Genomic DNA, 71735 nt, shown 5'->3' with positions numbered 1-71735 from the left:
CTATCGAGACGAAGGAAAACAGAAACAAACATCAACACACGAGATTCACCACACGATGCACAACACAAATGATGCATGATCAGCTGAACACATGCAGGACACGGCATGACAATTCACACAATCAAACACTACACGTTCAGTGAAGTTCAATATGCAACGAGTTGCATATTGACGAAACTCCACGTTTAATTATTTAGTTCTATCCCGATTAGATACACGACAATATTAAATGTGGTTAAACATGGCAGGAGGTGAAGCGTAATTACTCTACTTATCTAGGCATTTTAAATGAGGTCGGAAATGACATATAGCACCTCTGAAACGACCTCACATGTTAATTTACAATTCTGTACAGATCTGAACTAACGCATTTAATTAGTTGTTAAACAGCAAAACAAATAGGTTCACGTGATTCTACGCGTCATTTCAAGCAATTTACACATAGAGAACATCTTCAACGGAGCTACGGTTCAAAAGATACGGACACCGCAAGATATGATGGCATGAATGCAAAATGTGTGCAACGACGGTCACGAGCACTTCAAAACATACAACCAGAAAGGGAAAATGAAACTACACAAGATTTTAAGCAACTTTCATATAGGACACGATCAAAACGGAGCTACGGGTCAAAAACTACGAGCTAAACAAGAAATCACTCCAATCTGTCAAAATCAGCCACATAGCATTTTCTACACCCCACAACTATGAGCTACACAACTCAAATATGCTCACGCAAGGCATGACACAAAAGAGGGCAAGAAGCACTACAACAAACATCTAACAACACCTAGCATGGCATCATGGATCACTAGGAAAAGAAGTCACAAAATGGCTTCTCACACACAGTTTCAGACTTAGTGAAAATTACACTTCATGAAAGTGCAGTTTTTGATCTGAAGCCATATTGACAGCAGCAAAACCATAAGCTACAGGACTCCAAATGGCATGAAAATTCACAGCATGCTATAGAATCACAAGGTCTACAACTAACTCCATTGCACCAACCTCAAAAGAGCTACAGAACAAAAGATAAAAGCAAGACAAGACAACAACAAAATATAACAGATTCCAGACTTAGAAATATTTCAGCATCTCTAAAACATCACCATTTCTAGCAACTTGAGAGCAAGCAAACCACACCTAAACATGCATTTCTATTGCAACCAAAAATACCACGGACTAGAGTAAACATCAAAGGGAAACTCTCTAGTTGACAACTCCTTCAAACGAAGCACGGAATAAATCCTACGAAATAGACAAAAGGGCAACATGGCAAAATATCGCGCGAACTAACTTGCTCAAAAGCTAAAACTAATTGCACAGAAAAATCCGAAAACATATAAAACATGTGGGGTTGCAACACAAAAATATTACCACACGTAAATGCGAGATAATGTCCTAAGCACGGAAAATAAACTAGCAGCAAATCCCTACACGCAAAATTACCAATGACTACTCTAAAATACATGGAAAAGTGGTTCCTAAAACATGAACATTTCTACTATGGCATTCGGGCTATCCGGACACGCACGAGAAATAACTATGGAACGGATCCTATAGAAACAGCACGTTAATCTATGCATTTGGCACGCTAAACTACGTCAAACAATTATGCAAGTTTTATAATCGGATTCTACACGAAATTCTACACCAAAACCATATACAACTCATCGCGATCCGACTAACGGTTTAAAAGTTACGCGCGTTATAAAATCGGCTATTTTTCTGGAATTTAGTTTATTCCAAAAAACCTAAATAGCTAACGGGTCGGACAGGGGCGCAAAATAAATAAGGCACGCTGGGGGGCGAGGGATAGCTCACCTCGGTTGGGCCGGCCTGGAGGTGGAGAGCTCGGCCTGGTCGGTGCAGTGCACCTGGGCCGAGGGAGCGAGGTGGGCCTCGTGGTCCAGGGTAGGCTGGGTCGGCTCGTCTGGCCACCTGGGCAGCGGCGGCTGGGAGGCCCACGTGGGCGGATCGGGCGCTGGGAGCGGCTCGGGCGAGGGTCGTCCTCCTCCCGCACGAGGCTCTCGCGGCAGCCATGGCGGCGGCCATGCAGCGAGGCAGGGCGACGACACCGAACGCGGGGAGCCCGACGCGACGGATGGGGCCGGCCGGGTCTGGTGCTGTGGGGCCATTCCCGGCGGCGGCCAACGGGATCTGACGCGGGAGGAGCCGGGGCGGCCGGCGAGCTTCGGGCAGGCACGGTTAGCGGGGAGTTCCGGCGAGGCGAGGGAGCACCGGAGGGCTTCGGCTGCAGCAGCTTCGGCCGGTGGGAGCGACCGGCTCGGGCTCTCCGGCGAGCGGCAGCTAGCGGCGGGGCATGGGGAGCCTGGTGCGGCATGGGCAGCCCGGCGGCTCGCCACCACGGGCACGGGGCACGGGAGCAGAACGGGCGGCGGCGGCGGTTCGGGCCCGGCGGGCCCGCGGTGGCTGGCGGTTGGTGGGAGGCTGCGGATCTGGCTAGGGTTAGGGGTAGGTGGGGCGTGGAAAACAAGGCAGGGGGTTGGTTGTCCAAAATAATAGGAGGATGGCCTATATATAGACAAATGGGGGGCTAGGTTAACCGGAATTCCGTTCCGGATCCAACCATAGGGTCGGATTCGAACGATTCCGCACGTGGGAACGGGTACGTAGCTGTGAAGAGTAGTTTACCGGAGACGAGAGGGAAAACGGGCGGCGCAACAACGATTTTTAAAACACCGACAACCGTCCAACGGTAGACCGAATACGGTGTCGCTACGGTCGACCGTTCGGGTACCAGACGGACTCCGATCGCGACGAAATTCGACAGGCGGCCTAGCTATAACTAAGCACGACCGCATGCCAAGTTTCACCCCGATCAGAGAAAGTTTTCAACACACTTTTAAAACAGGGTTTTGACGATGCCGCGGGCGCGTGCGTGTGCGGTCGGGCTCAGAACAGACAACGACGTGAACCGGCAACTATCAACGGATGCAAGTTTGAAAACTGGCGGCAACGGAACGCCGATGCAATGCTGATGATGTGAATGATGCGATGATGATGCGACAAATAAAAATAACCACACGACGAAAACGGAAAAGAAGGGGAATCTTCTGGAACGTCGGCATCGGGCTGTCACAGTAAGGTAATTTGCAAACATTGCAAAAATCTTGGAGTGACATGCGCTGGGGGATATCATAAAGTTCGAACTCCACCATAGGAGGATTCTTCCTAGGATAGAAGTTAAAGCATTGTACGAAGATATTAGTGAGGAGGAGGTATTGCGGACACTTATCTTCAACGAAGGCGGTAAGGCCTGCGTTCTCCACCAAGTGATAAAAGTCCTCATAAATTCCAGTGGCGCGTAAGAACACATTGCTTGGCCACTCGCACGCTCGAACTTCTGCGACTCGAGGGACCAAATACTTGGGCTTCTTCTCACCCCCATCATTCTTGGGGTCACGGCTTGAAGAGCCTCTTAAGAACCTCCTCATCTTTTCCCTTTTCTATCTTTGAAAATTTCTGAAATTTTTAGTGACTCTAAGGAAAAGTGAACAAGGCTCAACAAGACTCGTAGCAACTACTCCAACAAGTGCCTAGAGGCCATATTACTCATCAAAACTACTTGGGGCCAGCTAAAATCAGCATGCAAAGCTCAAGAACATGGTCACCAAGGCAGCAAAAATACGCGGAGTATAAGGCACTAGAGCAAAAACTAATTGGACCAATGGAGGAGTCACTTACCAAGGAGTAATTTCCCCAAAACAGTTCGGAGAATGGTGCTTTGAGCAAAGAGATCGAAAATCCCAACAAGAGGAGCAAGAACACGGGTTTGAGCTATGAAACAATTTTTTCTGGAGGTAGGAGAACCAGCTGAGAGCAAGAATGAGTGGAGGGGGTGCCTGTGGGCCTCACAAGCCTGGGTGGCGCCGCCATGGGGGTGCCCGGCCCCAAGGGCTTGTGGCCCACTGGTGCAGCCCCCAGACAAGCTCTTTGTCTCAGAATTTTCCAAAAATTCCAGAAAAAATCATACTTGATTTTCAGGACGTTCGGAGAACTTCTATTTTTGGGGTACTTTTCTACCGAACGTTAAAACAGAAAACAGGGAAAACTAATCTAAACCTATCATTTTTCTTCTAAGCAACCGAAGGTGAAAGCTCGGAACAGAGGTTCGTGACTCCTTGATTCATCCATCTCATGGTCATCAAAAGAAATCCGTGAGTGAGGTTGATCAAGTCTCTTTGACAAACCTTTTCGAATCGCAAAAGAGAACGGAGAATTTTCAAATAGTCACTAGGTCACCTCAATGGGGATGTGTATTTCCCCAACAAGCAAATCATACTTCATCTATACACGAGGTAAAGGGCATTCAAAGCTCCCAATAAGAATCGATGAAGTTTTTTCGATAGCATTGATGCAATGTACTCAATATTGTTTCTTCGGAAAGTGCACTGTATGCTCATTACCGTTGACATGGAAAGTGACATTGCCTTTGTTGCAATCTATAACAGCCCCTGCAGTGTTTAAAAAGGGTCTTCCAAGGATGACCGCCATGGCATCGTCCTCGGGAATATCCAAGATAACAAAGTCTGTTAAGATAGTGACATTAGCAACCACAACAGACACATCCTCGCAAATGCCGATAGGGAAAGCAGTTGATTTGTCGGCCATTTGTAGAGAGATTTCAGTGGGTGTCAACTTATCCAGTTCAAGTCTACGATAAAGAGAGAGAGGCATAACACTAACACCGGCTCCAAGGTCGCATAAAGCAGTTCTCACGTAGTTACCTTTAATGGAGCAAGGTATAGTGGGCACACCGGGATCACCTAGTTTCTTAGGAGTTCCACCCTTGAAAGTGTAATTAGCTAGCATGGTGGAAATCTCAACCTCAGGTATCCTCCTCTTATTAGTCACAATACCCTTCATGTACTTAGCATACAGAGACATTTTGAGCATATATGTCAAACGCATTTGCAGAAAGACAGGTCTGATCATTTCAACAAATTGCTCAAAATCCTCATCATCTTTTTTCTTGGATGGTTTGGGAGGAAAGGGCATAGGTTTCTGAACCCATGGTTCCCTTTCTTTACCATGCTTCCTAGCAGCGAAGTCATTCTTATCGTATCTTCTATTCTTAGGATGTGGGTTATCAAGATCAACAGGTTCAATCTCCACATCCTTATCATTGCTAGATTGAGCATCAACATGAACATCGCTATTGATATTATCATTAGGCTCATGTTCATCACCATATTGTGTTTCAGCATCAGAGACAGAGGCATCATTTGGACTCTCAGGTGTAACAGCATCTGGGTTACTAGCGTGCAAGTTCCTATCATCTTTCTTCTCCTTTCTAGGATGACTAGGTGCATCAGTGCTAACTCCTTGAGAATCTTGTTCAATTCTCTTCGGATGACCCTCAGGATACAAAGGTTCCTGGGTCATTCTACCGCCTCTAGTAATGACTCTGACAGAATTGTCATTCAACTCATTGAGCAAGTCATTCTAAGCTTTAAGTACTTGTTCTACCCGAGTAGTAACCATAGAAGCATGCTTACTCAGGAGCTTAAGATCATTGACATTTATGTCCACACAAGCACTTAAATGACTAAGCATACGAGCATTCTGTTCCAATTGTCTGCTAACATAATCATTGAAGCTCTGTTGTTTGGCAACAAAGTTATCAAATTCATCCAGGCATAGGCTAGCAGGTTTATCAAAAGGAATATCACTCTCATTAAACCTACGTAGAGAATTTACTTCTACTACCTGTATCGGGTTATCAAGACCATGGATATCTTCGATAGGTGGTAGATTTTTTACATCTTCAGATTTAATGCCTTTCTCTCGCATATATTTCTTAGCTTCTTGCATATCTTCAGGACTGAGGAATAGGATACCTCTTTTCTTCGGAGTTGGCTTAGGAGGTGGTTCGGGAATAGTCCAAGCGTTCTCATTGCACAAGATGTTATTCAGTAGAATCTCAGCTTGTTCTACAGTTCGTTCCCTAAAAACACAACCGACACAACTATCTAGGTGGTCTTTGGAAGCATCAGTAAGTCCATTATAGAAGATATCAAATATTTCATTCTTCTCCAGAGGGTGATCAGGCAAAGCATTCAGTAGCTGGATGAGCCTCCCCCAAGCTTGTGGGAGACTCTCTTCTTCAGCTTGGGCAAAGTTGTATATTTCTTGCAAGGCAACTTGCTTCTTATGGGCAGGGTAATATTTTTTAGATAAGCAGTAGACCATATCCTGGGGGCTACGCACACAACCATGAGGAAGAGAAGTGAACCAAGTCTTAGCATCATCCTTTAGCGAGAAAGGAAACAGCTTAAGGATATAGTAGTGGCGGATCTTTTCCTCACTAGTGAATAGGGTGGCTAAATCGTGCAGTTTGGTAAGATGGGCTACAACCGTTTCAGACTCATAACCGTGAAAAGGATCTGATTCGACCAGAGTGATTAACTCAGGGTCGACAGAGAATTCATAATCCTTATCGGTCACAAAGATAGGCGAAGTAGCAAACTTCGGGTCATATTTCATCCTAGCGTTCACACATTTTTCTTTCCACTTGAGCAGTAATTTCTCAACATCATAGCTATCCTTACACGCAAGAAAGTCCTCAGCTATCTCTCCCTCCATAACATAGCGCTCAGGCATAACATGCAATTCAGGCATAGTAGCAGGTTCTACTTCAATAGTATTAGCAGTTTCAGAAGTATCGTCACATCTAGCAGCAACTCTAGCAATTTGTGCATCAAGGAATGCACCTAGTGGCAAAGCAGTATCAGGCATAGCATCATCGGGCAAAGCAGTAGTAGCATCACAAGGCAAAGCAATATCAAGCATAGCATCATCAGGAAAAGCAGTATCAAGCATAGCATCATCATAAGCATCATGGGCAGGAGAAGTAGCATCATCGAGCACACGCGACATATCAAGATTTCTAGCAGGAGGTGAAGTCGCAAACTTACTCAAAACTTAAGGTGAATCAAGTGTAGAGCTAGATGGCAGTTCCTTACCTGTCCTCGTAGTGGAAGGCAAGATTTCAGTTCTTGGATCTTTCGGATTCCTCATAGTGACCAGCAGACGTAAATCCCAAGTGACTCAGAGAATATAGTTGTGCTTCCCCCGCAACGGCGCCAGAAAATAGTCTTGATAACCCACAAGTGTAGGGGATCGCAACAGTTTTCGAGGGTAGAGTATTCAACCCAAATTTATTGATTCGACTCAAGGGGAAGCAAAAGAATATTCTCAAGTATTAGCAACTGAGTTGTCAATTCAACCACACCTGAAAGATTAGTGTCTGCAAGCAAAGTATCAGTAGCAAAGTGGTATGATAGCAACGGTGCCAGAAAAAGGTCTGTTGACGGCAGATTATTCCTGACTTGTTGTATCAATGGCGCCAGAAAAAGGTATTGCAGTAGGTAACATCAAAGTAACAAGTAACAGCAGCAGTAGTGACAGCAGTAGCAAGGAACAACAGTAGTGACAACAGTAGCAAGTAACAGCACTAGTGACAGCAGTAGCAAGGAACAGCAGTAGCGGCAAAGTAACGTAGCAAGGACCAGTAGTAAAAGACTCGTAGGCATTGGATCGGTGATGGATGAGTATGCCGGATGTGATTCATCATGTAACAGCTATAACAAGGAGAGATAAGTAACTAGCTCCCGTTCGTCAATCTAATGTAGGCATGTATTCCGTATGTAGTCATACGTGCTTAGGGAAAAGAACTTGCATGACATCTATTGTCCATCCCTCCCGTGGCAGCGGGGTCCTAATGGAAACTACGGGATATTAAGGTTCTCCTTTTAATAAAGAACCGGACCAACGCATTGACACATGGTGAATACATGAACTCCTCATACTATGGTCATCTTCGGGAGTGGTTCCGGCTATTGTCACTCCGGGGTTGCCGGGTCATAACACATAGTAGGTGACTACAACTTGCAAGATAGGATCTAAAACACACATATATTGGGGACAACATAATAGGTTCAGATCTGAAATCATGGCACTCGGGCCCTAGTGACAAGCATTAAGCATGGCAAAGTAGTAGCAACATCAATCTCAGAACATAGTGGATACTAGGGATCAATCCCCGTCAAAACTAACTCGATTACATTATAGATCTCATCCAACTCATCACCGTCCAACAAGTCTACGATGAGACTACTCACGAACGGTGAAGAGCATCATGGAATTGGCGAAGGAGGAAGGTTGATGATGACGATGGCGACGATTTCCCCTCTCCGGAGCCCAAAACGGACTCCAGATCTGCCCTCTAGATGAAGAACGGGAGGTGGCGGCGCCTCCGTATCGTAAAACGTGATGAAGCCTTCTCCCTGATTTTTTTTCCGGGTGAAACGGAATATATAGAGCTGAGTTTGGAGGCGGTGGAGCCTCGTGGGCCCCACAAGCCCTCACGGCGCGGCCAGGGCGTGTGGTCGCGCCCCCTGGGCTTGTGGCCCACTGGCTCACCTCCTTTGGTGGATATTTGCGCAGGTATTTTTCATTAATTCCAGAAAAATTCTCCGTAAATTTTCAGGTCATTCCGAGAACTTTTATTTCTGCACAAAAACAACACCATGGCAATTCTGCTGAAAACAACGTTAGTCCGGGTTAGTTCCATTCAAATCATGCAAATTAGAGTCCAAAACAAGGGCAAAAGAGTTCGGAAAAGTAGATACGACGCAGACGTATCAATGAGGGTGTCTAAATGAATCAGTATATTGATGGAATAGCCTCTAATAATCTTGTCATCACCTGATTTGGGCATCAAGGTATGCCTCAAAATAGTGTTGGTAGTGCCTATTCCAGTTTGCAAGAAATAGACAAACCCAAGCTTGTGAGATGGAAGGAAGTCATTTGGCACTGTTTTGTACATATTGGCCATGGAGTTTTGATTCTTCTTTGGTTCTGAATACACATCCAAATCCTTTGCTCGTGAATTTGGAGCACCAATGATATTAGCCCATTCTTCAATTTGGCTTCATATCTATGGCCATCAGTCATGCACACAATTGTGTCGTCTGAATAGAAATGAACTGTTGAATAGAATTGCATAATCATTTCGTCATTCCACGCAGTCATCTCTCTGCTAACAAACTCTTCAATGTCAACAAGATTGAAGTTCTCTCTCACATGCGGAAACAAATCTTCATTGGCTTTGATATAATTCTAGTCAACATATCTCATATCACTAACTACTAGACATTTGTCATACAAAATTGTCTCATAAAAGTCTTGTGCTTCATTTGTATGAAATCTGGGATCAACTGCAGTTCTTCTCCTTGCAGCATATGGATCAATATCTCCCCACTTTCTCAGCATGTCATCTCTTGTCTTCTTCATGTCGTTAGCTATTGGATGAGCCTCATTGTGAAGTGGCAAGTGAGGCCTTAACTTCATGAGAATTGGTGCATTCTCAACATCTTCCTCTGCAACAAAGGCTCTGGAAGTAGTGCATTTCTGTTTAGCAGCTGTAGGAATGTCCTTTGTAGTCCTCTTGGGAGCTGCATGCTTCTTTGGAGCTAAAGGCTTTGGAGCATAAGGATTCATAGAATATTCCATAAGCTTCTCTTTTCTTCTTTGTAGGAGGGACCTTAGCTGGTACTTCCTCTTCCTCAGCAGCAGCAGTTTCTGTTGGATCTTCATACATGGAAGTTTGTCTACCAATAACATGAATAACTCTCTTTCTGGCTCTCTTCACACCTTTCTTCTTAGGAGGATTATCAAGGGTAAGTGTCATCCCTTGCGTTGCAGACTCTGGAGCTCTCGTGTCAGAAGGTTTAGAATATTCCTTCCTTACAGGATTCTTGGTAGGAGCCTTCTCTTTTTGCTTTTGGGGAACAGGAACATTAGGAACAAAATCTGAATATTCTTCATCTGAATTCAGCTTCCTTCTGGTCCTTGTGGCAGCCTTGGACAAGCCATGGGAACTTGGGGTACCTGGATTAGAAGGTGACCTCTCAGGACTTGTGCGTGAATCCATCTCAACACTGTCCTCAGTGAAGTTGTTTTGGCTATCATCAGAACCTGACATCTTGGCAGTCAAAGCAGACAAGCACAATAGCATACAAGCACAATAGCAGACAAGCAACCCTGTGGAGTAGATATGGAGGAGGAGAAGGGTTGAGCATCACAAAACACAAAGGATTTTTCAAAATTTTGAACAAAGAAATCCTTAATTTTAGCTTTCTGCAGAACAAATTTCCGTAGCATCGAGTCTAAATTTTTGGATTCACCGAGATAGATGAACTTCTTCACAGAGACTTGGCAATCACTTCGGTGGAACCAAAAGTGATCACTCGGTCTCAAAATCAGTGGAACCAATTTTTGCGACTCGGTGTCACCGAGATGTGTTCTGCGGAATGCTAGCCTAAAAATCTTTCGTTCGCTGATCTACGAGAACTTCTTGTGTAGAAGAGGGTTTGCACATGGTGGTTTATAGATAACATTTTCTAATGCGCATGAATCGGGACAATGGAGTGTAAGAGAAGTCCGGAACCGTGCCCTAACTCGGTGGCGGTCCGACTACGGTGGCGAAGATTCCGTCAACGGTGGCGAATCCCAATGGTAGAGGTGCTCGGGGATGCAAAGGTGATGACCAGGGGTCCTTGCACGATAGATTAGGGTTTGGGGTCAAAGCATTTGAAGCAGTAATTTCAAAATGTTCAGTCCGCCAGGCTTTATACCCGTGAGTGTCGGTGTTACCGAGACTATGATTTCGGTTCCACCGAGTTTTGGTGTTGTCAGTTGACATGGAAACTCAGTGAAGACGAGATAGTGGTTTCGGTGGTATCGAGATTGAAAACCCAGATCAACTTTGGGATTCGTAGAACTGAGATTATGGGGTTGGTTACACCGAGATTCACAAAGAGGTTTTGAGTGCAGCCTTTGTCGATACGAAACTCCGAGTGCTCCTTCACACAGAGGGATCGAGAAGTGCTTCTTCAAGTTTTGTGATGAAGCATGGATAGAACTTGAGACGAGAAAGCATATATAGCTAGATAAGGGTCCTAGGCGTTCTTGTCTATCCAATTGGCAAAACATAAATCAAAGGCCAATTACAATTGGATATCCTCAAATGAGAAAGGATATACAGGCCAACATGCTCACACAATAAGATGTCAAATATAATCATGATGAACGTGCACAAACATCCTAGCATCTATCAAGCACTTGGGCGATGACGAAGTCATCTATATATGAGTATATTGACTTAGGAGTCAAGTAATAATACTTGATCATAGGTTATACTCATCGTATAAGCGCAAGTTGGGTTACCACTTTTACATAAAGCATTAATGTGTTCATATCCTTAGGAGATGCTTATACTCAAGATTTAGAGTAACCCCCCCCCCTTGATATGACACCCCCCTAAGAGGGACAAGCTAACCTTGGGTTTTGTCGTAGAAGACTTGAAGTAGGTGAAGTAGTGGTGGATGCTCAATGTTGATGAAGATCATCTTGAGTTGGGAGCAATCCTTGTTGTTTATTACTCTTCTCACCTACATGGGTTAGTCCTAAAGCACAGGGAACATATGCAAGAATATCTATGTACATGGAGTGAAACACATGTGGGATGATGTCCAAAGATACATTAATTACCTTGTCCCTTGCTTACCTTTGAGGGAATGTGTGACTCCTTGAACCAATGCATATGGTTGAATTTGATTGCATATAATTCTTGCCAAAATGAATACGAGTGAATTTCATTGGTTGAGTCACCCCTCAAGAACTTTCTAGTTCTTCCTCTTGGGATCCACATGAACTTGATGGGAATCCTTGGATTTGTGGTAGCACTAGATGAGGTAGTAATAGAAGTGTCTTTGGGAACCCACTCAACCTTGGCTTGGGGCTCTTCTTCAAATGAGTCAATGTCCTCTTGAAGCTTTCCATTGCCCTTGTGGTCTTGTGGTAGAAGGCCATCTTGTGAGCTTGTTCCCTTGGGAGGAGTAGGATCATACTTCTCCTCTTGGGGAACAAACTTGGGAATGGGATATGGACCTTCTTCCCAAACATCTCCATTGACGTTGAAGTAGCCAACACCTTGTGTAACACCCCCATAGTTAAGCTAAAGTGATCCCATGCTAATGATGCCATGTCAGCATGTTTTATTAAGACAAAATGCCACTTGATAAAAATCAAAGACAAATTAAAATTCAAATTTAAAATTTGGTGAAATAAATTATTTCTTCAAACATAAAAACAAAATTGTTTCTTATATTGCAAATAATCCATAGTTAATTTTGATGGAGAAACCAACATTTTATAAGGTGTGTAAATGCCCAAAGTTGAATAAAACAAGAGCTAAATAATAAATTAAATGCCCTTTAAATTATGGAAAATCCAAGACATTTCAATTTACTCCCAAAACTTGTGTGTCAGTGCCTAAAATGCAATACTAATTTTAGGCCAGGTTTTATGTTTTATGAAACTAGTTGCCTTTGAAATAAAATACAAAATAGAGTTAAATAAATAAATAAAGGTAAAAGAGATCAAAAAAGGAAAATCCCGTGTCCCCGCTCTCACTTGGCATAGGCCCATCTCCCCCTCCCCATCCGGCCCAACCTCCCTCCACTCATCTCCTTCCTGTGCTACACGGGGTACACCGGGAGGCGTGGCAGCCATTGACCGGCCATGGCGAGGCCATGCCTCCCTTGCGACCATCCACCGGCCGCCCCGGACCTATAAGGCGCCGCCGAGCCCTTCCCCGCTAACCCTATCCCCTCAGAGCATGTCTAGTAGAACCCTCAAACCCTCAAACCCTTAAAGCAGTTTCAAGGGTTGAGAAGTGCCAGTTTTTGGCACTTTTAAGGGTTGAAAAACAGGGGCAAAGACTAGAACCCTCAAACCCAACCCTTAAAGCAGTTTAAGGGTTGGGTTTGAGGGTTCTAGTCTTTGCCTCAATCCCAACCTTTAAAACTGTCATTTCATATATCACACATTTAATCATATGACATATCACAAATTCCATCACATATGACATATCACAAATTCCATCACATATGACATAAAACAATAATCATTCTAATTATTATTACACCACCGAATAAAACAATAATCATTATTACAACAATGTTTGAGCAAATTACAATAATTGTTCGAATCAAATAGTACATAGGAAAGTAAAACAAAGATACATCATGGGCCAATGCGCCGCCCATCCAACTGCTAGTGGTGCTCTACTAGATCATCCCGGAGCCGACCATGAGTGGTTGCATCCTCAATCTCACGATGTGCTTGAAAAAAAGCGTGTATGCGAGAAGGGTTTCTTTCTGGTTGCACACGGGTACCAACATTGTCATAGAAACAAGGGAGGTTTAACCCTCTCTCATCCTCTAGGATCATGTTGTGTAGAATCACACAACATTTCATGATGTTCACCAAGAGACGAGGAGGGTATGTAGGTACCTCCGCGAAGTAGTCTTGCATCAAATGCTCGTGTCCGAGAGCGCGGTTCCGGTAGATGGTGAGTCACCCCATCTTCGACCCTCTCCTCTGATCCATAAGCTTCACGCGGTCTTCAAACGCTTGCACGTCGACGAGGAGGCTCATCATCTCGACGTCGTCCTCTTGCAACAACTCGTCAATGTCTGAATCGTCGGATGACGACCAATCCGACGAATCGGACAACGAGTCCATGTCGTCGTTGTTCACCTCCATCTACATATCGAGTGGCAACAATTGTGAGTGCCAATGAAGCAAAAATTAAAAACTGAAAAATTAAAAAAAACTCACCTTCGGGAGCCGGGGTGGCGTCGAGCGGGGCGGGGATGGCGTCGGGGGCCGGCGTCGAGCGGGGCGGGGATGCGTCGGGGGCCGGCGTCGAGCGGGGCGGGGACGCGGGCGGGCGGCGCCCGGGGAGGGGCGAGGCGCGGAGTGGCGGCGGGCAGGCGATCGGAGCGGGGCGCGGAGGGGCCGCGGGGCGGCGGGTGGGCGGCGTCGATGCGGATGGGCGGGGCGCGGAGGGGCCGCGAGGCGGCGGGTGGGCGGCGTCGATGCGGATGGGCGGGGCGCGGAGGGGCGGCGGGCTGGCGGCAGCGGCGGCGAGATCGGGGGAGGGCGCGGCGCGGGGATGAAACTTCCCTCCCGCGCGAGGGTGGAAGAGGAGTGCGGGTTGGGGGAGTTTTTCCTCCCAACCCTCACTTCTATAGGTTGGGAAAATGTTTGAGGGTTGGACCTCTAATTTTTTTACGGGTTTGAGGGTTTAGGGGTTCTAGTCTACGGCTTTTTTTCGACGAAAACTGTGAAAAAAGGTTATTTTTAGGGGTTTGAGGGTTTAAGGGCTCTACTATACTTGCTCTCACTCTGTCACCCGACCTCCCTCTCTCTCTCGCCGATCTCGATCGGGCGCCGATCCTGCGCCCCCCACGCCGCGACGTTGTCAGCGCCTTGCGTCCCTCCTAAGCCACCGGGCCTCCCCACCGGCTCCTACTCGCGCCACCCCCTCCCCTGGTGGCTCCACCTCCCCATCGCCGGAACGCTGCTGTCGCGCCCCTGCCGGCCACCTTGCCTCTTCCGTGAGCCGCTCCATCGAGCCTCGCCGACCCGCACACCTGCAGCGTTGGTGAGGCTCCGCCTCCTCCCTTTCCCCCTCCGGCACCCCCTTCCCTCGCTCGTCGGCGCCGATGTCGGCCTGCCCCCGTGCCTGCCGACGGCAGCTCCCCCATCACCGACGCTCTGCGCCCGCGCTCGTTGCGCCCCTCCCTTCGGTCGCGCCCGCACAAATGCTCATCAATGAAAGAAAAGGATTGGCAGCAAAGAGAAGACTTGGGCTTGCCTACTGGCATCGAGATGGAACAGTGAACTCGGACGAACTCGGGCGAGATTCTTTCAAGGACATGGGCGGTTCGAGAGGGTTTGGGTGCAAAAATTTATGGGAATCAATAGAGGGGAGGGTGCTCTATTTATAGGATAAGATTTTAGAAGGAAAGAATCAACGGAAAATGTAATCCCAAAGAGGAGGGATTTGGTCCATGAATTGGAAAGAAAGAAGAGAGAAGAAAAGGAAAGGAAGAAGAAAGGAAAGAAAACAAAAACAAAAGAAAAGGGGAAGTGGGTTGTGCCTAGGAAAAAAAGAAAGGGGCGTTGTTGGCCTGAGTTGAGTGGCCTTCGGCCATTTAAATGATTCTTCTTTTTAAATAGAGATAAAGGAAGAAGAACGATAAAAATAAAATAAACATGAAATTTTATATAGGTATATTATATATCAATATTTCCAGCAGAAAATTTCCTATATCATGAACATATTTTGAAGGCCTTATATAATAAGTTTGAAAAAATCATTTTTGTAGTAACTCCAAAATGAAATAGAATTTGGATTTGAAATAAATTGCAAATAGTTTCTGTTTTCAAATTTGAATCTTAGCATGAAATATTGTCTCTGATTTTAGAGTGTCATTTGCCTCCTCTCATTTTATTTGTTTATCAAAGGATTTTGAAAGTTGAAATTCAAATCAACTCAAATTGAAAGTGATTCAAGAAAAAATGAAAAGGGACTTTTCATAAGTTTTCTTTTAAACTTCCAACTCTCTTTTAATTTAAATTTGAATAAGTCACATTATCTTCTCTCATGAAAGTCATTGAGTTGCATAAACTTTCTGATTTGAAATATTTTCAAATGCAATTCAAATCTTTTCAAACCCATCTTTATTTTCAATGGAAGAAGTCATGTCATCTTCACTCTAGGGTTTGCTTTAAATTTAACTTTGAATAAAGGCAAGATACCAAATGCAAAAGTGAAAGTTTGGGAAAGTCCTTTTATTCCCTCTCATTTAACTTTCAAGAAGTTTTAAATTCCACTCAGTTTCAAACAACAATCGAGCATTGAATCATAATCACTTAATTAATATAACATTCCTAAATTTAGAATTTTGGGATGTTACAAACCTACCACGCTTAAAATGAATCTCATCCTCGAGATTTGGAGAGGCTAGAAAGAAGGTTAGGTTTGGGAGGTCTTCTTGAAAATCCATTGATCATCACAAAGGTATGGGGTACTACCACACTTAGAAGCAAGGTTACGGTTCTGACAAAACTTTGGTTTTCCACCTTTAGGGTTAACAATGTCGGTCTCCTCACATCTTCGGGATAATTCCAGTACTAAGGCTCTTCCGGTAGGGACATAACTCTTTTCACAAAATCCGGTGTCCCTACATTAAGATAAGGTTCTTTCGAGAGTGGGTCTTCTTAGTTGTCAGGTCCGTCGCCAATACTAAACAACTACTAAAAGTCTTATGGTGGTCAACAATTCCTCGTTTCTCCTGTAGGAAATGGGTGCTCGCTTTATTCTCATCGAATAACCTACGATTAGCAACAACTACCTTGTACAAGGGTTAATCGTCATACCATTCTAAGGTTTAAACATCATTTGCCATCACGGGTTTTTTGTGTAACCTCCTAAGAAAACGTTTTCAGATGACATGAGTGCTTCTTCTAGATCTTATTAATTCCCGGGTCCATGGGTTATGGGCCCAGTTCAATACTTATACAACTTTACTCATCCTTGGAGTTACTATTGTTTCATATTCCAACATCACACCTCTTTTAAATCTAATAGTTCTTCAATCCTTCATACTCTTGGGGTAACCAACATATTGAGATAAAAAAGCAACCTTATTTTATCCTAAGTCCACTCCATGGAATGCATTTTTCCTTTCCATTGGTTTGTTCACGATTAAAAGGTACATGTTGATGCATAAATCATATTCTTTTCATATCCAATCCTTTATTACATCCTTAATCTCTTCTAAAAACTCCAAATTCCAAAATACTTTATTACAAATGTTGCCATCCACATAGTATGATATGGTTCGACATTACTTTCCTTTGTATTCATTTATCCAAACTCCTTGGCAAGAAAGATACATTCTTTTTCCTTTGTTCATGCAGTTTTACCAATTCTACCACACTTAAAATGAAATGTACTAGTCCATCCATAGGTCTTCTTCTTCATATCTCCAAACATGACCATCGTAACATATAATGCGATAATTAAGATCATGACACATTTGTCTTTATTGATTCATGAACCATTACAATCTCTGAGATTTCCATTACATTATTTAACTCAACGTACTAATGAAAAATAAGAGTGCTTCATACTACACTTATTACCATTATCAAAATCTCATCTACTCAGCTCCAGCTTTCTTCTTATCAGGATAGTCATTAACGAGGTGTCCCACCTCCTTGCAACAAAAACAAATGATTTCTGACAAGTCTCGGGGCTTCTTGGTGTCTATGTAAGATCGATGGGTTCTTGGCTTCTTTTCTAGGAAGTGATGGGAGTATTGACCTGATTCCTTGCATTTGAACCACGTGATATGACTCAGGTTCTTCTTTGTAGAAATTGGGTTGTTCTGAGGATGACTTTGTTTTCTCTGCCTGGACTTCTTTGTTCCTATCAAACCTTCTATTTCACGTGGATCAAATTCCACTTCTTTTGTCGGGAAGTATCCCAAATACTCTTTTATTTTGTTGTTGCAATACTGTGAAAAAATGTCCTTCTCCACATGTATAGCATGTAATGGAGTAAAATATGATCAGGCCTTCTTCGTATTTATCTCCAACATCTTCCTTCATCACATGTTCTTCTAAACTTCCCCTGAGGGCTTCCTTCTACTGATTGATGACTTCTTGTACCTTGGTGTAAATTTGGCATTGAGTCGGGTAATGAGTAGTTCCTTCACACAAGAAACATGTCACCTTCCTAGTTGTGCATTCTCCCTCTGGGTGATATTCTTCACAATGGGGGCATCCATCCTGGTGTTCTTCCTGGGTGTGTCCTTTTTCTCCGCATATCTTGCAGTCACAAATTTTCTTCGTCGTGTTATCATAGTGCTTCCGGATAACACATGATCTTAAGAGGGTCTTCTTGAATTCCTCCTAAGGTTTTGCTCTATTACATCCTTGCATGGCTTGATGCATTTTCCACCAGCTTGCAACACTTTTTGTAAAGCACTGAAGAGCGTATTGAACCTCATACTTTCTTCCAACAACATTGTTTCAAATGTGATTCTCCATGTTTTGGATCCATAGCTCTGTCTCCTACTGTGTCATTGGTCCAGATAATACAAGTCCATCTTCATTCATCATCTATTGGGTCCAAGTGTTTTGGGATGAGATACGAGAGAGAGAGAGAGAGAGAGAGAGAGAGAGGGACATACATACATTACAAATAGTAGTTTTGAAAATAGGTTTAATTTGTGGTTGTCAAAAAAACATAACACCATGACAACTGACAGATCATCGTAACTAATGTGAGTATACACCATGGGTTTTGGTCTTCTAAAGTGTCATGTAAATTTTGGGATTCTTCAGGGTCTTCAATTACTTCGAGTCTTCGGAGTCTTCGATTGTTATAGCTTCAATTCTGCATGATGAATCCGTTTTACTCTGAAGTGCTCCTCAACTGATTCTCCGTGTGGTCAAAAGGGAAAGGGTGTATTCTAACTATTTGAGGTAAGAGGGACCATTTGATAAAATCAGAAAAGGATGAGAAGTAAAGGATTTTTTGAAAATAAAGTTTTAGAGATATCCTTCCTACGGCTTTCTAGTTTCTAGGATCACGTCCTAAAGTCAACATGTTCTCTGATACCATCTCTGTAGCGACCTGGTCCAAATGGATCGGCGCCTCTCTGCTTTTTATGCCATCCCTGGATAATTATGCTGGCACACACAGTACTTTGATGAAAGAACATAACATCACATGTAAAATAAATATCGTAGATCCAGAGTATACCTTACATCACAGCAGAAACAAAACATTAAGGGTGTGGAGTGATATGTCCCAAACGTATCTACTTTTCAAAACATTTTTTTCTCTTGTTCTCGACTCTAATTTGCATGATTTGAATGAAACTAAACCGGAGTAGCGATGTTTTCTGGAGAACTGTCATGGTGTTATTTTTGTGCAAAAATAAAAGTTCTCATAATTGGATGAAACTTTTTATGTATTTTTCTAGAATGTATAAAAAATAATGGAGCAAAAACCGACCAAAGGGGCCACATGTTTGTGCCATGCCAACAGGGCATGCCCATCCCCCCCCTTGGTGCGACCTGATGGCTTGGGGCCACCTCGTGGCTCCTCGGACCCTAATTCCAGTCCTATAAATTTCTAATTCCGGAGAAAAAAACAGGAGAGAAGTTTTCATCACGTTTTATGAAACGGAGTCGCCGCCACCTCATGTTCTTTCTCGGAAGGGCTGATTTGGAGTCCATTTGGGGCTCTCGAGAGGGGGATTTGTCGATGTCGTCATCACTAACTCTTCTCCATCAACAATCCCATGATGCTCACCACCAAGAGTGACTAATTCCTTCGTAGGCTTGTTGGACGATGATGGGATTGGATGAGATTGATCATGTAATCGAGTTATTTTGATGGGGCTTCATCCCTAGTATCCACTATGTTCTGAAATTAATTGCTATGCTTAATGCTTGTCACTAGGGTCCGAGTGCCATGATTTCAGATTTGAAACTATTATGATTCTATGAATATGAGAGTGTTTTCGATCCTATTTTGCAAGTTATATGCACCTGTTATGTGTCATGATCCACATACCCCAATGTGACAATAATTGAATATTTATTAGAATTTAAACATTTGTTGTAACGAAAACGACTGTGTTATTGCTTTCATTCGGTTTTATGTTATGATTTCAAAATTTTATATTATGAGTTCATTCGATTTTCTTGATTGAATTGTCTAATTTGAGAAGCTATGCACTTTTTACGGTACCAAGAGCCCTCCAACGCGGAACAGATCCCGTAAACGCGTCCCGCAAAACATTTGCAGGACGGATATACGGGATCTGTTTTGCCGGAGTGCTCGCGGTACCATAAAAAGATTTTGCGGTCACTCTTAAACGATATTTGCGAGATGGTCGTTTGTCGGATCTGTTAGAGATGCTCTAATAATTAATTTATACTTTACTTATATTAATAAGTACATCGATGACTTGCTCCGCTTCAAACAAATGTCTTAATTTTATACTAACTTTAGTAAAAAAATTACTAATGTTGAAACACTTATTTTGGGGTGGAGGGAGTATGCTTCTACCAGGGATTTGTAAAACTTCAAGCTGTGCCACTAGATTGCACGACTAAAATATACAATCTGAGTTTGTAGTCACATATGGTTCAACGTGAATAAACTGAGTGGATAATCCTTTTTTTTTGAGCTGTGGAATGATTTCCATATTATAATCTGAGTACATTTTCCTTTTCTTGGTGGTCTGACCTGAACTTTTTTCAGCAGGTGACAAAAACGGTTCGCAAGATACTTTATGCAGTCGATGCAAAGGATTCACCACTACCTGAGGCTAATGAAATAATCACCAAGTCAACAGGCTTGTTCTCAGGTGAAGCAGAGTGAGATGTGTCCCATGATTTTGTGGGTATCATCATTATCAACTATTGTAGCCCTCAAACCCCTAAAAAAAAACATTGCAGCCCTGAATATGTAAATGGTGCGCCAAATACAGTTTCCCTGAACTTGCTACTTGTTAACATTGTAAGATGTTTTTGCTTGAAGAAATTCCTACTACATCGTGTCAGATTTCAAGTGTTCTTTTCAACAATATAATGCAGCATAGAATATTTGTAGCAGCTAGGTTGCAAAACACACCCCAACACTGTTGTGGCGGTAAACATTTTGTTTTTCCCGAAGAAATTGTTGGTGGCTTTCTGTAATGCAAAAGAAAGCGTGAGATCTGTCCAAATGTGCACCACATTGCAATTCCTCCCACATCTCAACACAAACCTTAGATCTGTGGAAAAGGTTTACTTCATCCATCTCTAGTTTTCATCTCTATTCAGCACCACTTCCGTTCACAGTTACTAATAAGCAGAAAGGAGACATCAGATAGACAAGTAGTACACATCCTTTTCGTTGATTGACATGACTATCATGGTAAAGTGAAAAATATCTTATAGGATGATTTTAACTTTTTCCAAATAGCTGCTCTGGTCTCATTTTGCCCGGATGTCTCCACTCTCTTCGGCAGGAGGGCTTCAGCAGATGGATACTTGCTCATTGTTGTAGACTAATAATGTCAAGAATCTGCATGCAATAGAGGTGATAAAGCATATAAATGTCTAAGGAAGCAAGAACATCGACTTATTTTGTTTCTCTGGCTCTAAAAACAGACATAGAGAGGGGCCAAACTGAATGGGTGAAAGTGAAACCTTATTGGCGAACTGTTGAAAGGTTTGTCCTTCCATCAATTTCTCCAATTCCTAGAAATGAATAAATGAATGGGTCATGAGGAAATAAATAAAGGTGGCAAAAAAGGGGACAGATTCTTCAAGTGAGCAAACTGCATCCATGTGCACCACTGTCAATTCAAGTGACATGGGCCTACAATCTGATTGAAATCAAAGTCATAATAGAGGATGGAAAATAGAGGTGTATACTATTCTCATGGGGAAATTTGAATTTCTCACTCACGCGCTCCTGATTTGTGGATGCTAAGTTGGGTCAGATGCAATACAATAGGTATTGCATGAATGCACGTGCAATTAACAAGTAATAAAATACCTTTTCTGGTTCTGAAGAGCCTTCAATTTGAAGTATCATTTTCTGCAGTTCAGAGTCCCTGAGAGCATCTCTGACTTCGTTTAATTCAACTGGCAAGGATAAAAACAGAGTAAAAATCAAACGAATATCTAACAGTTGCTAGCATGGAGTGATTCTGCTCAGCTGAAATGCTTAGTATCATCATTCATATCGTGTATACAGCCATATGGTGCATCAAGTTGGATGTTATTATGACTGTATTGCCACGTCATTTCAAATATGTCCTATACTTCAGTTCAAGGCCCATTATAAAGTTCAGGGCCATGTATTAGGGGAATAATACATGTTTCGACCTATCCAAATGAGGAAGTGATTATAAATTATTTGTTTCAAAAAGGATAACCTCTATCAGGAGTCGAGGCAACTGTAAGAAAATTAGATAGGCCAAGGTACTATCCTTTTCCAACTAATCGGCATGATGACAACAGCCTGGAGAGTACAACAATATAAATAAAAGGCAAAATTTGGCAGTAAGATAGGCCATACCTAAGGACCTTAATCTAGTCCTGTCAACAAGCCAGCTTGGATCCTCAATTTCAAGAGCTTTTGTAGGGCACACTGTGTTTGGCGATTGTGCTGGCCACGTTGTGTCCACTGCTGCAGAGGAACCGCATAGCATACAATCAAACAATTTATCACCATTCATTCATAAATTTATAATGAAGCTATATATTTGTATCCATCTACATATTTAGAGAGATTGTCTTAAATTCTTTTGCCAGCTACAACTGGTGGTAGTGGTGAAATGGTGACTTAAAGGAATGTCCTCAGCAAGTACATAACTATAATTTATTAGTCTCAGCTTAACCAGTTTAACTTCTCACTGGAAAAAATCAAATGGAGAAAATGGAGAAATTAAAGAAGACATGGGTGTTGTATTTTACGTAAAGAGGGAAGCTGATACTCATCAGGGTGTTGTATTTTAGGTAAAGCAGGAAGCTGATCCTTGTTGTTAGGATGATCTCTCCCTTCTTCCAGCAACACAGAGCTCCTCGCTGGAGACAAGAGAGCACAAATATATAAATCCCTCCAAATTATGTTACACATGTAACTTACACAAAACATCTCACACTCTAATGCATGAACTGTGATTTCCTAGAATTGGTTAACCCTTTATTGGGCGAGTAGATGAACTGGAATATTTCCAGGGACACAAATACTCAACTTCTCTTTTTTGAACAGATTGCCTACAATTGGAGACAACCACAGTGGTTATCAATAGAAAAAAGATCTGTACATACAAATTTTAACTCCTCCATATTTCCATAAACTAACAAAAGTCGATATCCACATTCAAGGGAAATTATAGAATTATAATCAATAGGAAGGATCACATTATTTTCAATGAAGTAAATATGAGTGTTCCTTTCTTGAATAGTAAATGGCTATGTACTTGTACTTGTATACGGGGACCTCAATCATAACATCATGATTCACATCATATTCCTCATGTACGTGAGCTTTATAGCTGCTTGTAACAACTGTCCGAGTCGATGATATGTTACAAAAAGCAATCATGTCTTCAAAATTCTCTTCGAGAGGTAAAGCACTTACAAACTTTCTCCTGCAGCAACGTCTTGTTAGTTTCTTCCTGAGGCATTATCTTTTGGCAGAATTCATCTGCACATAAACCAATATTTAGTACTAAATACTGCCTAGCAAGACATCCAGGGATTTGCAGCGACGAACGTTCATATAGGCAGAATGATATTATATGAATAATATTGACAGCTTGCATGTTAGTGCTGCTAGGCAGGGTTTCTAGTAAGCGGGCAAGGAAGGAGGGTGTCACCTAGTGCCTATGTGATCTACGTGGCCGCCATTTAAACCAGTGGATCATGTGCAATGTGTTGTTAAACCAAAGTATTAGTTTGAGGTATATTTCAGCAATAAAACAGGACGTGCCTACTACTAGAATCTATCGGCATTACCTAACAACCTTTTATGAAGTGTGTCCTCTAAGGCTCTAAAATTCTATACTATTTAATCTTCTTTCAAAAGTTTAAGGTAATGAACATTGAACAATAAGAAGGATAGCACTGAAGTCTGAAGTACCTTTGTGTTTTTTAAAGCAGATCACAGAGCAACTGCAAGTGACAACGAGACAGTATATTAGTTCCATCCAACTACATTCAATATAGGAGATAAGGAGGCAAAAGAAGTTAATAGCTCATGCTTTAAAAAACGATAGTATACATTCAGTAAGTTTGACCTTGATATATCATTACGCAGGAAACAAGGTGTGAAGCATTCTTGTGTATTTCTCTGCTATAGTTTTTAGGGTTTTATTAAAAATGTAAAATCAGTTCAAAATGAGGGCAATTATGGATGCTGAACTGAATTACTAACGAATAACAGAACAAGTTACAAGACAAAATAAAATAAGAAATTGAAAAAAAACATAATAAAACATGGATTGAGAACAATCTATTATGATAGGCAGTGATCGGATAAAATTACATGGCATGCTTCACATCCTTAAGCTATGAGAGCTCAACCGCTCAAGCATTCTTAAACAATGCACCAATAGGCATAAGACAATAGTACCACGGCAGCAGGATGAGCTAAAACAGAAATTGTGATCTCAGATTCAGATTATAACCTTACTATCGCTTGTAGGTGACACCATAAAGAGCTATACTCAACATACTGAAACCTGGTCATCTCTGTTCTAAGCTATCTCTATTGTGCTATAATCTGTTCACTCATTTTGCATATTTGCTGCAGCGTCGGCAGGAAACCACTAACTCAAGCCCAGAAGCTGTATAAAAACCAGGTCCCAATGCCACTGCAGTTTACCTCAATGGGATGATATTATTTTTACAAGTTCCAACCATTCCTCGTCAATTTGTACCATAAACCCTAGCTACTCAGTACTTTTTTATTCAAACAATAAGCTAATCCACTGTTGTCAAAAGGAAAAAAATACAATGAGAGCACAAGCACACTGATAGTCATCAATTTCTCGATTAGTTATTGCCTGGTGGTATGGCTAAACAGTGGATAGACCAAGAAATCCAATCGATACAGCAAAAGGAGCTCCACGCCCATCTTCAGCGAGAACTCGCATACGCAGAACTGTAAAGAAGCTAATGATTCAACTTACTAGGGCGTCCGGCAAGTGGGGCACTTGTACTTGGACGGCGCCTCCTTGCACACCTCGCAGCTCCCACCACCCATTCGCAGGACAGCCGGAAATTCGGCTCGGCTGTCGGTTGATGCCGAATCTGTTCAGGTAGCTGATGTCGGCGTCGGGAGACCAGGAAGCTGGAAGTAGAGTCCGGAGGCGTGGTGCCGTGGTGGATTAGATACGGGCGGGCGGGCGGGCGACCTATGAGTGGGGAGCACGGCGGACGGGGGACGGCGAGGCCGCTAGGTTGAGTGGCGGCAGGGGCGAGCTCGGGGTGCCGGCGAGGATGAGTGGCGGAGGGGGGAGCGGGGGGGGGGGGGGGGGGTGGGCGTGCTCGGGGCCTCGGGTTGGGACGTCGGACGCGCCGGCGAGGGTGCGAGGTTGAGTGGCGGCGGGGGGAGCGTGCGCGACGGCGCGGGTAGAGGCGAACCGGCGAGGGTAAGTCGCGTCGAGAGGGGGTGAGGCCTGGCCCGTTAACACGCATGCACGGCATGCGATGGGCCTGCTCGGCGCGTGACTAATCGGGCCACGTCCGGCACGTGGCCGGCCTGGGAGCAATGTTTTCTTCAAATTATTTTTTTTCGCACGCGTTTTCGTCTGTTTTGAGTGGGGTTTTTTGGAAATTTTTTTTGTGTTCCGTTTTTTCACCGATCTTTCGTAACTTTTGGATGAATTTTTTTCCTATTTTTGTTCGGGAAAAAATCATGTTTTCTGTTTTTTACGCGAAAGAATATGTTTTCTGTTATTTTTACGAGAGGCACGGTTTTGCTTCCGCGAGAGGCAAGGTTTTACCTTCGCGAGAGGCACAGCCGTTTCTCTCAGTAAAGAAAAATGTTGATCTTACATTTTAAAAAATGTTGATAAAAGCGTTTGAAAAATGTTAAATGTTCATACAAAAAATGTTGACCATGTATTAGAAAAATGGTAACCAAGCATTTGATTTTTTTTAAGTGTATATGTATAGGAGAAATGTTGAGCATGTATTAAAAGTATTAATATTGTATTTAAAAATTGTTAATCAAGAATTTTAAAAAAGGTAAAGATATATATAAAAAAAATTACTACATATTAAAAAAGGTTAATTTGTATTATAAAAATAATAAATCTGTATTAGAAAAATGTTATTGACATATACATGAAATATAGAATGCAAACCAAAAGAAACAAAAGAACCCAAAAATTTAACCAAAAAAATCTGAAACAAGAAGAAAAATGGAGAAGAAAAATAAAAGAAACAACAGGACACGAAAAATAAAAAAGCCAAAGAAAACCATATAAAGTAGAATATATGGAGGAAGAAAAAAAAAACAGAAACACAAAAACCTGATCGTTTCCTACGTCTAGAAGGATACACACGACTTATTGAACACAAACTCGATGGAGGCTTAGTGGCTAACGGTGCTACCAGACTACCGTGAGATCCCAGGTTTGATCATCATGTGCTGCCTTTTTTACTCGGTTTTTTTCAATTTTTTGCGCTAGTGGGCCGGCCGATTAGATGAGACGCTTCAGCGAGAGAAGCTTAGGTCTCACTGAATGCAAGAAATAGACCTCGCGGGCCTGGGGCGCCCTATATCTCGCGTATGAGATATACATACGAAACTCCCGGTTGTTGGAAAAAACTTACCCTCTCGTTTAGGGTTTTAGACCTCCGACGGCGACCTAATCGCCGACGTGAGGATCATTGACCGCTGGGCTCTGGTTCGGCGAGGCACTTGGGCGTCCTTCACGGGGCGCAATGGCCGGGGACGATGGATCATCCTCCTCCTCGGGGTGGACTGGGAAGAACTTGGAGGACATGCTGCAGCACTTAGATCTGAAGGACGAAGAACTAGATGATGTGGTTGTGAGCGAAGAGGAGGTGAAGAAACTCGAGGCGGACGCACGGTGGCTTGCGATCGAGAAGCTGCACACCTCACGGCCTTTTTCATCTGCAGCTATGTTTGAAACCCTAAAAACAGTATGGGGGTTGGCAAAACCTCCGAAGTACAGGGAAGCGGGGGATAATCTTTTTGTGTTCCAGATGTTCTGCCTGGGGGATAGGAAGAAGGTGGTCCACGGGGGACCGTGGCTGTTCCGAGGGATGGGCCTTATAGTTGAGGATTATGATGGGAAGACGAACCCTGCTGCGGTGGTGCTTGATGGTATTCATGTCCGGGCTCAGATTCATGGGATTCCCAATATGTATCGGAGTACTGACATTGTGGATCAGCTTGCCAGGCGCATAGGCAGGGTCAAGGAAATCCAACTCTCTCCAAGATTGTTCTATGCAGGAGATTACGTACGAGTACGTGCACGTATACTCGTGAGCAAGCCTCTCACTAGGGTTACGGCATTGTTAGTCTCGGGGGAGGGCCGACGCATGTTCCCTGTTAAGTATGAGAAAACACCATACTTCTGTCAGGTTTGTGGACTTATGGGACACAACCATGAGGAGTGTGGCGACGGTGTGTGGGAGACGAAGCAGAAACAATGGGGAAGCTGGATGCTGGCACAAAGAAAGGAGATGGCGTCGGGGAGGAGAGAAGAGGACCATGCAGGAAGAGGGGGCCGACCTGGGGGAAGGGGAAGAACACGCGGAAGGGGGCGAGGTGCTAATACAGGCCACACATCACCTATTCGCAAGAGATCTTCCCAGGAGGCGGGACTGGACGAGGGACAGGGGGAGGAAGAGGATGTTACTAGCCTGCTAAAAGAAGCCAGACCGGAGGGGGAAGACTCGGACAATGATCCAGTAGCTCGGCGTAGTCTGAGTTTATTTTTGTCAAACTGTCAGCATGCACGAAACACAGGGGCGCGAACATCAACTAGCAGCACTCTAAGTCTAGGCCGGGAGAAGGAACAGAAATCAGGAACCGGGGCGGCGATCGAAGCTCACACAGCTGATAAACCTATACCACCTCCGCCACCTGCGTATATATCTCCTCGAGAGTTAAAGAAGGCTAAGAAAACATCCTCGCCTGTTAAGTACAGCAATGTGGAGGCATCAGGGAAAGGAGTTCAGATTTTGGCAATAACGACGGCCTTCCTCGAGGAGGACCGCCGGGCCTAATGTCGATCCTATGATGGAACTGCCGCGTGCTGGGCGACCCTGCGACAGTTCATGAACTCCGCGATCTTGCGCGGGAGAGTGCGCTGGCTGTCCTTTGTGTTGTGGAGACACAAATATCAAAGAACCGCATGGAGGGATTGGCAAGAACTTTGGGCTACGAAAGTGCATATGGAGTGGGCAGCTCGGGTAGAAGTGGAGGGCTATGTATGTATTGGAGGAAACCTCTGATACTACAGTTACAAAACTTCTCCAAGTATCACATTGACATGGAGGTTTATGAGGAAGGAAGAGAACCATGGCGATTAACTTGTTGGTATGGGGACGCAAACAGGAGCATGCGGTATAAAACGTGGGAGATGATGCGTTTTCTGAAGGCTGATAGTGATCTCCCGTGGTTATGCATCGGGGATTTTAATGAGGTGGTTAGAGGGAAGAGCAGCTGGGTCCAAATGAACGCGATATGGGGCAGATCAATGCCTTTCGCGAGGTGGTGGATGTTTGCCAGCTAGGGGACTTGGGGTATTCCGGGCTCGACTCGACCTCCGAACGGGAAGTGCGGAATGGGGCTACGTGCAGAGTTCGACTAGATAGAGCCCTGGCTTCGGTGGAGTGGAGCTCATTGTTCCCAATGGCCTCGTTACGGCACCTTCATGCAGTCAAATCAGACCACTCCCCTATTCTCCTTCTCAACAGTATGGAGGCACATAACCAGAGAATCGGAAAGGGGGAGGCATTTTGATATGAAATAATGTGGGAGCGGCATGAGAGGTTCCAAGCAACAGTCCAGGAAGCATGGATGGCAGCTACAACTACATCAGCGAAGGAAATAGGTGATAAGCTACAGCGGTTGGCAGCAACTCTGACCGGGTGGGGATCCAACACCTTTGGTGTTGTACGCACAGAGCTCAGGAAACTGCGGGCTAGGCTAGGTGCGTTGCGGGAGGATCCACATCGAGTTGCAGCATCTCGAGAGGAAGCTAAAATTGAGGACAGAATCATCGAGCTGCGATTCCGAGAAGAGGTCATGTGGCGCCAGCGTGCACGGATTCAGTGGCTACTCGAAGGGGATCAGAATACGAAGTTTTTTCATAAGAAGGCTTCGAGTAGGAGAAAGAAGAATACAGTGGTGAGCCTGATGCGACCTGATGGATCCACATGTGATGACCCGGGGGGAATTGCAACATATGACAGTCCAGTTCTATGAGAATTTATATGCTTCTGAGGGGGTGATCGGTATGGAGGAAGTGTTATCCCAAGTACCTTGTAAGGTTACAACATCCATGAATGAGATGTTAGCGAAGGATATTAAGGAGGAAGAGGTGAAAAGTGCCTTGTTTCAAATGTACCTAACCAAAGCTCCGGGGCCGGATGGTTTCCCGGCGCATTTCATCCAGAAATATTGGTATTTGTGTGGTGACGAAGTGACCAAGATTGTGATTCGAGTGTTGAAAGGAGAAGAGTCCCATGAGGAGATTAATAGGACGTTCATTGTTATTATCCCAAAGGTATTAAACCCCACGTTACTATCCCAGTTTCGGCCTATTAGCTTGTGCAATGTGATTTTTTAAATTGCATCCAAAGTACTTGCTAACTGCCTGAAGCAGATTCTCCCGGAAATCATCTCTGAAGAACAATCGGCGTTTGTGTCGGGCCGCTTGATCACTGATAATGTTATTACAGCGTATGAATGCCTCCATTTCACGAAGAATAATAGGAGTAAAAAGAATGGGCATTGTGCAGTCAAGCTTGATATGATGAAAGCCTACGATCGCGTTGAATGGGTCTATCTAGAGGCCATTTTGAAGAAACCGGGTTTCTGTGAAGTGTTTGTGCGTTAGGTTATGAGAGGGGTAACCTCGGTATCGTTCTCCTTACTTTTCAATGGAATGCAAACCGAGGAGTTCAAGCCATCTAGAGGTATTAGACAAGGGGATCCGATCTCCCCCTATCTGTTTCTACTAGCGGCAGAGGGTCTCTCTTATATGCTCCATCATGCCAGCACTGCATGGGTTTTTGAAGGTATTCAAATTGCTACTTTGGCGCCCAAGGTAAACCACCTCTTATTTGCGGATGACTGTTTGCTTTTCTGTAAGAATACCCCAGAGAATGCCCACAAACTGAAGGAAATACTGACAATGTACTGCCAAGCGTCAGGGCAGCGCATAAACAATGAGAAATCCTCTATTTACTTTGGGAAGGGATGTCCGAAAGTGCAACAAGAAGTGCTCAAAGGTATACTTCAAATCCAGAAGGAGACTATATGTGAGCGATATTTGGGTTTACCATCGGAGGTGGGGCAAGCAAAGAATGGAGTATTCTCATACTTAAAGGACATGGTTTGGAATAATATCCAAGGGTGGATGGAGAAGTGCTTGGCTGACAGCGGTAAGGAAGTACTCATCAAATCAGTGGTGCAGGCGATAAAAACTTACTCAATGGCGCTTTTCAAATTACCACGAGGCTTATGTCAACATATCACGACCATGATTCAGAAATTCTGGTGGGGTTGCAAGGCAGGGGAGAGGAAAACGGCGTGGGTGTCGTGGGAAACCATGTGCATGCCGAAGTATAAAGGGGGATTGGTATTCCGCGATATGGAGCTTTTCAATCTGGCTTTGCTCGCCAAGCAGGTTTGGAGGGTGCTCGCTGAACCTAACACGATGAGCGCCAGGATCCTGAAGGTTGTCTACTTCCCCTCCTCCGATATCATGTCTTCCCAACTGGGATCACGTCCATCGCAAGTCTGGCGGGCACTGTGTGAGGGTAGAGATATTCTGAGGACAGGGTTAATCAAGCGGATCGGGAGTGGCGAAGATACACACATATGGAATGAAAATTGGCTGCCCCGAGACTTTTTTTTGCGCCCGCTCGGTGTGATCTCTGCAAATCCTCCGGAGAAAGTCTCAGAACTGATATCACATGTGGACCGATGCTGGGATGATCATGCCCTGTCAGTACACATGCTCCCTATGGATGCCGACATAGTGCGCAAAATTCCTCTCAGCCACACTTCACAAGCAGATTTCTATGCCTGGCATTATGAGAAATCGGGCCAGTTTTCGGTGCGATCGTGCTACAGAACGGTAATGGCAACGAAACTACGATGTGAGCGATGGCTTAATGGAGCAGCAGAACCATCACGCATTGATCAGGAGGAAAGTAACTGGAAGAAACTGTGGGGGACTAAGGTTCCGGCCAAGCTTCGCCTATTCGCCTGGCGACTAGCCCGTGCTTCTCTACCAACAGGGCAGGAGAGGGGGAGACGCCAAATGACATTGGACATATCATGCCCGATCTGTCAGGGGGCGGTGGATAGTTGGAGACATGCCCTGCTGGATTGCAACATGGCGCGAAGTGTCTGGTCCTTGCGCGACGACGACGATGATTCTCTGCTTCCAGTGTATGGGGATGAAACGACGGATCCGAAGCTCTAGCTACATGGGCTGTGCAACACACTAACCACTGATCGGTTCATCGCCGTCCTTACCACACTGTGGGCGATCTGGTGGGCTCGACGGAAGGCGATACATGAGAAAGAATTCCAAAGCCCGCTATCGACCCACTTGTTTATCGAGCGTTACCTGAATGAGCTATGAGGCTTACCAGAGATGAAGAAGTGCACGCCCAGGAGGACCGAGAATACGCCAGCTCCCAGGTGGATCCCACCATCCAGCAGTGAGGCGAAGCTGAATGTGGACGGAGCTGTGGCCAAGTCAGCTAATATTGGTGCGGTGGGGGTAATTTGTCGTTATGAGCAGGGACAGTTCATTGGGGCGTCAGCGATAGTCCTAAAGGGGGTGATAGATCCAGCAGTTGTCGAGGCCCATGCATGCAGAGAAGCGGTAGCTCTAGCGGAAGATTTGATGATTCCCAAAGTCCGCATTGCATCTGTCTGTCTGAGAGTCGTAAATGATCTAAAAATCCAAGATCAACGGGGAGAGTATTGCATGATCCTCAATGATATCCAGAAGAGAAAGTCTAGTTTCAATAGCTGTAATTTTGTTTTTGAACGTCGTGATAGTAATAGCGAGGCACATAAAATAGCGAGGATGGCAACAACCCTAGGATTAGGGCGTCATCTTTAGCTTGATTGTCCTCCTGACAACTTATGTATTCCCCAAAACATTATGAGTTGAATAAAGTGGGTTGTCAATAAAAAAAAAACATACGAAACTCCTATCTATGTTGTAATTTTATTATCTAGATCATGACAACTTTTGTGCCTTTGCTACATATACGAATTCTTGGATATGCGACAATTCTACTTTCTAGGTTCATGGCAGTTATTTGTGTGTTTGCTCCATATATGAAATCCCTGGCTATGTGATAGTTTTGTTATCTAGATAATGGTAACTTTTTCGTGGTATCTATACTTTTACGTAATTCTAGGACATGTGTCTTTTTTTGCTAATGGACATATGTTGGTTTCATTATGTAGACCATGAAATTTTTTATGTGTATTGCTATATAAATTTGTGGATATGTGGCAGCTTTATCTCTAGATCATAGCAATTTTTTTCTATGCTAGCTATACACATATGCAATCTTGGACATGTGGCAGTTCCTTTTTAGACCATGGAAACTTTTGTGCACTTTTGCATGGTGCTTAAATTTGGTTTTGTCGGATTGCGATAATAAATAAATGTTCGAAAAAACTAATTATTGTCGTCATCTATATAAACTATGCATTTCCATGTTCAATAAGTCAAGTCGTGTGTGTGAGTTGGGTGTCATGTGCTAGTTCTCTAACACAAAGTCTTTAGGTGATAGTTTTATGTTGCTCACACTTATTTTTGCTTGTTGTAGGGGGTAGTAACATGTGCTTTTTTTAATGGTAGATTATGTGGATGCTTGGTGGCAACTTGTCTACAAAATATGTTTTCAACTCTTTCTGTTGAGTGCCAAATAACCATGAACTAGTTAGTGTGCATGGGCCTTGGTCAGTTTCCTACATAGGGCAGCGATTACCATGCAAGCGCCTCTAGTAGGTAGTGTCAGGTGCCTTGATAACTTTATCTGTTGAACACTAAGTAACCATGAACTAGTGAATAGAGTGTCAAATTTAATAAAGCATTGAGTAGTAACTGAAAATCTAACAACCTTTTATCTTAAATATGGCATATGCTAGTGAATGGTTGGCAAGGTACCTTCTCCTTGGATTTTTCCCTTACAATGAGCGACTTACACCTTCCAACAATGACACCATAGAAACTTGATCTCTAGTTTGGTGGCAACGTACATGAAAACATAATGGTTTCCTTGTAAGGAGTGTGTGTGTGCGCGCGCGGGGGGGGGGGGGGGGGGGGAGGGGGTTGTGGCAACAAAAGTTAACTACTTATACTTTTTAAACTTATTTATTATTGTGCAGGGAGGGGGATGGGCAGTGCAAACAAAGCCAAAAAATCTTCACCTTTGTCATGAAAACTGTGGCAACAACTTAAGCTATCATGGACAATATCGCATGTTTCTTGCTGGTGGTAACTATTTCATGGGTTGATTTCAAGATTCCACAGATTTTTTTAACTCACTCTTTCTTTTTGTCTGGGTAGATACATTGATCAATAATAACCTTCTAGCCGTGTTAACTTGTCAAAATGGTAAGAATACATGCTACAAAAACTAGCAGACACATATATGTACGCATTGTTTTGTGTGTATTCCTTTGTATTTGATATGTCCTTGAAAATCTTCCATGCAGTTTTAATTAGTGGACCATGGCAACATCCCATGTGGATCATGGCCCTACCACTAGGTCTCCGATGTCTAGCGGGGGATTTAGTACAACAGCTCACGTTCATTTGCGATCTATAATTTCTTTTCATCATTTTGACACCTATCACTCTGTTTGACATGTGATGGATAGACTTGGCAGTTTTAGATAGTGGGTCCTCGCAATTTTTTCTGTGCCTAAATTGTTTTTTGCACACACACACACACACATATATATATATACACATATATGGTAGGTTTAGTAAGTGAAAAACATGGCAACCTTTGGTTTTGCATATATGACACTTGTATTTTTTTTGGTGTATGACGCTTTTGTGTTGGTAAGCAAGTTTATATATATTTTAAATCTTTTTGTGGATATTTGTATTGTATATTACATGGATACGTTTAGTTTGTGGACATGGTAACTAGTTTGTAGATGCACCGTTGGTGTTGCCATCGGGATTTTATATTAGGCCATAACAGTTTAGTAACATGTCATGGATAACACCAACACCTACTTTTTTTGTTGTTGAGTTTTCGATTCTTGAAGTTTTTAGATTTGCGTGCTATTTTGGGTGGCATCTACAACTACGAAGCATGGATCTATGTTGTGGTCCTACTCAGCATTGACAGGGTTGTATTATTGTAGTTGGGATTGGGTTAGTTTTCTTGGGAAAGAAGAAGGTGAGGGTGGGAGCGAGTAGAGTTGTCCTAACTAGGTTGCACTCATGAAAATGTTCTAGTGTATCTATGCTTATGATGACTCACACTCATGCATATACACGCTCTTGTTCTCGTATGATAGAGGAGAAGCGGTTTGACGCCCCAATGTGACATCATGGGACGGGTGAGCCCTACCACGCGCACGTTCGCGTAGAATTCATGTACTTCTATATTGTGTATGCAACTAATTACAATTCTCTAGACCATTGAGCATTTATTCTTTTGTTGCACATTCAGTACACATCACAATTGTCACTTGGTGGTTTGATATAGTGCACATCAGAGTTGTCATTTAGTTGCTCAGTCCCTGTTCAGGTTCCTATTTGAATGTTTGTTCTATACTGTTTTGCTTGATGTGGCTCATTCGTACTGATGTAGCACCATGATTAACTAAATGAAGCTCTAGTAGCCGTCAATGAGCCATTAATTTGTTTGTTTGATTCTAGAATTCAAGGCATTGTTCAATTGTAGGTACCGAAGGTTTATGAACTTAGTTGTAGCTGTTTGATTTTACCAGGGTTCAGAATGATTGGAGCACATTGCTTAGTGGGCAGTTAGTACTAGTGTTGCTAACACTTCCCCTTATTTTTAGTTTGTGGTGAGGAGGACAGGGAATGGTTTATGGAGGCGATGCAGGCGAACACAATCGATGTTGTTGGCAGGATGAAGGAGATCGCCCGGGTGATGAAAAACCCTCATGATGTGTTCCAGCCTCATGGCATCACTCTAGAGAACATTGAAGATAACTTCTTAGGTGTCCCTGCTTTTTGTGATCATCATGTTCTGAAATCTACATGTTTCTTATCACATTTTTACATTCCTGTCGTTGTTACCTATAGTTGTTTTTATGTTAGACATGCAATTTATACCCCACATACTATTTTGGCTGCTATCGTTCAACTCGACTAGGTGGAGGTCATATGTGTGTGCTTTCATTTGCCGTATGAAGGAGCCTAGAATAAAGTGCAGAAGTATGAGTGCCTAGTTCTCACGTCTTGGCTCCCATCTAGTTTTTTTGTCGTGTTATTAAGTCTGAACCAGTGAACACATACATAGGAAAATGATACGTTTCTAAAACTTAACTTGCATCTAAACAGAGGCAACTCTGCATTGTTTCTAATCCACATTTCAGTAAAAAAAATGAAATGAAATGCAGCAACAAATGCAAAAAACATCAAGTAGTGTCACTGTTGTAGACTCTAGTGGCATGGAAAATTAGGCCACATGGCTTCTTGGCACTTCAAACATCAATACATCACGCCTTAGAGATGCATGAATTTTTTATGAAAGTTTTAGTTTACAAACTAGCTAACAAAAATCACCATGTGAAGTGTTTACCAATTTGGATAGGTGGGTGTGGTGTGGTACATGTATTTGAGTCTGTTAACAACAGTCGTAAGTAATGTTTTTTTTTGCTTCCATCATTATATGTTGCCATGTTGATTTAAGACGACTAGTTGATGTTGAACAAGTTATATCATTCTTACTATGTGAATATGTTAGTGGCCATGCACTTATTTTAAAAAGTAGCATTAACATTGTAACTCCTTCCATATTGTCCTGTACTCCTTTACTCCTTTTTTTAATGGAATGTTCATAATATATTGACTCCAGTTTTTTTAATTCTTCTCAGCTGATTCATGTAACACGGTGATCGTGGAAGGTATGTTATGGTTCTGTTAATCCTCACTATGGCCATCGAGTAAGTTCGGCATTTGATTGCTATCGAAGGAGCTCCATGCTGAAGAAGAAAAATACTTGTAGAGCTTGTAACTGTGATTACCATACTTGTAGAGCTGGTATCTAGTTATTACACTTGTAAAGTTTGTAAAGTACCGTATATGTTACAACTTGTATTACGTGTCATTTGTAGAGCTTGTATTGAATCTGGCTATTGTTATTTGAAGTACCATGTGTGTTTTCCGCTCCGCGGTTTAAATACTGGTTATTTTCTTACTATCAAATTGAAATATGAAGAATCTAAGCCTAATAGTTGGGACCCACTTACCAAAACTTGACAAGTGGGACCTGTTTGACTAGTGGACCCATTTTATAAAAAAAGAAAATTAAAATTGTTGGTACAAAATGGCCATGGCCTAGAAAATAAAAGGTCAAGTTGTAGGGTTGGCCCGTGTAGTTGACCAAAATTGGTAGGAAAAAAAATATGAAAATGGGCTTGGCCCATATAGATACCGAACTAGACCAGGTTGATTCTTATCAACGACCAATTCAATTTGTCGCAATTTTACCACATCAGCTTGCCACTTTAGATGTGACGTGGTCTGGATAGGCTGCCAGTGACCAAAACAATTGGTTGTAAATTCCATGACCTTTTATTTTGGTCGTAACTTTCTACGACCATTTCACAAAAAAAGTCGTTAAGTTTCATTAAAGACGACCAACTTTTGACCAACTGATTTTGGTCACAAAAATGTCACAAATGAAAAACAACGACCTTTCAACGATCAATATGAAGGGTCACAAATTAACATATTTCTTTTAGTGTTTAAGCTTAGATTTATTGGATAGTAAATTCATAAGGAAGGGCTATAATCCAAGCAAAGGAGGCATAACGGCCATGGAGTTTTTGCTCCAGGGTATGCATGCCCCGGATGAATAATTAACTATAAACAAATAGAGAAAACAAAAACAAAAATATTTTTGTGTGATAAATATTTACGAGTGTCCATCGAATCAAAGCCGGATGGATGAAGTGACACCAAGCTTCTTGCATTATCTCTGACAAGAGAGTGTCACAAAAGCTAAAAGGCAAGTTCTACAGGATGGCGGTTCGACTCGCAATTTGTATGACGCTGAGTGTTGGCCGACTAAAAGGTAACATGTGCAGCAGTTATATGTGACAGAGATGCGCGTGTTGAGATGAATGTGTGGCCACACAAGGAGAAACCGAGTACGAAATAATGATATACAAGATAGAATTATGGTAGCACCAATTGAAGAGAAGCTTGTCCAACATCGTTTGAGATGGCTTTGGCATATTCAGCGCATGCATCCAGAATCTTCGGTGCATAGCGGGCGGCTAAAGTGTGTTGATAATGTCAAAAGAGGTCGGTGTAGACTGAACCTGGCATGGGAGGAGTCCGTAAAGAGCAATCTGAAGGACTGGAGTATCACCAAAGAACTAGCCATAGAGAGGGGTTTGTGGAAGCTTTGCTATCCATGTGCTAGAATCATGAGTTTGTCGTGAGATCTGATGGGTTTTACCACTAGCCTACCCCAATTTTTTGGGACTAAAGGCTTTGTTGTTGTTGTGAATACTTATGAGTGTCTCACATGCGTACACAAATTCATGATGGGATATGGCAAAAACCACAAAATCGATGCTCCAAAAGGACTATTTTCAAATAAAATGAAGCGCCAATTTTGTATATTTTCCCCACACATCCATGAATGTCATTTCATAAAAAAGAAACACGCGCTCAGAAAACCAAGCAACGTTTGTTGCCAAAAATAATTTTTTTAATCTTCTTTTATATTTTACTGTTCATAGCACGTGCATATGAACTCAAACCAGAATGAAACTTCTGAGGTGGAGCTTTCTATTCTGCACCTAGGGTTTCTCCCTATATACATATCGTATCTCTTTTATATGTGTTAATATGGTAGTAGGAGCCTTTCCTACTATTTTCAATGTCAAAAATAAAATAAAACTAGACATTCCCATTTTTACATGAAATACCTCCAATTCCATCTACAGACATAGTTGATTTGGCAAAAAACATAAAAATAATTCAATCTTCTCACTCGCTCAATACATATATTTCATAACATAAACGGCTTTATCTAATTTTTCTCACATGCTGGAGCATTCTACCTACGGTAGAAGTTTCGTCCATTGGTGAATCATAAATCAACTACTAGTAATCATGTAGATGCAATGCACAGTTTCCCTTGACTTCTTCGAGAATATCACCAAGCACAAATATGTCTTCACAACCCACAGGTGTCTCAACATATGCTGATGTGGCGTTTAATCCTTCTATGGCAGGGAATGAAGTAGACCTTTGGAGTATTCCTCAAAAAAGCATTTACAAAGGCTTTGGATTAGAATTCTCTTTCTTTTGTTTATAGATTGCAGGACCTTGGCTGATGTTGTGGAAGCAAGGAATTCACTTAACAACCCATGACATTGGAAGATTTGGCCCATAATTGTGGATTTCTTCAACTTTACTTCTGGCCCCAACTCTTTCAAGGTTTCATGCATTTCCAGGACCCAAAATCACCTTGCTCACTCTCTTTCCAAAAAGCCCTTCTTGAGTAGGTCCTTCTCTAGCTGCTCCTATCTTTGCAACAAAGCATCAAGATGTAATTTCGGGAAAGCCTTTGAAGTTTGTATTTTTCCTTTGGGAATGCTCCTCTATGTACACTGTTTGCGATGCTAAATAAGCAAAGTTGAGCCCTCTTTGAGGGATATAGTTTGCCCAAAAAAATTGTGGCTAGCTTTATTAAGTCGTAAATAATGCTTGCATTATCAATGAGGCAGAAGGAATCCAAGAGGCTATTCCAACCACATAGCCGGGAGATCTACCCTAGCTTGGCCAGTTCGTGCAATATCAACTAGGTGATTAATTCTAACATTTTATTAGGTATGTTATTAACTTTGTGCTAAGCATGTTGCATGCTCAATATTGGAGCGATCTAGGCCGTTGATTGACAAGGATTGATGAATGAGATTAGTTGGATCCGCTTTTGTGGATCTTTTTATATTATAATAGGTATGCTATTAATTACATTGCTTCATAAGAGATCGTTGAGCATTTAATCTTTTATTGCATCCATCAACAATTTTTGGTCTAAATTTAATATCCAATGGTCTCCGAATACCTTGCGGATTTCTGTAATTGAGCAAACCAAGGTCACTTCTCTCGACGTTTATTCTTTGAGATTGGAGTGCAATAATTTCAACTTTAAGGGTATTAGAGCCTTGTTGCTTGCTTGGTAGGAAAAAAACTAAGGCATATTTGCTTCTGCTTTTTTCATGTAGTCTTTCAAGGGCTTGATCTTTACATTTCATCTACTGTCAACTCCTTGTAGCTTTCTGTTCTGCTTCTAAGGCTTATCTAACTCTCCTATATGTTTTAATGTAGGACATCAGCCTCTCCTACCTTTTTAGTGTGAAAAATAACATAAAATTAGACACTCCCATTTCATCCAATTCCATCTACAAACATATAGTTGATATGCCAGCAGATACAAGGAAAACAATCTTCTCACTTGCTCCATACTTATATTTGATAAAAAACAAACAATAAAAAGTAACTATATTTGATTTGATAATGATAATATAATAAACGGTTTGCCCAAAGTCGTTCTGACCAACTCAAGTTCTAGAGATATAAGCCGACGCCAGCATGCACCAGCAAACAAAGTCACTAAAGAAAAACCACATGCCATATGTGGTCCAGCTATAACGAATCGAACATGCATGTCTAACAAAAATCCAACGCTAGGGAGCAACCACGAACGAGCTTAATCAATCCGGTACCGGGCAAGCGGATCCTTGAACTGAAGCCGATCATGGTACAGCCCCCACGCGTAGCTCTCCAGGGAAAACGAGCGAAAGCTGCATCCATCCTCTTCACCATCTTCAGAGACCACCCCCTTCTCCTCCTCCTCCAGCTGGTGACCGCCGTCTTCACCGGCAGAGAGCGGCAGCAGCGGCGAGACGACGCTGTCCAGGGGCAGTGTGATCAGCACGGTGATGGACAGACGGGCTGGCTCCCCGGCCTCCCCGTTGCCGGTGGGAGCAGGAGTGGGGCGAGCCACCCCTCTCACTTTCTTCAGCTTGCCATTGCTCCACACCTAGAACGCATCACAAAAGAAGCACGGCATCAAAATGAGTGTCACTGCTACTGCGCAAAGACTGATAAAAAGGTACTTTTGCAGCAAAAAAAATATGACGATCACTTTGTGTTTTCAAAAGACGAGATATTTGGGACTTTGTCTCTTTTTATTTATGTGGTTTTCAACCCAGTGGCGACCAATCATGCAGTGATGCAGACACGCGGCCTAATTAGCTGACTCGGTTCAAGTTGAGTAGTGATGCTAAGACTACTTTGAATTTGATGGCAGTAGAACAATCTCTTCTCTTCTATCCCTCCTATTCAAAAAACATGGAATTTCATTCTCCCTCCCTTTACACCCCACATCCTTTGGTTTCTGTTTTGTTGATTTTTTTTACTGGTTTTTTCTTGAGAACCGACTCAACTAACCCACCTCTTATATTGTCTTACCAAATTAAATAATGTTTTTTTGGCAAGTCAATAAATATTGATATTGTAAGTTTTATTAGTATTTAATCACATTAATAACAATAAAATGGCTGGCATGTGCATTGTAAAATGAAATATATGCATATATACTATTATGGCAAAATGCAAATTGTAAAGTCCGCACACCAACTTTCGCTCGCCAGCCGACGCCTGCATGGCGCTCCACGTAATTTTGACCAACACGCGGGAAAAAACGATGGCAAATAAACCGTTAGCGAAAAAATCGACGACCAAGTTGCGCGCGAATATGCATGTATTTAGGCCATTTGGCTGCAAACCAAATGGAGACAAGCTATTTTTCCAATATTCTGGCAGGTTCTAGAATTACAATCCAAACAAGCTATATGCTTGTCAAAATTTTGTTCATCCCTTTTGGTAGGGCTAAATGGCGCTCAATTCAAACATACCCTTCGGAACGAAATAGTTGTGCACTGCACTTGTGTTTATCCTTTGCTAAATATTGCTTATTCGCAAAATAAATAAATAAATATTGCAGATCGAATGAACGTCTGCACGACTGTGTACACACTACACATCTACTGTATAATCTAATGCTATCATGGATGATCAGACAAAAACACTTCCCAGGAAAAAAAACCCTCAATCAATAGAGATGGGTGTTGCAGCTATACCTGAGCAATGTCGCCGATGGTGACCAGGAGTGCACCATCGCTCTTGCCAACGGCCCTCCACTCGCCGCTGTCGTCCATCACCCAGGTCGATGCACCGGCCTCCTGCTCCCACTGGCAATGGAGTCCCACGACGTACGGATACGCCTTTGCGTCGCCGGCGGCCGGAGGCATCGCCGACTCGCCTGAGCCAACCTTGGAGACCCACACCAGGCACCTCGCCTTCCTCCCCCCCTCCGGGAACGGCTTCTCCCCGAAACCCACCTCACCAGACCCAGAAAAAAGCCCCACCACCTGCATACCCACCTCTCTCATCAGCCGCGCGTACTCCAGCGCCGCCGGGAGCGCGTCCATCCCCTGCCCGTCGACGTCGAACACCATAACGGGTTCATCGTCGGCGTCCACTTCCTCGTCCTCCACGGAGAACCCGAGCGTGCGAAGGATGGACGCGCGCAGCGCAGACGCGTCGACGCGAGACAGCTCAGCGAGGGCAGAGGATGGAAGCTGGGAAGGGATGCCATGGCCGACGAGGTGGAAGTAGCCCACGTCGCCGGCGGCGCGAAGGGAGGCCAAGTCAGGGGAGTCGAGCGAGACCAACGGAGTCACCGGCGAACGGATTTTGAGGCGAGAGGGAGTGCCTAAGCGTAGGATTGGAACCGGCGGGGAGAGGACCATGCGGTCGAACAAAGCGGTGAGGGTGGCGTCGGCGGTGGAGGGAAGCGGCATGTGGCCTTTAGGCGTTGGCGGAGGAGGTCTGGGGAACACGCTTTCCTCGGAGATACCTCCTGGGAAGGACCCGACGGCGAAGGCGGCGCCGGGGGAGGGGGTGGAGGGGGAGGCGGCCATGGAGGGTGGAGTGGTGGTGGAGTGGAGACGGCCGGAGCGGCGGACAGGGATGGGTGTGGGTGGGAGACCGGTGCAGATTGTTGGGCGGGCAGGTGCTGTGAGCGTGTGCGAGCGGGCGAATTTTATAGCCGCCGCGGGTCCTCGCATGGGCCCCGTCGCTGAGCGTGTGGTGGGCCAATTGAGGAGGACTGGGCCGGTAAAGCTGGTATGCAAGCCGGTGCAAAGGCCTGCAGAGCCACTCCCTGCAAACAACACCGAGCGGAGTCGTTTAGGGTTTTTTTCTCGTTGCAAATGAAGGCCATAATGAATATTTATGGGAGATCTCACAGGATATTCGAATGAGATTTGATTTGATTTGATTTCAGCGCTTGTTGACTTGCCAAAACAAACATGATTTTTTTGGGAAGAAAAATAACACGTGCGGCCCCCAGCATCACTGGAAGTACGTGCGCGATGGCCTCGATAAGAAAGTCATAATGGCTGCAGAAAGCAATCGTTGGCCTCAGCTGGCGAGAGCCCAAACGTGTAGCTGTAGGCTTCTAGAAACAACAGAGCCTTCTGTCACAAAAATACGTACATTAAGAGGATATATGCACAACGCGAAGCCGAAGCTGAGCCATCGATCATTGTCACTGCACCCATCGGCCAAACCGAAGACGCCTCGAGTCACTGTCACTGCACCCATCACCCATTCGACCATCTTCTGTGCACGAGACGTTGAAGTTGAAAAAAATCTACGGATTTCTTTTGATCGAGTCTGACCACGTCGAGTTCGTCGGACACATTAGCCCTCTAGGCTCCGTACAGTTCCTGCACGACACCCTACTTTGTCGATCCGATTCAATCACTGCCCAATAGAGTGCGCCGTCACGCTTTTCTCTGGTCTGGTTCTTGGATCATGGAAATGTGTAGTGCATATGATTGTTGTCAACCCACAGGTGTAGTACACCTCTTTAGAATATTGTACCATGCTGTATCTGCTACTATTTGATTATTATTATTATTGTTCGTGCATGCCTTGTTGGCACCTAAACAAGATGGTTGCTTTGTCGTCAGAGCTGAGATGCTGCCACTGGCCTCTAATTTAAAATGCAGGGACAAAAGTTTGAGCGATAAACATAAGAGAGACCTTCCCCAGAAAACAAGCTTGTCTCGACAACTACGTGACACTCTTTACTTAACCTTTTTTGGTGTCAGCTGGCGTGTTAGGTTGGAGAGCATCTAATCTTATTTCCTTCGTCGTGTCTTATCGAGATTATTTCGCGGTTCTGCTCTCATTGTAGCCTAAATTGCACACTCAGAATACAGAAAATATGTACTGTATACAGAAAAAATAAGCATGGTGCGATGGGCCGAGAGACACCAGTATTGTTGGACCGCCGTTCCTCCTTAATCATCGTGGAGGGACTCAAACCGAAGGGAGGACCTGGTACCTAGTGGCCCAATGGGCCTTCTTGCTTTAATTAACTCGGGCTGTTACTCTTGTACATGATCAGCTAATTGTACCACACCGGTTGTGCAGGATTAGTATGAGGATCACCCGGCTATAAGATGAACATCTCCCGGCTAGGGTACAATCGCCTTTCGCTTGGGGCAATGACGCAGCTGGTGAGGTTATACCAAGGCGCGTCAATTGCTGATTGAAAACTTTTTCCAAACCCCATCTTTGGTCCTCATGGGTCTATGTGAATTTTTGGGAGGGTTCTCTATTGAAATATTTCTTGCTGCGAAAACCTAATGGTAGTTAAAACATTCATATGGTCCTTTTGAGGCCCTGTTTTTTAAAAAGACTTAGGACTTTTTTATAGTCCCTAGTCCCTACTCGTTTCTTTTCAGGGACTAGATGTCATTAAATGACTGCAAAAAAACCATAGATCCTTTCATAGAGACTTCTTTCTTTAGTTTCAAATATTTTATTTTAGTCCCTCCTGTTTCTTTCATATGGGACTAAAAGGGACTTTTTTCAGTTCCTAGAGCAAAAAGTCCCTGTAAAGAAAAGGCACCGCTCCTCATGCTACTAAGTGTTACTCTTGGTTACCTTGATGGGTAGATGGCATGATCCTGATTTATAAGGTTATATACTCCCTTGTATCAAAATATAGTGCGTATTAGAGTTTTTTTGTAAATTGGATCGTGTAAAATTTGATCAATTTTATAGAAAAAATTATCAGCATCGAGAACACAAATTCAATACCATTAGATTCATCACGAAGTTTATTTTCATATGATATAAACAATACTCCCTCCGTTTCTAAATATAAGGTCTATTATTTTTTCAAAAAGTCAAACTTCTTAAACTTTGATCAAGTTTATTGACAAAAATATCAATATCTAAAATATGAAACCATTATCACTAGATTCACCTTGAAATATATATTTATATTATATATTATATTAGATATTGTAAATATTTATATATTTTGTATTAATGTTGGTCAAACATAGACAACGGAGGGAGAATGTGGTTATGAACATTACGTGGGCTACCATGAATTTTTTTATCATGCGACGAAAGCACAATGGAAAGAGTCTGAATGCAAGTAGGGATATAACAATATACTCCCTACGTGAAAAAGGAGTACGATTTTAGCAAAGATTATAAATAGTTCAAGCGTGTGTAAAATTCAATGGACATTCTTGAATTGCGAAGTAATTTGGAGATGCAACCTTTTTGATGGATACTCTGCTCAATAATGTTGAAAGAAATCCCTCCAAAAGACAAGAATAAAGTACAATCTGAGGACCTCACCACCGGTTCTGCGGTTGTCAAGTGGGCCTTCAACATTAGTTGTTTTGTTTTCTACGTGTCCCCTACCCTTGCACCTTTGAACAATAGGTGGCGCCCAGTTTCATCGAAAAACTGATAAAACGCTTCCAGACTCGCACCTCAGAACATCTACAGACGGACGCCTCAAATAACTTCTCATACATCCGCGGACGCGTTCGGTGAGCGATCGAACAAGAGAGAAGGAAAAAAGTGACCCAGTCGGACTCTTCATATCATCCCTATACGTCCGGGCTGTCTGCGAACCCTCATATCCATCTCAAATATGAGGAGGATATGAGGGATCGTGGACGCGCTAGGTCAGTCCGTCACATAGGACGTGGCCAGGCCCGACCCTGAGGGAAGGCAGGGGTGGCCGCCCGAGGCCCTCGAAAATGAGGGGGGCGAGGTTTGTGTTCTGCCCTGCTAATACGACTGGGTTGCAGTTCGTAAAAAGTGATTACTGGGCCTAGGTTAGGTGCACTGACGTTTGGAAGAGATCGATCACACACACTCATTGTCAGGGATATACCTCGCAATGTAGCCCGACTTAAAGTATGATGTAGCTGGGACTTGGCGACTCAATGACGACTCATTAATGACCTCGAGGGCGGCTCATATATGACCCGACAGGTGACTCAGACAGACTACAAGACCCAACGGCCGAGAAGGCGGCCCATGGGAGGGTCGGCTCACAAAGAAGGCCCAAGAAAAGGAAGGACTCTCTTACAAAGGAAACAAGACCCGGATTAAGATTCAAGGGAGACTAGTCCTAGTCCTACTCCTAGTAGGACTCTACATGTAAACCTACCCCTTCCACCTATATAAGGAGGGGTAAGGCGCCCCAAGAGGGACAAGTTCAAGTCATAAGAGATAGAAATGTTAGACACCCTCGAGATTAGAGGTAGCGATTCCGCACCCTTGTAATCGAGATCATCATCTTCATCAATGAAACACAAGCAAGATGTAGGCTTTTACCTCCATCGAAGGGGCCGAACCTGGGTACACTTGCGTCTCTCGATTTCGATCAACCCCTATCAAGTAGTCACATAGCTGTGATGGCCTCACACCTAAGTCCTTACACAAGGACATATGATGTGATAAAAACCACGACATTTGGCACCCACCGTGGGGCTAGTCACACGGTGGTATTGTGTTTTTGGAGGGAGCTCTTCAAATATCTAGAAATTCGTGATTAGCCGGATGAAGAAAAGGCAGCGTGGAAGGATCCGCATCATCACCATGGCGAGAAGTCGGAGCAACATATACGAGTTTGAGATCAAGAAAAATTAAGGTTGTGTTAAATGCGTTGCCAAGTCAAATACGAGGGATCAGTTTCCATTACTGTTGTCACGCGTCGCCGAGACCAACAGGAGTTCCAACGCGTCTACTCTCGAGGAGATAAAAACGTAGTTGCTGCTACTACAGTTTTATAGACCCGATCACTAATGCTATTGGACAACCATAAGCAAATCTCCATCAACACACAAAAAGTAAATTCATCAAAGAAGATATACGCCCCAATCAGGGATTCACTGCGCTATAAAAAGGGAAACGTATAAATACGATGCGCTGGCCGAATGCAACGCCGGTTGCCTCACGCATACAACGCTCGCTTTATGCCGCACAACGCGTACAACAGGTCCCACACACCGCTCTCCCTTTTACTCTGTGCGCACCTTATCTTCACCTCATACAAACACACGCGGACAACTCTTGGCCACAACCTTCCTCATCTAAGTAGCGTGGGTGGCAACCGCGCTACTACTAGCAGAAGTAGTAATAGCGCGGGTAGGACCGGCGCTACTTCTAAAAGTTAGTTGTAGCAGGGCCCCCGTGCTACTAATAGGCTATTAACCCGCACTACTACTAGGGAATGCTTGGTGGCCTTTTTGCGTGTTCTGGTGGCATGTGTGCTCTTGATGTGGCATGGGGTTGCCGGATCTGTCTCCAGATCCGGGCCGTCGGTGTCTGCCGGCGGCGAGGTAGTTACTCATGTGTGAGATGGCGCCGTCTCCACGTTTGAGGTGCACGGTTCAGCGTGCGTGCGGGCTTGTGGCTCTTCTCAGTCACCGGCTGCGTGGGTTGGAGGGGATTGGGATTCTACGGATGAGAATCTACATGGCTTTGTCGGTGCCGACGACGCGTTGCCCGTGGGTGTCGTTCTCCTCCCTGGAGGGTCGTCGTCGAATTCTCCCCTCCTCCATCCCGAGTCATGTCCTTCATGCGAAAGCTCAAGACTTTGTGTGAGTTAGGAGACGGCATCGCCTCATCGTCGCTTCCCCCTTGGGGGCGTCGCCTTGAAGTTCATGGTCTCCTCCGCGCTTCTGAGGGGCTGGACGTGCACGGCATCGCGGTCGACACGTGCTCGACCGGCGGTGCGAGGTTGGTGTTGTGTTGCGACGCGCATGGCAATGACTATGGTGGCGAGCAGAGCCGAGTCACGGCTAGTTATTTTGTTGCCGACGATTCGGTGCGTCAATGGATGCGCCTATGCTGATTGTTCGCTGTGACAGAGAAGTCGAAGCTGCGGGCAGAAGGGCAACTGCAGTAACGATGACTCCATGATGGCGGTTTTTAGCGGGTGGTGCTCTCCGGATGTTGCACTGGACTAGGTCGGTGCGAGGCTTGCAACTTTCTTTGTGAAGTTCGTCGTCAAAATCGGAGTTGTCTTGTCGTCGATGCTTCGGCCGATTGTTTGCCATTTGTGGCCAGGTCATCCGCTTGCCCTCGTGTGGGGTTTGTAATCTCGATTTTCACTCTATTTCCTCTAATTAACCGGGCAACTCTGTTCTTCTTAATCAATGCAAATGGCAAATATTTTGCCTCGTTTAAAAAAGAGATAAATACACCCACGGTCCTTGTAATTGCGACGGAAGCATAATACGGTCACCCAACTTCTAAATACGCTCAATACGGTCACCGAATACGATTTGACGTGAAAATACGGTCATCATAGCACGTCTGCGGTGGGTACAGCACCGTTGAACACATGTTGACCGGTCCTCCAGGCCAGGTGTCGAACCGCAGAGGCGTCGCCGTCGTTGTTTTGCATCGACCCCCCTAACCATCACGCAATCCACCCATTGACCCCCGCTCCACTCACGTCGCATGTTCGTGTTCGATTGGAAACAGGGGAGCGGCAACATAGGCGACGCCGCCCCGGCGATCATTGATACGTCTCCAACGTATCTATAATTTTTTATGGTTTCATGCTATTATCTTGTCAAACTTTGGATGTTTTGTATACATTTTATATCTTTTTGGGACTAACTTATTAACTCAGTGCCAAGTGCCAGTTCCTGTTTTTGCCATGTTTTTGACCCCTTTCAGAGAAGGATTTTAAACGGCGTCCAAACGGAACGGAACTTCCAAAAAGTTTTTTTCCGAAACAGAAGAAGATCGGGAAGCCGGAGAATCAGGGCAGGGGGCCAGCAGGGACCCCACAAGCCCCCTAGCCGTGGCCAGGGGGCCCCGCGCCTCCCAGGCTTGTGGGCTCACTGGGCCACCTCTGCCCTAGGTCTTTCGCCTATATATTCCCTAAAATCCCAGAAAAAATCAGGAGATCATCGAAAGTACTTTTCCGCCGCCGCAAGCTTCTCTCTCCGCAAGATCCCATCTGGGGCACGTTATGGTGCCCTGCCGGAGGGGGATTCGGATACGGAGGGCTTCTTCATCAACACCATGACCTCTCCGATGATGCGTGAGTAGTTCACCATAGACCTACGGGTCCATAGCTAGTAGCTAGATGGCTTCTTCTCTCTCTTGGATCTTCAATACAAAGTTCTCCATGATCTTCATGGAGATCTATCCGATGTAATCTTCTTTTGCGGTGTGTTTGTCGTAATCCAATGAATTGTGAATTTATGATCAGATTATCTATGAATCTTATTTGAGTTTCTTCTGATCTCTCTTATGCATGATTTCATATCCTTGTAATTCTCTTTGAGTTGTAAGTTTTGTTTGGCCAGCTTGATCTATGATTCTTGCAATGGGAGAAGTGCTTGGTTTTGGGTTCATACCGTGCGGTGACCTCACCCAGTGATAGAAGGGGTAGCGAGGCACGCATCGTGTTGTTGCCATAAAGGGTAAAAAGATGGGGTTTTCATCATTGGTTTGAGTTTATCCCTCTACATCATGTCATCTTGCTTAAGGCGTTACTCTGTTCGTCATGAACTCAATACACTAGATGCATGTTGGATAGCGGTCGATGTGTGGAGTAATAGTAGTAGATGCAGAAAGTATTGGTCTACTTGTCTCGGACGTGATGCCTATATGTATGATCATTGCCTTAGATATCGTCATGACTTTGCGCGGTTCTATCAATTGCTCCATAGTAATTTGTTCACCCACCGTAATATTTGCTATTTGGAGAGAAGCCTCTAGTGAACACTATGGCCCCGGGTCTACTTCACACCATATTTTCAGACTTACTTTTTTACTTCGTGCACTTTCCGCCTTCAGATCTCAATTTGCAATCAATCTTGAAGGGATTGACAACCCCTTTATAGTGTTGGGTGCAAGCTCTTGTGTGTTTGTGCAGGTACTCTGGACTTGACGAGAATCTCCCACTAGATTGATACCTTGGTTCTCAAACTGAGGGAAATACTTACTGCTCATGTGCTGCATCGCCCTTTCCTCTTCAAGGGAAAAACCAACACAAGCTCAAGAGACGACAGGAGATTTCTGTCGCCGTAGCAATCATCGACGGTGTAGGCAAGCTGGGGCGCTGAGATCCTCTGCGGTTGCATAGGCGGTGCCACCGCGCGTGTTCTTCTTGTGGGAGGCGTCGGTGATGGCCCTTGTTCGTCGCATAGAAGGGGCGCCACCCCCTGTCTACAGTAAGTATCCGCCTTCCCTCTTCTTCTCGTTGGGTTTGTGCATTTTGATCGTCAAAGAACCTCCTTTTAGGGCCGCATTTCCATCTAAGATGTAATGTAGTTGCAAGAGTGGACCGATTGTTCTAGGGTTTTCAGTCATGATTTGGGGGTTAAGGGAATGGGGATTAGGGTTTTTGATAGTTAAATAGAGATATTCTGATGCATGTAGTGCTTTTGTTGTTGTGTGAGGTCGTCGAAGCACCAATTTTTCGGTGGAGATCAACCATGTTTTTTATTGGCCATGGCAGGAACGTTCTTATGTGAATGGCCATGCCATTTGGTATGATCAAGTGGAAAGGGTCACATGGTCACCTATAATGATTGAAAATCTTGTGGAAGAAATAGGTTATGAGATGGCAGGGAGGCTTAAGGTTTTTTACTGTGTCCCTATGCTTACACTTAGCACAAATGGTCTCAGGGCAATAACTGATGATGAACAGGCTGGCAAAATGCTCATGTTTATTGATATTGGTCACCACTTTTCGAGTCTTTATTTGGATCATGATGATAGCTTCAGAGCTAACCTTAGTGAGGATGATGTTTTGAATCATCCAAGAGCTAGTCTGCCTTAAGTTTTCAACCCAACAAGGAGAGTGCATACCAATGTAGATAATGCAGAAGCAGAGCATGGAGAAGCTGAGGCGGAAGCGGAGCATGGAGAAGCTGAGGCAGAAGCAGAGCATGGAGAAGAACAAGCAGAAGCAGAGTTTGGAAGAGGAGAGGAAGCATCTATTCCTATTCAAGTAGTCTATCCTGATTTTGATGCAGTTGATGATGTCAACCAGTGTGAGTTTGTTAAGAGGGCATCAATACAAACAGATGTGGGTAATGAAGAACAGGCAGATGGTGTGCAAGAAGGTGATGCAGGTGGAAACATAAGAATGAGGAGGAGTGACAGGCAGAACCAGTTGAACTATGCACTCGAAGAAGAGGATGTATCAAGTGATACCGAAGATGAAGATTATGAGCCTAATCTGCTTGTGGACAGTGACAATGAGATAGGACATGGTGATGATGATCTGTATGCAGATAATGTAGATGAAGATGAACCAGAGAAGAAACATGAAAAAAATCAAATGAGAAAGCAAAGCAAAAAGGGAAAGAGCAAGCAGTTCCTACCAATCAAGAGAAAGGGAAAGAAACATACCACTCTGATGAAGACATATCTGAGACTGATGATTTGTGGGCTCCTGGTTCAGATGATGAAGAGCTCAATTTGAAGTTCAAATCCTTTAGATAAGAGGGTCTTCATAGGCCAAAGTTTCATGTTGGGTAGGTATTTGAGAGTGTAGAGTTGTTGAGGACTACCATCAAAGAGTACTCATGTCAGAACGGAGTTGATATCAAGTTGCCTGTGAATGACAAGAAGAGATTGAAAGCAAAGTGTGATGAAGACTGCACATGGTATTTATGGGTATCATATGATAATAGGACTATGGCTTTCATGGTGAAAAGATATGTTAGTGAGCACACATGCAACAAGAAGTGGAATATTAGGGCTTCCACAGCTAAATTCCTAGCACAAAAGTACGTAGAGAGCTTCAGGACTGATCAAGACATGAACCTTATGAATTTTTCTAGGGTTGTTCAGAAAGAATGGCACATGACACGAGGCATGATGAAGTTGCAGAGAGCAAGAAGGATGGCAATGAAGATGGTATATGGTGATGAAGAAGGGCAGTATAAACTTCTTTGGAATTATGCTAATGAAGTTAGGAGAAGCAACCCTGGCTCATCATTTTATATGTCACTTGATGAGATTGCAAGGTTCAACAAGCTATACATGTGTCTGGATGCTTGCAAGAGAGGATTCCTTCAGGGTTGTAGGCTAGTGATCTTTGTTGATGGCTGCCACATTAAAAGAAGGTATAGAGGTCAAATACTTACAGCGATTGGTGTAGATTCAAATAATTGTATCTTTCCAATAGCAATTGTTGTGGTTGAAGTGGAGGACACCAGTAACTGGATGTGGTTCCTTGACACACTGAAAAGGGATCTTGGCATCATCAACACTGAACCCTGGACTATCATGTCAGACAAGCAAAAGGGTCTCATAAGTGCAGTTCAACAACTATTCCCTGAGTCAGAACACAAATTTTGTGTGAGGCGCATGTAGCAGAACTTCCAGCAGTCTTTCAAAAGGGATATTATGAAGAACCAACTGTGGAAGATAGCAAGGAGAAACACAGTTCAATTATATGAGAAGGGGATGGAGGAAATGAAGCTACTTAATGCAGATGCCCACAAGTGGCTGCATGAGCTGGAACTTAACACTTGGGTGAAAGCTTTTGAGAGTGATTTGCCAAAAATGTGATATATTACTGAACAACATATGTGAAGTTTTTAACAGGTTAGCTCGAAATATGTTCATGCTTTGGTTATTTGCTACCATTTAAGAAATATTTACCATGGTTCCTACTTAGGTTCTTCTAACACATGTGACATCTGTAGGTATATTTTGGAGGCTAGGGAGCTGCCAATACTTACCATGGTTGACAGAATCTATAGGCAGCTTATGAAAAGGCATTGCAACAAGCAGATTGAATCAGACAAGTGGCCAGGTAATATATGCCCTAAAATCAGGAAACAAGTTGAGAAAGCATGTGAGTTTGCAAACACATGCTATCTGGATTGCTCAGGTGATGGTCTTTTCCTAGTAGGTGACAGAGGGGTAGATTACATAGTTGACATGCATAAGAGAACATGCACTTGTAGAAGATTTCAGAAATCAGGGGTGCCATGTTCTCATGTGGTAGCATGCTGTAGGAATGATAGAATTGATCCTCTTGAACTGGTAGACCCTTGCTATTCAAAGCAAATGTTCAAGAAGGCATATGAAAACATTATATATCCTTGCAAAGATAGGAGAGAGTGGGAGGACATTTGTGGGCCCACAATATTGACACCATTTTACCAGAAGCATGTAGGAAGGCCTTCCACTGCAAGGAGAAAAGCACCTGGAGAGGTTGTGTAACGCCTAACATGCGATCCTATCCTTATTTAGACACGAGGGTCTCGACAGGGATAGAAGCGCATCTCGTCGTTTTGCAAGAATGGATATCGTTACAAGTACATGTACTGAAAAGATGAGATATATGGAATTGGCTTACACCCGCCACATGCTACATCAGAGTCACATCAGTACAATACGTAAACATCATGAAGAAGAGCAGGGTCTGACTACGGACGAAAACAAACGATAAAAGAACGACGTCCATCCTTGCTATCCCAGGTTGCGGCCTGGAACCCATCCTAGATCGATGAAGAAGAAGCAGAAGAAGCAACTCCAAATGAAAAATCAACGCGCTCGCGTCAACTAACCTTTACCTGTACCTGCAACTGGTGTTGTAGTAATCTGTGAGCCACAGGGGACTCAGCAATCTCATTTCCAAAGGTGTCAAAACTAGCAAAGCTTAATAGGCAAGGTATGGTTAAGTGGTGAGGCTGGAGCAAGCGACTAAGCATTTATTTGGCGGCTAACTTACGAGTACAAGAATAAAGAGGGGGATGATCTACGCATAGCGGACGTGAACTAATGATGATCAAATGAATGATCCTGAACACCTACTTATGCCAGACATAACCCCACCGTGTCCTCGATCAGAGAAGGAACTCACGAAAGAGACAGTCACGGTTACGCACTCAGTTGGCAAGTTTTAATTAAGTTAACTTCAAGTTGTCTAGAAACAGTGTTAAACAAAGTTTCCACGTTGCCACATAACCGCGGACACGGCTTTCCGAAAGATTTAACCCTGCAGGGTTTCTCCAACTAGTCCATCACAAATTACCACAAGCCGCATAGAAATCCTCAATCATGAAACTCGCTATCTCGTCGGATTCCTTAGTGGAAAACCCCAACTCTGAGATTACCCAAAGCATCACCGGAATCCCGATGCACAAGATATCTCGTAAAGGTAAAACTAATCCAGCAAGGCCACCCGGTGTGTCGACGAACCCGATAGGAGCTGTGTATCTTGTTCTCAGGACACACCATCTATGCATAGTGGACGGTAGCCAAACGCTCGAGTTGCCCCGAGGTGGCACCACCGACTGCTAGGTGGGTGGACCAACACTCATGCGGAGCACTGGCCCGGGGTTGATTAATTATCCTCGGGGTCCGAAAAGTCCCTATGCAATTTTATTAGGTTATTAGGCAAATGTAGTACCAAAGTAGGGCCTTGCCAGACCAGTTTTAATCTAAGACGAATTATCAAGGGGGTCCCCATAACAACCCCGATCATGCTAGGAGCGCTCAATTATGGAACATAAGACCGGTAGCCGAAACTAAGGGGGCAAAGGTGGAACAAAACACCAGGCTAGAAAGGCCGAGCCTTCCACCTTTTACCAAGTATATAGGTGCATTAGATTAAATAGCAGTTAATAGGGTGATATAACAAGGAACCCATATTATCACATGGAAGCAACTGCACCTGCAACTAGCAACGCTAACACATGGTTAAGCAAGCGGTAACATAGCCAATCAGTGGTTTGCTAGGTTGTGAACAGGTTGAAGGTTTTTATGGCAATGTTGAGGTGCTGATATTTAACATGTGGTAGGCAACGAGACATAACTAAAGAAACGGTAAAACTAGCATGGCAATGATAGTAATGGTATCTGGGGAAATGGTCATCTTGCCAGAGATCCCGCTTGGAAAAAGAATGACTCCGTGAAGCAAACGAACCGATGTAGTCGAACGGGTTCTCACTTTCCGACACGCTTGCGGAACTCTATCGAGACGAAGCAAATCGGAAACAATCATCAACACAGATATTCACCACGGCATATGCACGACAAGATGCAATCCACATATGATTGATGATCACTTGAATATATGCAAGACATGGCATGGCAATTCACAACAATCAAACACTACACATTAAGTGAAGTTCGATATGCAACGAGTTGCATATCGACGAAACTCCGCATGCGGATTATTTAGTTCTATCCCGATTAGGTACACGGCAATATTAAATGTGGATAAACATGGCAAGAGGTGAGGCGTAACTACGTTATCTATCTAGGTATTTTAAATGAGGTCGGAAACGACATATAGCATCTCCGAGATGACCTCATGCGTTAATTTATAATTCTGGCCAGATTTGAACTAACACGTTTAAATATGTGTTAAACAGCAAAATAAATAGGTTCACGTGATTCTACGCGTCGTTACAATCAATTTACACATAGAGAACATCTCCAACGGAGCTACGGTTCAAAAGATACAAACACCGCAAGATATGATGGCATGAATGCAATATGTGTGCAAATGGCATCCACAACATCTCAAAACATACAACCAGCAAGACAATATCAAACTACACGAGATTCTAAGCAAGTTTCATATAGGACACAATTAAAACAAAGCAACGGTTCAACAACTACGAGCTAAACAAGAAATAGACATAATCTGCCAAAATCAGCCACATAGTATTTTCTACGCCCTCGAACAACTAGCTACACAAATCCAATATGCTCAAGCAAGGCATGAGACAGGAGAGGGCAAGATGCACTACAACATACTACTAATAACATCTAGCATGGAAGCATGGATCACTAGGAAAGGAACTCACAAAAAGGCATCTCACACACAGTTTCAGACTTGGTGCAAATATCAGTTTATGGCAGTGCAGTTTTCGATCTGAAGGCATGTTGACAGCAGCAAAACCATAAGCTACAGAACTCCAAATGGCAAGAAAATTCACAACATGCTAGAGAATCTTAAGGTCTACAACTAACTCCATTGCACCAACCTCAAAAGAGCTATAGAACACCAGATAAAATCATGACAAGACAACAACAAAATATAACAGATTTCAGACTTAAAAATATTTCAGCATCTACAAATCAACACTATTTTCTAGCATTTTGAGAGCAAGCAAACAACACCTAGACATGGATTTCTATTGCAACCAAAATTACCAGGGGCTAGTCTACACATCCAAGGGCAAATCTCTAGTTGACAACTCCTTCATATCATGCACGGATTAAATCGCACAAATTAAACAAAAAAGACAACATGGCAAAATATCACGCGCACTAGCTTGCTCAAAAGCTAAAACTAAATGTGCAGTTAAATTCTATGGATTTTTCTACCCCAAAAACATATATAACATGTGGGGTTGCAAAATAAAAATATCATCACACGAATATGCGAGATTATGTCCTAGACACGATATAATAAACTAGCAACAGAACCTACATGCAAAAATGCAAAGAACTTCTCTAAAATATATGGCAAAAGGTCCCTAAAAACATGAGTAATTCATCTACGGAGTTTGTGCAATCCGGGCACGCACCGAAATAAATGCGGGATAATCTCCTATTAGAACAACATGCAAAACTAGGCATATGCCAAGTCAAACTACTCCAAACATGCATGCAAGTTACAAAATATTAATCTATGCGGAAAACAACACAAGTTTTATATATAAAACGCTCCGATCCGACATATGGATTAAATTCTACAGGCGTTTGAAATATTTAGCATTTTTCTGAAATGGAATTAAATCGCCGAAAACATATAAAAACTTAACGGGCCGTAACTGCTACTAGGCCGAAACAGGGGCATGCGCAGCTTAGCTAAAGTGCGCTGGGGCGGGGTATAGGGGCGGCTCACCAGAGGGGCCTTGGGTCGGTTGGTGCGTAGGCTGGGCCGACTGTAGTCGGGCGAGCTCGGCTGGCTGAGGCGAACTGGCCTAGCCTGCTGGAGGGGCCCATAGCGGCTGGCGGGTGATGGGCCAGATCGGGTGGCTCGGTCATCCCGTGCTCCTCCAGGAGCACAAGGCTATGGCGACGGGGCGACGTCCGACGGTCCTCCGGCGAGGAAGCGGCGGGGATGGGGTCTATCGGACCGGATCTGGCTGGATCCGGCCGGATGCAGCCTTGAGGCGGCGGCGCGGAGCCCAGGGCGGCGGCACGACCTCTCGGGCGAGGGGAGGCGCCATGGCAGCGGCGAGCTGCGGGCGGAGACAGGTGTGGATGGCGCAGGGCAGCGGGGAGAGGCAAGGCGTGGCGCGGGACCGGCCGGCGGGCGTCGACACGAGGCGCGGGGCGTGGCAAGCTCGGGGCTGCTCCCTCGGGCACGAGCTGCAGCCTCGGCGGATCGGCGGCGGCGCGCAGATGGGCCCAAGAGGGCCCGATCCGGGCCCAGGCTGTCCTTGAGCGAGGAGAGAGAGGCTGCTGCGGCGGCTAGGGTTTGGGGGGGGGGACATGGATTTCGAGGCAGGGTTAGGGGGAGACTAAAAATGTAAGGGGAGGCTGTTTAAATAGGAAAGGGGGCTAGGTTTAGCAGAATTTCGCTCCGGTTTCAACCGCGCGATCGGAATCGAACGTTCTCGCATGCGAGGACGGGTTAAGTAGCCATGTAGAGTAGGTTAGCCGGCGATGAGAGGGAAAACGGCACCCGAAAACGTAATTTTAAAACACCGAAAAATGTCCGACGATAGACCGAATACGGTGCCACTACGGTCGACCGTTCGGGTACCAGACGGACTCCGATTGAGATGAAATTTGGCAGGCGGCCTACCTATATTATATTAATACCGCACACCAAGTTTCAACCCAATCAGAGAAAAGTTTTATACACACTTTTAAGAACAAGATTTAAACGATGTCGCGGGCGCGTGCGTGTGTGGTTGGGCTCAACACGGTCAATGACGAACACGGAGAGAACTGGCAAGTAATAACGGATGCAAGTTTTGAAAATTGGCAGCAACGGGATGTCGATGCAATGCAGATGATGCGAATGATGCGATGATGATGCGATAAATAAAATAAGTCACACGACGAAAACGGAATAAAGGGGAATCTTCTGGAACGTCGGTCTCGGGCTGTCACAGGTTGACCATAGAAAGGAAGGGAAGAAAATCACAAGACATGGTGTGATCATGCATTGATCATATTGTGGTGCGCCAGATCACAACAGGGCTGGATGCAAATATTTGAAGGCTGGACTTCCACCACCATGTGCCAATGTGCCAGCTCCTGATGAAGCCAATGTCGCTTCCAATGTGCCAGCTCCTGATGAAGCCAATGCCGCTTCCAATGTGCCAGCTCCTGATGAAGCCAATGTTGCTTCCAATGTGAGAACTGAAGATGATCCGGTCTTAAATCAGGTAATAAAGAGTTCCAAATCCTGAAATCAAATGAAATATCTTCATGCTTGCCATATAACTAACACAAATTGTTCTTGTGTAATTGCAGGGGGACAAGAACCAAGTGTTTGTGTTTGAAGATCTTATGGTGGATAACATGATTTCCCAAATGCCAACAGCAAGGGTTGTTCAAGAGAGGCCATTGCCTACTTCTGGGTTACTCAGTGTTGCCCAAATGATGCTCAACCAGATTAATGGTACTCAGTCAAGTCAAGCTAGCTCAATCACCATTAGGCCAGGTGAGTTAGCACAGAAGCTGGAGGCAATGAAAAATCAGAAAGATAGGGATCTAGAGGAGAGAAAGCAAGCCATCCTTTCATCTAGGAGGGAAGAAGAATTAAAAAAAGCTGAAGACATAGCAAGGGAGAGACATGAGGTAGCACAGAAGAAAGCAGAACTAGCAGAGAGAAGAAGATTGGCTGCATTGGAGAGAGCTTCCAAAAGGAAAGAAGAAGCAGAAGTAAACATGAGAGCTCAAGCTGAGACCAAACAGATCATTCAAGAAACAAGGAAAACAATAGCTGCAGAGAACAAGGCAAAGCAAGAAGCAGAGAGGGAAGTTGCTGCAAAGAAGGAGGAAGAAAAGAGAGCTCAGAGGGAAGCAACAGCTCAGAAGAAGGAGGAAGAGAAGAGAATTGCTGCTGCAGAAAGAGAAGAGTAAAAGAAACAAGTTGTTGCAAGAAAAGAAGAGGAAAATAAGCTACTTGCTGCAAAAAAAGAAGGGGAAAAGAAGCTACTTGCTGCAAAGAAAGAAGCAAATAAGAATCTTGCTGCTACACAAGAGAGGGTGAAAGGTGCTACAAAGAGAGCAAAGGAGCTAAGCAGGGAGAATCAAGGAGCAAAGAGGAAATCAAGGTGGTTTGAGAATCAAGGAGATTGTCCAAAAAGGTGCAAAAACATCAATGTTTGATATCTTCAAGTAGTTGCCATGATCATGTATAAGAGAACATGCACATGTTATGTGTTGTGCTGCAGTGATCATGTATGGTACCATGTTACTCTTTTTGCTAAATACTCTGTTGGTGGATGGTTTCAAATACAGTGGTCATGTACTTTGAAGATCAGGTGTTGGATTCTTCTTATGATGATTGATAAGCAGTCTCATTGATAAATCATAAATAGTCTCATTCTTCTTATGTTATGTTACTATTTTAGTCAGTACTGGCATTCCAAAGTACTGGCATTCTTATGTTATGATTGATAAACAGTCTCAGTACAGTTTCATTCTTCTTATGTTACTATTTTAGTCAGTACTGGCATTCCAAAGTAAATATAAGAAATGCAGATTGATAAACAGTTTCATTGATAAACCATAGCTTCCAAGGTTCAACATAGCATTGCCACTACACCAGTGAAACCATTACAAGTGCTATTAACACCACATTTAACCAAACTCACTACAAGTACTACTTCCCAAAAGAGATACTTCATCATATTCACTTCATCATCTACAAGTACTACTCACTACAAGTGATGCAGAGTACAAGGACTAACTGACAGAACAACATTTCCCAAAAGAGATACTTCATCATCTTCACTCCTTCAGCATCAACAACAGCAATTCTTCACCATCAACATCAACTTCACATCTTGAACATGATCAACGCCAATGCAACACAACCTAGCAGCACCACAACACCAACAAGCATCTTCATGAGGGTCACCAGCTCTCTCCCAAGGGCCATGAGTGCAGGAGCTTGCTGCCTTTTCAGCCCATTTGCACTCTCATTTTTCATAGTCTTCCTCGAGCTGGTTGAGCCATTCATGCAGGTAAGCTCTTGTGCTTTGAGAAGTTCCTCTCTTCGTTCCTCCGCCGCTCCAATAGCATCCATAACAGCATCACCGACGAGATAGTGCTTGTCAACGAGGTACTGGACGTACTTCAATTCCCAATGCCAAAGATCGCAATTCACCTAGACAAACAAAACTAGTGCAGATGCCAAGGTCAAAAAACTCCGATCTTTAGATCCAAAACCCAAGAACCAACCATGAAAAGGAAATATATCGAAGAGAACCACTAACCCCATTCTTCTGGCATTTGTAGAAGACACACCCGTCGTGCTTCTCGGTGGTGGAAATGTACATGCGCACCTTCTCCTTGCAGGAAGGGCAGCGGACCAGAGGAAGCGCCAGCGCCCGACGACGGACAACAGAGGAGGAGGAGCTTGTTGCGCACATGACCACCAAAGGGGAAGCAACTGGCAACGGATTCGACGACGACGATGGTGGTGCGGTGGTGGGGAAGCAGAGCGAGGTGGTGGGGAAGCAGAGCGGAGCGGCGGAGGGGATAGAAGAGAACGGAGCGGTGCGGTGAGGGTTAGGGATTTGAGGGAATTGGGGATTTTGGCTATTTTACACAAAACACCTCCATGCAAAATTGCTCAAATGAGATAGCACAACGTGACGGTCAACAGTTGGTCAAACTAGCAGTGTACCCACCGCATACGTGTTACGGTGACTATATTTTTACGTCAAATCGTATTCGGTGATCGTATCGAATGTATTTAAAAGTTGAGTGACCGTATTATGCACCGTGGGTGTATTTATCTCTTTAGAAAAAACGATACTTCTCTCGTAGCAGGTTCCGGGACTACCCCTGGGGCAGCCCAGTAATGCTACACATACAGACAATTACGGACTGATTTTGTTTACATGCTGACATGGCAATAGGTGATTGGAAAGAAGGAGAGTGAGGTGGGCCAGCCCGGTAGAAAATCAGGTGAGGCTGAGATTATTTATGAATGGTCCGTAATGAACCTGTAAAGACCCTGTAGGTCTAGGATTATTGGGGGCAGCCACTCGCCAGAGACGTTGCTGCTCTGTTCTCTACTACGCTGTACCGCAAGTTGGTGCCACGATTCACGTTTGGTACCTGTCGCAACGCCTGACCCGGGCCAAAGAGATACGCGGAGCTTTGCTACCAGAAAGAGGGCGAAAGGCATTTCCCAACCTGCACACCGAACCGTCAATCAACCGTAGGCGCCTGCAATATTGTCGTTAGTTCACGGCTAGCTCATTGTTTTTGTTGTTGCTCGCCTTTTTCAGGTAAATCATCAAGCTTCGCGATGCAACGATCATCACCTAAAAGCGCCTCCTACTCCACTCCCCTTTGATCTTCTGCCCTAAAAAACAGAAGATAATAAACTGAAGAACGCAACTGTCCATTTCTCTATAAACCATCCGTCCGTCTCTTTGACTTTAGAATTTACAGTTTGAGCAGGAACCTCCTTACAGCGCATATGTGCACCAGCAGCACATGGCAATCCATGAGCCATGTATCACCTTACATAATCTCTTTCCACTTAACCTACCCCCAATGAAAAAAAGAAAGAAAAAAAAACGCTGGCGTATTTTGACATGTAAAAACTAAAAAGGCCAGAAAGAATGTAAAGAAAAAGAAGAAGAAGAAGAAGAAGAAGAAGAAACTTTAAACCGAATTCTGAATGAACTTCTGTGCTGTAACCTATGTGGCCGTGATAGCAGGCATCCCGGGGTCCGGCCTGGACATGATCCTGGTGTAGAGTATGGTGTTCCAGATGTCGGGCACGCCGGGGAGGCACCAGTGGATGCAGTCGGCGTAGGTGCCAGGGTCGGCCTGCTGCTCCGGCGTGAGGATCTGCCCCTGCCGGATGGTGTGCACGGAGGTGTGCCCGTCCTTGCGCCGCTCCGACATGGTGGTGATGTCCACGAAGGTGATGGGCACCCGCGGCGCCGCCGCCCGGGTGATGTTGGACGCCACCTTGAACATGTCCCAGTCCGTCCCCAGCCATATCGGCCCGCGCCAGTTGACCAGCGGCATCGTCTCCTTCGCGCACCGGATCCCGTTCGGGTTGCCCCACACCTGCGGGCTGTTTTTCCAGACAAAAAAATCAGCCAGTTTCCCCAACGTAGTAGAATTTGCAGCTGAAAAAAGCTAGTAGAATTCACAACACTCTTCTTGTGTGGAGCAAGGTACGTAGCGCTAGCTCTAGCAGATTCGCACCATGAGCCGATCACGCAACCCAACTAATGAATCCAGTTCTATCTACACGTAAAATAGTGTTGTTGACCAACTTTAGTTGTGTACGTCTTTTGATGCGACATGCCTCCAACTCCAAGCTATCCACGGACTTGATAAACTCGTTGGATCGTGGACGCAATCCCGATTGAAATTAGTTAACAACTTCGGGATTGCTGGACACGCAAAGTAACGTGGCACCACTGCTAGCTAGCTAGTACACTTACTAGGCTCTCCTAGTGACGACATACGCGATCCTGGTTGATCCGTTCATTCACCGGTCACCATGCATGGCAGTTTCTCTGGTTACACCATATATATCTTCTCGCACACTAGCACTACGAACATAGCATCGTTGACTATAAAACACCAAGGCAAATCAAAGTGGTTTGCTTGACGGGAACTAAAACATGTATCCATCAATCTTAGGATGGAGTTAGGTAGCCAACACAGCACAAGCTTCTGTTTGATCCTCATATATAGCACGACCAAATCTGGTTAAGCAAGCAGGCCAGCATTCACCAGGCCTACGTACGTGTGATCCAAACTGGTGTATAACGCTACTCCCAATCAATACACTCGACGTAGCACCAGAAACTCTATACCACCAATACTAGCTAGGAATAATTGGATTTTATTACTACTACGCAAGAAGGAAAATCCCAAACGCTACTGGCACTACCTGCAGCCGGCTACTTGTCGTAAATAATGTGTCGTCCGTTCCAAGATCCAAAACATGCGGTCACGGGATGATCACACGGAACGATCATTGGCAGAGGTCGAAGACTATTCCACATCTCACGACGCACCAATGCGAATGCGATTACGAGCTAGCTAGTAGTAGTACGTCGCTGGCGCATGAAATGCATGATTGGTGCATCATGTACGGGGCCGGGGATTCATCCGGGACGGAAGCTTCCATCTACTCTAAGATTCATGTGCGCGGAATAATTATTTGAGCCGAGCGTCCGTCCATGTGATTGACAGGTACACGGAATTATACCCACGCATAGATACACATATGTATTTGTGTATCCTTCCTGGGGTCCTGTGGAGTAGAGAGACTAGTTCTCCATTATTAATTTCTGAGAGTGCTGCTTTGGACGACAACGAGAGGGGAGCAACTGCCCGCTCCATTGGAGGAGCATCTTCTCCTTGGACTTTTGTAAAAGAGCGTAGTGCCGAGCCCGGCCGTTTGTGTGCTCTGAGTTGTGACGCACGTCGTTAATTTGACCCCGCGTAAAGTGGAGGGGGAGAAGTGAGATCCCACCTCAACTGACATCTAAAAATTAAGACGTATCCACGTCTCGTGCACACAATTATACTTCTCACTGCAGTGCTGGTCACGACATGCGCATACCGTGCCACCGTGGTTACAGAAGTTTCCATGGCGTTCCCAATGGAATATCTCTTTGAAAAGCCCAGTACTAGCAGACTAGCAGTGGCATCATGCATGGCATGCAGTGGTGGGGTGGCATTCCTTGTGACCGTAGATTAGTCCATATACTTTATTCTAGTACGTAGTACTAGCATGTACTGCACCACGCTGTGTTGGAATATCAAACCATGCATGTGTAAACTAACGGCGTATATGTGTATCCTATAACTGGGTCACTAAACTATACGGTATAACGGTATCCAGTGCACCAACTGCAAGAGTATGCTACGTACCACATGTGTGCAGAGAGAGAGAGGGTCAACGAGCGGGTGGGCAACGTGAGGCCATGTGTTCCATCCTGATCCAGTACATACATACATACATACATGCTCTGCTAGTCGCACCGCACCTAAGAGAATGTTGCACGACCCGGCTGCTCCATCACCAGGATATATATTGCGCCATCACCGAAAAATAAAAAACCACTGGTATAGTCTTTCAAAGGTGTTCATAGGGATAGAATGTTCATACGTGCGTTCATAGGAGTGAGCTTACTTTCGTGTATATGTGTACGACTTTGATTGTACTTTGTAAAAAAAAATGACATAGTAGTAGGTTTTTAACCGGGGGAATATTCAAGCAAGCACGCCACCGGGCCCCTCAAAAAAAAAAAAAAACACGCCGCCGGGCCAGGTCTGCCACGACTGTCCGTCACATCCGTTTTCTCCCAAGACAGGGACGCGTCCGTCCGATTCCATGGCCCGGACGACTCGTTCCAGCCCCCGGAAATCGACCGTGCGGGACCCCACCACTCCGTGCGCGTCTGCAATTCCCGACGCGTGCACCGGTCTCGCCGTAGACCGGTACGCACCATGCGCTGCCGGCTTCGCCTTTTTGGCCCCTCGTCGACGCCATGCGTGTCGATCGGGCTGTAACTCGAACCTCTGGTTGTGCTAGGAATATCCATGTTTCTAACGTTTCCTACGAACTACGGTGCTGGTGCGCGTAGGTACGCGCGCCTACTGACTACGTACCACCCAGAAGAACAAAAAAACGATTTACCTAGAGTGGAACACAATACAGTAGAAACCACGGGGGGTGTAGGTAGGTAGGTAGGTAGGGGATACGGTACCTGAGGTGCAGCGGGGACATGCTCATGAAGAAGACGGACGTGCGCGCCGGGTCGATGTTGTCGTTCACCCAGCCAGCCCAGGTGTTGAGAACCTTCCGGTACGCCTCGATCCTCACCACCTCCTCATGCTCCTCCCAGTCCTGCCCGCCCGGCCTCCTGCCAATCCATCCATCAAAACCTCCGTGTCAGTCAGTGACCGTGTCGATCGTCATCGCAGCAGCGCATGTAGTTTTACTACTTCTACTTCGACCGTGCATGCATGGCATGCAGCAATTAATGTTCTCGTGTTGTGCACTCTATACATACTTGAGCTTCATGTTGAGGGTGTTCATCCACCAAATGTAGGTGTTGAAGACGAGGTAGTCGGCGTTGCGCCAGTTGGCGGCGTGCGACGCGATGGCCTCCGCGTCGATGATCCGGGTCTGGATGCTGTGGATCTTGGGGTTGTCCGAGTTGGACTCCACCAGGAACGGCGACCAGTAGAACTCCACCGTCGCGTTGAACTCCTGTTCATTATTTGTTCATCAACATGAACGAAAAACAGGATTCATTAAGAAACCACCATTTGACCTGATCAGCAGCAGGCACAAAATGACACCCTAGCTAGACGGATGGAATACGTCGTGGCAGTTGGTGCAATCGCCAAGCCGCCACCCACAGCTACGGTACAGGTAGGTACTACGCACGTACGTACGACGTCATATTTGAAAAAACCGTTGCAGCAGCAGCCGTGGGCCCTGCCGGTTGGCCAACTAGCTAAGGTTCCTTCTCCATCGTTGGGGGGCACGAACCGCCGGCCCCGGTCGAGAGATGCCGCCGTGCCATTGTTTGTAGGGTAGAATTGTAGGAGTAGAATTGTACTCACCCAGGCGTGGAAGACGACCCGCTGGTCCTCCCATGTGACGTACTTCTTGTCCGGCGACACCGCCGACTGCACCAGGCACACCATCGACTCCCACTGGTTCCGGTTCAGCGAGTCCCCCACGAACATGAACCGCTTGTTCCGGAGCCTCTCTATGAAGAGCTTCGCGTCGAACCTGCAACCCCAACATGTTAATCAAGCTTGCCGTCTCATCATGCATGCATGCATGCGTCGTCCTGCCAATCATCGGATCGGCCTGATCGATCGAGGAGAGCGAGCGCGCACCTGGGCATGTCGCACTCCTTGGGCTGCCACCGCCACTTCTGGTAGTTGTCGTCGCGGCGGCCGTTCTTCATGCACGTCACCTGCGACGTCAGGAACGAGCACTCCTCCTCGCGGTACAGCGGGTAGCTCGCGTTGTCGAACACCCACTCGCCCCTGGACAGGTCGCACGTCTCCGGCGCCCCCATCACGCCCGCCGCCACCGTCTTCTTCGCCGGCCGCTGCCGCCTCGCCTTCTTCGCCTTCTTCGGCTTCTTCACCTTGGGCGCGACCTTCCGGATCACCTCCGTCTCCGTCGCCGTCGCGTGCCCTGGACTCTCTCTCCCGTCGTCGCGCGGCAGCGCCACGGGGACGGGCCTCTCCGGAGAAGGGAGCACGTCGCGCCGCGGGGCGATGGTCTTCTCCGTGGAAGAAGAGAGCACGTCGCGCCGCGGGGTGGCGGCGGCGCGGCCGGCGTCGGAGACGACGACCGCCTGCTGCCTGACGGGCCCGGCGCGCGCGAGCGGCTCGAGGGTGACCGACCGGATGTCCTCCCCGTACATGACGATGACGAAGACGACGAAGAAGACGCCCGCCACGTAGACCGGCAGCCGCCCGCCCTTGCGCGACGCGCTGTGCTTCGCGCCGAGCGAGTCGAACGGCCCGGCGCCGGCGCCCCCGCCGGCGCCGGCCAGCGACGACTTGCGGCGGCCGGGGAATGACATGGCGCCTGCGTGCGGCCTCGCTACGCGCTGGCCCCTCTCCTTCCTCTCCCCTCCTCTTGGGTCGTCTGATGATGCGTGGCGCGGCGTTAGCTAGCCGGCTAGAGAGAGAGCGTGGGTTTACTTATGGGCGAACGGACCTGCGCCTGGGGTCAGAGCGGGGGTGCTCCCTCCCTGTGGATTTGGTGAGGCGATGAAGGCAGGAAGCCATCGCTTCTTTTCGTCGTTTCTTCTCTGTTTTCGCCGTTGAACGAGCAAGCAATTTGGGCGAGTGGCTGGATTGTCGAGAAGGATTTTATTCTCTGCCAATTTTCTGATGGCCGAAGACTCGGCCAGACGAGACGGGGCATGGAAAAACGTGGTAGAGCACGTCAGTGATGGGCTTTACAAGACTAAATTAACCAAGGCCACCCCACTTATACACACAGGTACCGGAGGGCAATTTGCTCCTCCAGAAAACCGCAAGGAAAATCGTATGTTGAAAAAACTAGTTTAGTTCTTTTCAACTATAATTATTATGGTATCAAAAAAGTACTTACTTGTGTATACGGTATACCATGTGTATTTTGTCCTTGCGGTCAACGCGATGGCTTTGCGGGCAGAGGGGCTTACGAAGGGAAACAGAGATCGGCGACATGCACACGCGTTGCGAAATGACGTGCTGGTTTTTAACATGGGAATGAAGCAGTTGGTCCTTTCTGCTTCATATCTCCATATCCCCGGTGTTGATTATTGTTGTCTGTGGGTACAATGACGTGTAGAGTTCTGGCAAGCTTTCCTTCTTCCCGATAATGCTAACTGCCGGTTTGAGACTTCTAGAACTGAAGAACTTTGCAGCGACGTGACTAACCATGACTTCGACATTATGTATATACTCCCTCCGTTTTTAAATATAAGATTTTTTAGAGATTGTACTATAAACTACATACGGATGTACATAGACATATTTTAGAATATGAATTCACTCATTTTGTTCCGTATGTAGTCTTCTAATGAAATCTCTAAAAGGTCTTATATTTTGGAACGGAGGGAGTAGTATATATCATAATCACGGTGGCTTTCGCTCGCTTCTAAATGAAAATACACACCCTGCCATTTTCTCTTCATAAACGCATATGAAGAAAAATTGCTCCCCGAGTTGCAGACAAAAGAGTTCAATTATCTTTCCCTTGGTGTAGTACAAGGAGCATTCTAATTAGGTCGTGGAGATTGTTTCAAATAATTTGTACGGGTTCGATGACCGTTCCCAACGCTTGCCAATTGTACAAGTTCAATGATTGCCCTCAAGGGTCTCTTAGGAGAATCATGACAACTTGTCTTGCATGAGGGCATGCGAAGATCACGGTAATCCTAGTGACATTTTAGTGAGTATTGTACCTTCACACCGTTCTAAATGGAGATTAGCATCCGTGAGGGTGTCAACTTCAGGATGCATCGTCGTCTCTGCATGGCTCGGTTATTTCTTACCCGAATCCTTTACTTATTCACTTTACTTTGTGATAGCCACAGTGTTTCGTGTTATACATCTTTTTATCACTTAGTTGTCTATCTTATTTAGCATAACTTGTTGGTGCACATAGGTGAGTTTAGTTGATTTAGATTTTTAGCTCAACAAATTAAATGCTACTTTTAGTCCGTATTTGTTCTAGCCTAAATCTTAATTATTTAAAGAGCATATTCACCCTCCTTGAGACGACATTCACGTCCTTTCAATTGGTATCATCTACTGCACGCATATTAATGGGGTGCTCACGAATCTATACAGATTGCGGATCTTGACGCGCCTCATGGTGTCGCCTCTTCCTTTTCGTCTCCTAAGGTCGGGTCGGTGCACATTCATGACGAGTTTCGTTTGTGGCTTACTTTGCAACTATCTCATTAGAATAACATTGTGGTTTCTTGGGGGCTACTAGGCGAGACATCTTTTGGAAGATATGCGGTCAATATGGTGACAAAAACACCACTTCACCCCTCGGGTGGGAATCCATGCTCTCGAGTTTAGTGATCCAACTCAACAATGACATAATTGAGTCGTCACCTTGTTGAAAGCATTTTTTGGGCCGACATTTTACCATTGATTGGTTGGAACTTGCATCAAGAATGGAAACTCTAGGCTTGGCCGTCACATGTTAGACATGGCAACGCCGATGTGAGTGTGCTCATCCTCCTTTGACGAGTTAGAGCATCTACAACCGGAACTTGCAAATCCGGTCCCTCAAACGCCCGAGGTGTTGGAATTATGCCCTAGAGGCAAGATAAGTAAGTTATTATTATAATTCTTGTATCAAGATAATCGTTTATTATCCATGCTATAATTGTATTGAATGAAGACTTAGATACATGTGTGGATACATAGACAAAACACTGTCCCTAGCAAGCCTCTAGTTGGCTAGCTAGTTGATCAAGGATAGTCAGGGTCTTCTGACTATGTACAAAGTGTTGTTGCTTGATAACTGGATCACATCATTGGGTGAATCATGTGATGGACTAGACCCAAACTAATAGACGTAGCATGTTGATCGTGTCATTTTGTTGCTACTGTTTTCTGCGTGTCAAGTATTTATTCCTATGACCATGAGATCATATAACTCACTGACACCGGAGGAATGCTTTGTCTGTATCAAACGTCACAACGTAACTGGGTGACTATAAAGATGCTCTACAGGTATTTCTGAAGGTGTCCGTTGAGTTAGTATGGATCAAGACTGGGATTTGTCACTATGTGTGACGGAGAGGTATCTCGGGGCCCACTCGGTAATACAACATCACACACAAGCCTTGCAAGCAATGTGACTTAGTGTAAGTCACGGTATCTTGTATTACGGAACGAGTAAAGAGACTTGCCGGTAAACGAGATTGAAATAGGTATGCGGATACTGACGATCGAATCTCGGGCAAGTAATATACGGAAGGACAAAGGGAATGACATACGGGATTATATGAATCCTTGACACTGAGGTTCAAACTATAAGATCTTCGTAGAATATGTAGGATCCAATATGGGCATCCATGTCCCGCTATTGGATATTGACCGAGGAGTCCCTCGGGTCATGTCTACATAGTTCTCGAACCCGCAGGGTCTGCACACTTAAGGTTCGGCGTTGTTTTATGCGTATTTGAGTTATATGGTTGCTTACCGAATGTTGTTCGGAGTCCCGGATGAGATCACGGACGTCACGAGGGTTTTCGGAATGGTCCGGAGATGAAGATTGATATATAGGTTGACCTCATTTGATTATCGGAAAGTTTTCGGAATTACCGGGAATGTATCGGGAGTGACGAATGGGTTCCGGATGTTCACCGGGGGGGGGGGGGGGGAGCCCACCCCGGGGAAGCCCATAGGCCTTAGGGGTGCCGCACCAGCCCTTAGTGGGCTGGTGGGCAAGCCCAAGAAGGTCCCTGCGCAGGATAAAAGAAAATCAATGAGAAAAGAAAAAAAAAGGGAAGTGGGAAGGAAGGGAAGGACTCCACCGTCCAATCCTAGTTGGACTAGGATTGGGGGAGGATTCCTCCTCCCCCCCCTTCGGCCGACCCCCTTGGGGCTCCTTGAGCCTCAAGGCAAGGCCCCTCCCCTCCCACCTATATATACGGAGGTATTAAGGCTGAATTGAGACAACTTTGCCACGGCAGCCCGACCACATACCTCCACGGTTTTTCCACTAGACCGCGTTTCTGCGGAGCTCGGGCGAAGCCGTGCTGAGATTAGATCACCACCAACCTTCGGAGCACTGTCACGCTGCTGGAGAACTCATCTACCTCTCCGTCTCTCTTGCTGGATCAAGAAGGCCGAGATCATCGTCGAGTTGTACGTGTGCTGAACGCGGAGGTGTCGTCCGTTCGGCACGAGATCGGAGCGGATCGTGGGACGGATCGCGGGACGGTTCGTGGGACGGTTCGCGAGGCGGATCGAGGGAAGTGAGGACGTTCCACTACATCAACCGCGTTTATTAATGCTTTTGCTGTGCGATCTACAAGGGTACGTAGATCTGAAATCCCTCTCGTAGATGGACATCACCATGATAGGTCTTCGTGCGCGTAGGAATTTTTTTGTTTCCAATGTGACGTTCCCCAATAGTGGCATCATGAGCTAGGTTCATGCGTAGATGTCTTCTCGAGTAGAACACAAAAGTTTTTGTGGGCGGTGATGTGCGATTTGCTGCCCTCCTTAGTCTTTTCTTTATTCCGCGGTATTCTTGGACCGAAGTGGCTCGGACCGACATTACCCGTACGCTTACGAGAGACTGGTTTCATTGCTATGAGCAACTCCGTTGCTCAAAGATGACTGACGAGTGTCGGTTTGTCCAACTTTAGTTGAATTGGATTTGACCGAGGAGGTCCTTGGATGAGGTTAAATAGAAATTCATATATCTCCGTTGTGGTGTTTGCGTAAGTAAGATGCGATCCTACTATATACCCATGGTCACCACGTAAAACATGCAACAACAATTAGAGGACGTCTAACTTGTTTTTGTAGGGTATGCTTGTGATGTGATATGGCCGACGATGTGATATGATATATTGGATGTATGAGATGATCATGTTGTAATAGTTAATATCGACTTGCACGTCGATGGTACGGCAACCGGCAGGAGCCATAGGGTTGTCTTTAAACTAATGTTTGTGCTTGCAGATGCGTTTATTATATTGCTAGGATGTAGCTTTAGTAGTAATAGCATGAGTAGCACGACAACCCCGATGGCGACACGTTGATGGAGATCATGGTGTGGTGCCGGTGACAAGAAGATCGTGCCGGTGCTTTGGTGATGGAGATCAAGAAGCACGTGATGATGGCCATATCATTTCACTTATGAATTGCATGTGATGTTAATCCTTTTATGCACCTTATTTTGCTTAGAACGACGGTAGCATTATGAGGTGATCTCTCACTAAAATTTCAAGACGAAATTGTGTTCTCCCCGACTGTGCACCGTTGCTACAGTTCGTCGTTTCAAGACACCACGTGATGGTCGGGTGTGATAGACTCAACATTCACATACAACGGGTGCAAAACAGTTGCACACGCGGAACACTTGGGTTAAGCTTGACGAGCCTAGCATGTGCATACATGGCCTCGGAACACATGAGACCGAAAGGTCGATCATGAATCATATAGTTGATATGATTAGCATAGGGATGCTGACCACTGAAACTATCCTCAACTCACGTGATGATCGGACTTGAGCTAGTGGAATTGGATCATGAACCACTCAAATGACTAGAGAGATGTACTTTTTGACTGGGAGTTTAGCAAGCAATTTGATTAAGTTAAATTCTAATTATCTTGAACATAGTCTAAGTCCACTTTGAATATATTTGTGTTGTAGATCATGGCTCACACGACAGTCACCCTGAATTTTAATACGTTCCTAGAGAAAGCTAAGTTGAAAGATGATGGTAGCAACTTTGTAGACTGGACTCGTAATCTTAAGTTGCTCCTACAAGCTGGGAAGAAGGATTGTGTCCTTAATGCTGCGCTAGGATATGAACCACCCGCTACGGCTGACCAAGATGTTAAAAACGCTTGGTTAACACGTAAGGAGGAGGACTCAGTACTTCAATGTGCAGTCTTGTATGGCTTAGAGCCGGGACTTCAACGTCGCTTTGAGCGTCATGGAGCATATGAGATGTTCCAGGAATTGAAGTTTAT

At 44.8% G+C, this 71735-nt stretch overlaps 3 protein-coding genes and 1 non-coding gene across 7 annotated transcripts; 1 reads left to right on the top strand and 3 right to left on the bottom strand.

The window, feature by feature from the left end:
• Window positions 1-20738: 20738 nt before the first annotated feature.
• Window positions 20739-25069, bottom strand: LOC123444987 (zinc finger HIT domain-containing protein 3). 3 transcript variants are annotated; one of them, XM_045121896.1, is made up of 8 exons: window positions 24660-25069; window positions 23609-23640; window positions 23108-23173; window positions 22438-22548; window positions 22040-22150; window positions 21515-21603; window positions 21163-21213; window positions 20739-21037 (listed from the first exon to the last, which is right to left on the bottom strand). In XM_045121896.1, exons 1-8 carry the CDS (start codon window positions 24731-24733, stop codon window positions 21008-21010), a joined length of 564 nt encoding a protein of 187 aa, XP_044977831.1. In that variant the 5' UTR covers window positions 24734-25069; the 3' UTR covers window positions 20739-21007. The 3 variants fall into 3 exon arrangements, with proteins under 3 accessions (XP_044977831.1, XP_044977832.1, XP_044977833.1); XM_045121897.1 differs by having other exon boundaries at window positions 22040-22147; window positions 24660-24877; XM_045121898.1 differs by lacking the exon at window positions 22438-22548 and having other exon boundaries at window positions 24660-24877.
• A 14371-nt stretch (window positions 25070-39440) lies between these two features.
• LOC123440568 lies at window positions 39441-42015 on the bottom strand. The gene is made up of 2 exons (XM_045117132.1): window positions 41096-42015; window positions 39441-39993 (listed from the first exon to the last, which is right to left on the bottom strand). Exons 1-2 carry the CDS (start codon window positions 41936-41938, stop codon window positions 39661-39663), a joined length of 1176 nt encoding a protein of 391 aa, XP_044973067.1. The 5' UTR covers window positions 41939-42015; the 3' UTR covers window positions 39441-39660.
• A 1501-nt stretch (window positions 42016-43516) lies between these two features.
• Window positions 43517-43673, top strand: LOC123445900. Its single transcript, XR_006631253.1, has one exon. It is a non-coding gene; the product is annotated as a U4 spliceosomal RNA (small nuclear RNA).
• Window positions 43674-60876: 17203 nt separating this feature from the next.
• On the bottom strand, window positions 60877-66478 carry LOC123444986 (protein trichome birefringence-like 28). Of its 2 annotated transcripts, XM_045121895.1 has the most exons (6): window positions 66229-66478; window positions 65391-66156; window positions 65109-65280; window positions 64550-64749; window positions 64244-64399; window positions 60877-61584 (listed from the first exon to the last, which is right to left on the bottom strand). In XM_045121895.1, exons 2-6 carry the CDS (start codon window positions 66089-66091, stop codon window positions 61200-61202), a joined length of 1614 nt encoding a protein of 537 aa, XP_044977830.1. In that variant the 5' UTR covers window positions 66092-66156; window positions 66229-66478; the 3' UTR covers window positions 60877-61199. The 2 variants fall into 2 exon arrangements, with proteins under 2 accessions (XP_044977830.1, XP_044977829.1); XM_045121894.1 differs by having other exon boundaries at window positions 65391-66478.
• Between the last annotated feature and the right edge of the window lie 5257 nt (window positions 66479-71735).

This window comes from Hordeum vulgare, chromosome 3H (assembly GCF_904849725.1).
Source record: "Hordeum vulgare subsp. vulgare chromosome 3H, MorexV3_pseudomolecules_assembly, whole genome shotgun sequence".
In the NCBI taxonomy this organism is placed as follows: Eukaryota; Viridiplantae; Streptophyta; class Magnoliopsida; order Poales; family Poaceae; genus Hordeum; species Hordeum vulgare.
The sequence above is the reverse complement of the archived record's forward strand: the minus strand, read 5'-3'. Positions and strand labels throughout refer to the sequence as shown.

Bases quoted from the DNA above. Each gene is read 5' to 3' on its own strand.
- LOC123444987 (XM_045121896.1), bottom strand. From the start codon at position 24,733: ATGGGTGGTGGGAGCTGCGAGGTGTGCAAGGAGGCGCCGTCCAAGTAC. The intron at 22,151-22,437 runs GTAAAATACAAC...GTTCCTCTGCAG, and splicing joins GTATCAGCTTCCCTCTTTAC to CAGTGGACACAACGTGGCCA. The intron at 21,604-22,039 runs GTATGGCCTATC...TATCCTTGCCAG, and splicing joins GACTAGATTAAGGTCCTTAG to TTGAATTAAACGAAGTCAGA.
- LOC123440568 (XM_045117132.1), bottom strand. From the start codon at position 41,938: ATGGCCGCCTCCCCCTCCACCCCCTCCCCCGGCGCCGCCTTCGCCGTC. The intron at 39,994-41,095 runs GTATAGCTGCAA...GATGCGTTCTAG, and splicing joins CCATCGGCGACATTGCTCAG to GTGTGGAGCAATGGCAAGCT.
- LOC123444986 (XM_045121894.1), bottom strand. From the start codon at position 66,091: ATGTCATTCCCCGGCCGCCGCAAGTCGTCGCTGGCCGGCGCCGGCGGG. The intron at 65,281-65,390 runs GTGCGCGCTCGC...TTGGGGTTGCAG, and splicing joins AAGGAGTGCGACATGCCCAG to GTTCGACGCGAAGCTCTTCA. The intron at 64,750-65,108 runs GTGAGTACAATT...AATAATGAACAG, and splicing joins GGGTCGTCTTCCACGCCTGG to GAGTTCAACGCGACGGTGGA.